This window comes from Cherax quadricarinatus, chromosome 49 (genome assembly GCF_038502225.1).
Source record: "Cherax quadricarinatus isolate ZL_2023a chromosome 49, ASM3850222v1, whole genome shotgun sequence".
In the NCBI taxonomy this organism is placed as follows: Eukaryota; Metazoa; Arthropoda; class Malacostraca; order Decapoda; family Parastacidae; genus Cherax; species Cherax quadricarinatus.
The window spans coordinates 4,669,967-4,742,055 of record NC_091340.1 but is presented as its reverse complement, the minus strand read 5'-3'; the positions used below and the strand labels follow the sequence as shown (position 1 = coordinate 4,742,055).

Below are 72,089 nucleotides of genomic sequence, written 5' to 3'. Positions count from 1 at the left end.
TAGGTCCACCCCTTTGAGTTTGGCTTGGAAAGGTATAAATAAAATAACCAGGAAAAAGACTGGCAATGTTGCTCATCCCTTTCCTCTTGAAAAAGCAAATGACCTCATAAATGACTGGTCCAAAACATCCAGGCATGAAAGCCTTCCATCTCATATTAGAAAAAATTTAGAGAGTACTTCTGAAGAAATGTTGAAACTGATTAATTTTATGAGCCAAAATATTGATGAGAGTGATTGCCTCTTTACCGAGTATGAATTAGATAATGCATTAACCAAAGGTCGATCAACTGCTCCTGGAGAGGATGGTATAACCTATGATATTCTCAGAACTCTAAGGCACGTGCCTGATAACCCTTTGTTGGCACTGTATAATCTCAGTTACATTGAGGGCGTTCTTCCTACTTCCTGGACCAATAGTCTCATTGTGCCTATCCCTAAGCCCCAACAGCCTGATACATTTAGGCCGATCTCCTTAACTAGTTGTCTTTGCAAAACTTTTGAAAGAATGATGCTTAACAGATTGTACTACAGAATCAGACATCAACTTTCCCCCTACCTCTACTAGTTTTACCACTTTTCTTGATCTAAAATCTGCATTTGATATTGCAAACAGAACCGTTATACTACATGAACTAGCCAAAATGAATATTGGTGGTAGCTTACTCTGCTGGATAATAGGATACCTGTCAAATAGAGTATCCTCTGTCCTTTACCAAGGCTTCAGAAGTGATTCTAAAGAAATGTCTTTAAGTACACCGCAGGGAGGAGTTCTTAGTCCCATGCTATTTAATATTCTGATTAATGCTCTCCTAAATGCTCTACCTGCCTCACCTAAACATATAGCTATAAGCTATGCTGATGATATCATGATCCATACAACAGGGCATAAGAAGATGAATACCATTCTTAATGAAGTTCAAGCAATTTGTAATCGACTAGGCCTCATAATATCTTCCTCTAAAACGAAGATATTAACAAGCAAACGACATCCCCCACCCATCTATTTGCAGGGTGAAATCATTAGCTACGTTAAAACTTACAGATATCTTGGTGTAGATGTACCCTTTAACAAATCCACTATACCACAACTAAACAAGAAATGTAAAGCTAAGTTAAATGCTCTCAAAGCTGTTGCTGGCTACAATCCCAACTATGGTGCTAATGTGAGAATCGTGAGAATGATGTACATAGCCTATGTTAGGTCCTTAATTGATTATGCTGCTCCCATGTTGATATTAGCTAGAGAAAGTTCCCTCCGACCCTTGGAGTTAATGCAAAATGAAGCTCTCAGGACTATTCTTGGCTGTCCCAGATCTGCAAAAGTTCTTAACGTGAGGAAGGAGCTTGATATTTCTAGTATCAGTGATAGGATTGTTGAAATTAACACTGTACTCGGTATTAGAATGTTGAGAAACGAACCAGACACTGTCACAGTGAATCTTACCAAGTGTCTAGAGGTAAATACACACAGATCTAAATGGATTGTGAAAACGTGCAATTGCATTAAGTTTTATAACCTGCATGAACTGTATCACTGTAGGCAACAAGAGCATTTCACCCCTCCATGGAAGATGTGTTCATTTAATATCACATACCTACAAGTCCCTTCCAAGAAGCTCATTGCTAGTAATCCCTTCCTTAAATCTCTTGTTAGAGCAACTGCTCAAGAAGAAATTTTTCGCCTAGCTGGTAGTAATAAGCTATCACAAGTTATATACACTGATGGATCTAAACAGGAGTCTTCTGGCAGGGCTGCATCTGCTCTTGTTGCCACCTCCCTAGTTAAGAACGATAATAAATTTGTTGAGTTAGGCATAAGAATTAACAACTGGGCGTCTACACTGCAAACTGAATTGTTTGCAATCCTAATGGCGCTAAAGCTAACCTATGACACTGAGCTTGACTCTATCATCATTACTGATTCTATGTCATCATTGAAGGCTCTTGGCTCATATAATGACTCCAACAACATGCTCATTGGGGAAACCAGGTATAGATACTCAAAAATTAGGGACAAAGGAATTAATGTACAATTGCTATGGATCCCATCACACATTGGATTACTCCTTCATGATAAAGTTGATATGTTAGCCAAGAAGAGTATCCAGAAGGAGAACGTAGAATATAACTTTGGTATAACTGTGTCTAGCATTAGGAATAATATTAGGAGAGAAGTAAATAATGAAGATGATTGTTATAGGAATGCAGTTAGAAGCCTGAGTAGATCTATAACCCACTATGATAACATGAACGTAGATAAGTATGTTTATGGAGCAACTTGCAATGTGAACAGACTGACTGATGTTGTAGTGGCCAGGCTTAGGCTTGGTTACAAGTACTTCTGGCAGTTTGGGAGACACACAGATGATGATCAAACTAAATGTAAATTATGTGATCAGGCATATGGTCACTCTCTTGAACACTATGTGCTTAATTGTCCACTTATTGAGGAATACAGAGACAGACAGTATAATAACCTATGTGACATGTCAAGATATCTTATTAATGAAAATAAGATACCAGATATACTAAGCAAATTTCCTAAATTTGCTTGTAACAGATAAGTGAACTATAGATATGTAGATATAAATCCATATGTATTCCTGTTAACCCTTTGGGGCCTAGTTCCTAGGCCTTTTGTGTATCCACATGCTCTCGCGCTACCGTCCACAGGATGGATATGGGGTGCACAATAAACTAGCCACTTCGGTGGCAAAATCTAAATCTGAACTCAGGACTACAAATTCGTAAAGCTCTCAAAAACACTGATGAGAAAACAGACAGTTTGACTCTATCTTGATGCGAGGAATAATAGTGGACATAGGAACAGTTATTTGTAGGTTTTCTGTAAATTTTAAATTTGAATTCATTATTACCCTTAATAATAAAACATCTAGAAAAGTCAATGAGTTATTTTCTTCAAACTCAACAGTAAAGTTTATAGAATGGGCTAAGCTATTTAATTTTCCAAGGAAATGGTGTATATATACATTTTTGGGCATAAGACACAAAATATCATCAACATATCTGAACCATTTAGCTCTATTAGGGAGGATTGTGTTAAGCAACCTTGTTTCAAAAAATTCCATGTATAGGTTACTAAGAACAGGTGAAAGAGGATTTCCCATTGCCATACCAAACTTCTGAGTGTAAAACTAATCATTAAATACAAATTTTGCATCAACAATGCAAAGTTTAATAAGTTTAATGATAGTAGGAACTGGCAATGGTAAATCATAGTTAACGAGTTCTTCAGATAAGAAACTTAAGATAAGATAAGATAAGATAAGATTTCGTTCGGATTTTTAACCCCGGAGGGTTAGCCACCCAGGATAACCCAAGAAAGTCAGTGCGTCATCGAGGACTGTCTAACTTATTTCCATTGGGGTCCTTAATCTTGTCCCCCAGGATGCGACCCACACCAGTCGACTAACACCCAGGTACCTATTTGCTGCTAGGTGAACAGGACAACAGGTGTAAGGAAACGTGTCAAATGTTTCCACCCGCCGGGAATCGAACCCGGGCCCTCCGTGTGTGAAGCGGGAGCTTTAGCCACCAGACCACCGGGTCACCTAATAAATCATCAACAGGAACTTTCGTAAACAAAGAAGTAACATCAAAACTAACCATGTTATAATCATTGTTGGCAAAATTTCTAACTTTAATGTTAAAAACAACATAGACTTGGTTGATAAATTAAGCTCCTTGACTGCCTTTTCCATCCTATGGAGAGGGAGCATGGACACGGGGGTCGTCCCACAGTTACTAAAAACAACAGACATAGCCCCACTCCACAAAGGGGGCAGTAAAGCAACAGCAAAGAACTACAGACCAATAGCACTAACATCCCATATCATAAAAATCTTTGAAAGGGTCCTAAGAAGCAAGATCACCACCCATCTAGAAACCCATCAGTTACACAACCCAGGGCAACATGGGTTAAGAACAGGTCGCTCCTGTCTGTCTCAACTACTGGATCACTACGACAAGGTCCTAAATGCACTAGAAGACAAAAAGAATGCAGATGTAATATATACAGACTTTGCAAAAGCCTTCGACAAGTGTGACCATGGCGTAATAGCGCACAATAGCTTTGTCATACCTCTTCTTAAAACTATGTATGGTTCCTGCCTCCACTACTTCACTTGCTAGGCTATTCCACTTCCTGACGACTCTATGACTGAAGAAATACTTCCTAACGTCCCTGTGACTCGTCTGAGTCTTCAGCTTCCAGTTGTGACCCCTTGTTTCTGTGTCCCCTCTCTGGAACATCCTGTCTCTGTCCACCTTGTCTATTCCCCACAGTATCTTGTATGTCGTTATCATGTCTCCCCTGACCCTTCTGTCCTCCAGTGTCGTCAGTCCGATTTCCCTCAACCTTTCCTCGTACGACATTCCCCTGAGCTCTGGGACTAGCCTTGTTGCAAACCTTTGTACTTTCTCTAACTTCTTGACGTGCTTGACCAGGTGTGGGTTCCAGACTGGTGCTGCATACTCCAGTATGGGACTAACATGCACAGTGTACAGTGTCTTGAACGATTCCTTATTAAGGTATCGGAACGCTATTCTCAGGTTTGCCAGGTGCCAGTATGCTGCAGCAGTTATTTGGTGTGTGTGTGTGTACTCACCTAATTGTGGTTGCAGGGGTCGAGACTCAGCTCCTGTGTGTACTCACCTATTTGTACTCACCTATTTGTGGTTGCAGGGGTCGAGTCCTAGCTCCTGGCCCCGCCTCTTCACCGGTTGCTACTAGGCCCTCTCTCTCCCCGCTCCATGAGCTTTATCAAACCTCGTCTTAAAACTGTGTATGGTTCCTGCCTCCACTACGTCATTTTCTAGGCTATTCCACTGCCTTACAACTCTATGACTGAAGAAATACTTCCTACTATCTCTCTGACTCATTTGTGTCTTCAACTTCCAATTGTGGCCTCTTGTTTCTGTGTCCCCTCCCTGGAACATCCTGTCTTTGTCCACCTTGTCTATTCCACGCAGTATTTTATATGTCGTTATCATGTCTCCCCTGACCCTCCTGTCCTCCAGTGTCGTCAGGCCGATTTCCCTTAATCTTTCTTCATAGGACATTCCCCTTAGCTCTGGAACTAACCTTGTCGCAAACCTTTGTAATTTCTCTAGTTTCTTGACGTGCTTTATCAAGTGCGGGTTCCAAACAGGTGCTGCATACTCCAGTATGGGCCTGACATACACAGTGTACAGTGTCCTGAATGATTCCTTACTAAGGTATCGGAATGCTGTTCTCAGGTTTGCCAGGCGCCCATATGCTGCAGCAGTTATCTGATTGATGTGTGCTTCCGGAAACATGCTCGGTGTTATACTCACCCCAAGATCTTTCTCCTTGAGTGAGGTTTGCAGTCTTTGGCCACCTAGCCTATACTCTGTCTGTGGTCTTCTGTGCCCTTCCCCTATCTTCATGACTTTGCATTTGGCAGGATTAAATTCGAGAAGCCATTTGCTGGACCAGGTGTCCAGTCTGTCCAGGTCTCTTTGAAGTCCTGCCTGGTCCTCATCAGATTTAATTCTCCTCATTAACTTCACATCATCTGCAAACAGGGACACTTCTGAGTCTAACCCTTCCGTCATGTCGTTCACATATACCAAAAATAGCACTGGTCCTAGGACCGACCCCTGTGGGACCCCGCTCGTCACAGGTGCCCACTGTGATACATCATTACATACCATGACTCGTTGTTGCCTCCCTGTCAGGTATTCTCTGATCCATTGCAGTGCCCTTCCTGTTATATGTGCCTGATGCTCTAGCTTCTGCACTAATCTCTTGTGAGGAACTGTGTCAAAGGCCTTCTTGCAGTCCAAGAAGATGCAATCAACCCACCCCTCTCTCTCTTGTCTTACTTCTGTTATTTTATCATAAAACTCCAGAAGGTTTGTGACACAGGATTTGCCTTCCGTGAATCCGTGCTGGTTGACATTTATACTCCTGTTCCGTTCCAGGTGCTCCACCACTCTCCTCCTGATAATCTTCTCCATAATTTTGCATACTATACACGTCAATGACACAGGTCTATAGTTTAGTGCCTCTTTTCTGTCTCCTTTTTTAAAAATGGGAACTACATTTGCCGTCTTCCATACCTCAGGTAGTTGCCCAGTTTCCAGGGATGTGTTGAAGATTGTGGTAAGTGGCATGCACAACATATCTGCTCCCTCTCTAAGGACCCACGGGGAGATGTTGTGTGTGTGTGTGTGTGTGTGTGTGTGTGTGTGTGTGTGTGTGTGTGTGTGTGTGTGTGTCAGTCATTAACTACATTGTCATTAAATGTCAAATAATCTGAATATTTATTTTTTTCAGAAGACCCAGTAAGCCACGGAAAAATACAGTTGTCAGGAGCTCAGAAAAGAAAGATTTCCAAAGAATCAAGCGAAAGAAATGCTGCGATCTTGACAAAGACAAAACGCCTTACAGAATTTTTCTCTGCTTCCGTAGTGGACAACATAGAAGCTACTAATGAAGAACCAGTACCACTACCAGATGATGTTTCTTCTGAGGACCAACCTGTGGAAATTTATTCAGTTCTAAAGTTCCACAGGACAGATACGTCGTACAAAGATCCCAACATGTCACAGATGAACGGCTGGGTCGGGTGGCCCTTACACCCACCCAAAACACACACACACACACACACACACACCCGAAGGTGGTTGGGATGTACTTCTTAATTGATAGATTTACCCTTCAAGGAAGAAGTAGGTAGTTTATACTGTTAGTACACTAATATTAGGACTATTGAGGCAACTGTAGATAATAATAATGTAGATCTAAGACCTTAACATAGGTAGTAATAGGCCGATAATGTAGGCAAACACTAGGTTATGTTAGCCAGGGAGAACTGGCAGCCCATGTTTGAATACTGGGGCATGGGTTTGAGACTGCAGTGCCCTTTCTTCTAAGACCAGACACCGTTGGAGCAACAAGTGCTATGATCAGCAGGTGGCGCCCCCACGTGTCTTCACATACTAGACCTGGGAAAATCTGGTGGAGGCACCTCGACGTACCGTAGATCACCTCCTCCATATAGTAAGATGAGACCTCCTTTTTTCTGCGGGATTCTGGCCAGTTTCTGGGGAAAATTGCGAGTGAGTTGAGTTGTGGACCTTTGTGCAGGCGGCAGTTCATGACCAGTATGTACCGGCGTCACTCCATCAGGCTTAGAAGCTAGTGTCCATTTCTCATAGTTATACTAGGGGATACACACCCCCTTGGAAACAAGAATTTCTGAGGTGGAGGCAGGTTGCGTGTGGTTCTGAGGGGAAGTCCAGAGGGGCTAAAGCTTAGGGAGGTTGAAGATTGGGATACATTCTCCAACACCAAGTTAGTCCTTTATACCTGCATGCAGGCGAGATTTCTTGCAACATTAGTCATTTATGGTAATCTGTCCAATAAGCCACTTGTGAGGCTGAGGTTCCGACCTCATGGCTCGGTGTCAACAGAGCTTGCCAGGGTAGACAACTCACATGGAGGCAGTCCAGACAAATTTTCACACCACCCACATTCCCAAGTACATCTGCAGAAAATAAAAAGAACATACCAAATCAAGATAGTAAAAGTGATGAATCACCACAGCCACATTCTACAGATACTTGTGTAGACTTGGACAGTGAAGCCCCACCATGCGAGTCAGACCCAGCCTTGTGGTTTTCCGTCAGAAAAAAAGCATGTGTCTTTTTGGTCAACTGCCACCATAAAAATAGATACCGAAAGCTTGACACCAAAGATATAAATAAATACACATCAGTACCACACCAGTACCAACAATACCACCAGTCCGATAACATTCTTCTTTGCAAATATACAGGGTCTAAAGCCAGCAACAAACAACAAAATACCTTTCATCCGTGGACTGCTTGCAGAGACAAAGGCAATGTTCGCGGCTTTCACTGAGACCCACATAAAGGATCACTTGGACAACGAAATATGGATCCCAGGTTACAACCTATACAGATGTGACAGAGTGAGCAGGCAAAAAGGGGGGGGGGGTTGGCCTGTACATTGCAGAGTCACTTGTTTGCACAGAACTGCTTAATGCCTCAAATGATGTAGTGGAAGTTTTAGTTGTAAAGGTCGAGAACCAAAACCTAGTCATTGTGGTAGTCTACAAGCCTCCAGATGCAACATCCCAGCAATTCCAGGAACAGCTGTTAAAAATTGACCACTGTCTGGAAAATCTTTCAGCTCCTGCACCCAACATCTTGCTCCTGGGGGATTTCAACTTAAGGCACCTAAAATGGAGGAATATAGCAAATAATATTGTTGCAGTGGGCTGCAGAAAACAATATGAAGTTCAACGATGAGAAATTTCAATTACTCAGATATGGTAAACATGAGGAAATTAAATCTTCATCAGAGTACAAAACAAATTCTGGCCACAAAATAGAGCGAAACACCAACGTCAAACACCTGGGAGTGATCATGTCGGAGGATCTCACCTTCAAGGACCATAACATTGTATCAATCGCATCTGCTAGAAAAATGACAGGATGGATAATGAGAACCTTCAAAACTAGGGAGGCCAAGCCCATGATGACACTCTTCAGGTCACTTGTTCTATCTAGGCTGGAATATTGCTGCACACTAACAGCACCTTTCAAGGCAGGTGAAATTGCCGACCTAGAAAATGTACAGAGAACTTTCACGGCGCGCATAACTGAGATAAAACACCTCAATTACTGGGAGCACTTGAGGTTCCTAAACCTGTATTCCCTGGAACGCAGGAGGGAGAGATACATGATTATATACACCTGGAAAATCCTAGAGGGACTAGTACCGAACTTGCACACGAAAATCACTCACTACGAAAGCAAAAGACTTGGCAGACGATGCACCATCCCCCAATGAAAAGCAGGGGTGTCACTAGCACGTTAAGAGACCATACAATAAGTGTCAGGGGCCCGAGACTGTTCAACTGCCTCCCAGCACACATAAGGGGGATTACCAACAGACCCCTGGCAGTCTTCAAGCTGGCACTGGACAAGCACCTAAAGTCAGTTCCTGATCAGCCGGGCTGTGGCTCATAAGTTGGTTTGCGTGCAGCCAGCAGCAACAGCCTGGTTGATCAGGCTCTGATCCACCAGGAGGCCTGGTCACAGACCGGGCCGCGGGGGCGTTGACCCCCGGAACTCTCTCCAGGTAAACTCCAGGTAAACTCCAGGCAGTAATAACACCAGGAGGCAGCTCTGATGAAAACTCACACTCACACGAGCTTTTAAATCTCTGCACAAAATTCAATTTAAACCAGCAAATAATAGAGCCTACTAGACTGGAGAATACACTAGACCTCATCTTCACTAACAATGATGATCTGATAAGAAATGTCACCATATCAAAAACAATATACTCAGATCACAACATAATTGAGGTTCAGACATGTATGCGTGGAGCCCCAGACCGACATAATGAGACTAGTCACGAGGGAGCATTCACCAAATTCAACTTCAATAACAAAAACATAAAGTGGGACCAAGTAAACCAAGTCCTAACCGATATAAGCTGGGAAGATATACTAAGCAACACAGACCCCAACTTATGCCTAGAACAGATTAACTCGGTGGCACTCGATGTATGCACAAGGCTTATTCCTCTAAGAAAAAGGAGGAGTAGATGTAAAATAGAAAGAGACAGGCGCTCCCTTTACAGGCGACTGAAAAGAATAACAGAGCGGCTAAAAGAGGTCAATATATCTGAAATGCGTAGGGAGACACTGGTCAGAGAAATAGCAAGCATCGAACTTAAGCTAAAAGAATCCTTTAGGAGTCAGGAATCGCGGGAAGAACTAAAAGCCATAAATGAAATCGAAAGAAACCCAAAGTATTTCTTCTCCTATGCCAAATCAAAATCGAGAACAACGTCCAGTATTGGGCCCCTACTTAAACAAGATGGGTCCTACACAGATGACAGCAAGGAAATGAGTGAGCTACTCAAGTCCCAATATGACTCAGTTTTTAGCAAGCCGCTAACCAGACTGAGAGTCGAAGATCAAAATGAATTTTTTTATGAGAGAGCCACAAAATTTGATTAACACAAGCCTATCCGATGTTATCCTGACGCCAAATGACTTCGAACAGGCGATAAATGACATGCCCATGCACTCTGCCCCAGGGCCAGACTCATGGAACTCTGTGTTCATCAAGAACTGCAAGAAGCCCCTATCACGAGCCTTTTCCATCCTATGGAGAGGGAGCATGGACACGGGGGTCGTCCCACAGTTACTAAAAACAACATACATAGCCCCACTCCACAAAGGGGGCAGTAAAGCAACAGCAAAGAACTACAGACCAATAGCACTAACATCCAATATCATAAAAATTTTTGAAAGGGTCCTAAGAAGCAAGATCACCACCCATCTAGAAACCCATCAGTTACACAACCCAGGGCAACATGGGTTTAGAACAGGTCGCTCCTGTCTGTCTCAACTATTGGATCACTACGACAAGGTCCTAAATGCACTAGAAGACAAAAAGAATGCAGATGTAATATATACAGACTTTGCAAAAGCCTTCGACAAGTGTGACCATGGCGTAATAGCGCACAAAATGCGTGCTAAAGGAATAACAGGAAAAGTCGGTCGATGGATCTATAATTTCCTCACTAACAGAACACAGAGAGTAGTCGTCAACAGAGTAAAGTCCGAGGCAGCTACGGTGAAAAGCTCTGTTCCATAAAGCACAGTACTCGCTCCCATCTTGTTCCTCATCCTCATATCCAACATAGACAAGGATGTCAGCCACAGCACCGTGTCTTCCTTTGCAGATGACACCCGAATCTGCATGACAGTGTCTTCCATTGCAGACACTGCAAGGCTCCAGGCGGACATCAACCAAATTTTTCAGTGGGCTGCAGAAAACAATATGAAGTTCAACGATGAGAAATTTCAATTACTCAAATATGGTAAACATGAGGAAATTAAATCTTCATCAGAGTACAAAACAAATTCTGGCCACAAAATAGAGCGAAACACCAACGTCAAAGACCTGGGAGTGATCATGTCGGAGGATCTCACCTTCAAGGACCATAACATTGTATCAATCGCATCTGCTAGAAAAATGACAGGATGGATAATGAGAACTTTCAAAACTAGGGAGGCCAAGCCCATGATGACACTCTTCAGGTCACTTGTTCTATCTAGGCTGGAATATTGCTGCACACTAACAGCACCTTTCAAGGCAGGTGAAATTGCTGACCTAGAAAATGTACAGAGAACTTTCACGGCGCGCATAACGGAGATAAAACACCTCAATTACTGGGAGCGCTTGAGGTTCCTAAACCTGTATTCCCTGGAACGCAGGAGGGAGAGATACATGATTATATACACCTGGAAAATCCTAAACCTGGAGTTTACCTGGAGAGAGTTCCGGGGGTCAACGCCCCCGCGGCCCGGTCTGAGACCAGGCCTCCTGGTGGATCAGAGCCTGATCAACCAGGCTGTTGCTGCTGGCTGCACGCAAACCAACATACGAGCCACAGCCCGGCTGATCCGGAACTGACTTTAGGTGCTTGTCCAGTGCCAGCTTGAAGACTGCCAGGGGTCTGTTGGTAATCCCCCTTATGTGTGCTGGGAGGCAGTTGAACAGTCTCGGGCCCCTGACACTTATTGTATGGTCTCTTAACGTGCTAGTGACACCCCTGCTTTTCATTGGGGGGATGGTGCATCGTCTGCCAAGTCTTTTGCTTTCGTAGTGGGTGATTTTCGTGTGCAAGTTCGGTACTAGTCCCTCTAGGATTTTCCAGGTGTATATAATCATGTATCTCTCCCTCCTGCGTTCCAGGGAATACAGGTTTAGGAACCTCAAGCGCTCCCAATAATTGAGGTGTTTTATCTCCGTTATGCGCACCGTGAAAGTTCTCTGTACATTTTCTAGGTCGGCAATTTCACCTGCCTTGAAAGGTGCTGTTAGTGTGCAGCAATATTCCAGCCTAGATAGAACAAGTGACCTGAAGAGTGTCATCATGGGCTTGGCCTCCCTAGTTTTGAAGGTTCTCATTATCCATCCTGTCATTTTTCTAGCAGATGCGATTGATACAATGTTATGGTCCTTGAAGGTGAGATCCTCCGACATGATCACTCCCAGGTCTTTGACGTTGGTGTTTCGCTCTATTTTGTGGCCAGAATTTGTTTTGTACTCTGATGAAGATTTAATTTCCTCATGTTTACCATATCTGAGTAATTGAAATTTCTCATCGTTGAACTTCATATTGTTTTCTGCAGCCCACTGAAAGATTTGGTTGATGTCTGCCTGGAGCTTTGCAGTGTCTGCAATGGAAGACACTGTCATGCAGATTCGGGTGTCATCTGCAAAGGAAGACACGGTGCTGTGGCTGACATCCTTGTCTATGTCGGATATAAGGATGAGGAACAAGATGGGAGCGAGTACTGTGCCTTGTGGAACAGAGCTTTTCACCGTAGCTGCCTCGGACTTTACTCTGTTGACGACTACTCTCTGTGTTCTGTTAGTGAGGAAATTATAGATCCATCGACCGACTTTTCCTGTTATTCCTTTAGCACGCATTTTGTGCGCTATTACGCCATGGCCACACTTGTCGAAGGCTTTTGCAAAGTCTGTATATATTACATCTGCATTCTTTTTGTCTTCTAGTGCATTTAGGACCTTGTCGTAGTGGTCCAATAGTTGAGACAGACAGGAGCGACCTGTTCTAAACCCATGTTGCCCTGGGTTGTGTAACTGATGGGTTTCTAGATGCGTGGTGATCTTGCTTCTTAGGACCCTTTCAAAGATTTTTATGATATGGGATGTTAGTGCTATTGGTCTGTAGTTCTTTGCTGTTGCTTTACTGCCCCCTTTGTGGAGTGGGGCTATGTCTGTTGTTTTTAGTAACTGTGGGACGACCCCCGTGTCCATGCTCCCTCTCCATAGGATGGAAAAGGCTCGTGATAGGGGCTTCTTGCAGTTCTTGATGAACACAGAGTTCCATGAGTCTGGCCCTGGGGCAGAGTGCATGGGCATGTCATTTATCGCCTGTTCGAAGTCATTTGGCGTCAGGATAACATCGGATAGGCTTGTGTTAATCAAATTTTGTGGCTCTCTCATAAAAAATTCATTTTGATCTTCGACTCTCAGTCTGGTTAGCGGCTTGCTAAAAACTGAGTCATATTGGGACTTGAGTAGCTCACTCATTTCCTTGTTGTCATCTGTGTAGGACCCATCTTGTTTAAGTAGGGGCCCAATACTGGACGTTGTTCTCGATTTTGATTTGGCATAGGAGAAGAAATACTTTGGGTTTCTTTCGATTTCATTTATGGCTTTTAGTTCTTCCCACGATTCCTGACTCCTAAAGGATTCTTTTAGCTTAAGTTCGATGCTTGCTATTTCTCTGACCAGTGTCTCCCTACGCATTTCAGATATATTGACCTCTTTTAGCCGCTCTGTTATTCTTTTCCGTCGCCTGTAAAGGGAGCGCCTGTCTCTTTCTGTTTTACATCTACTCCTCCTTTTTCTTAGAGGAATAAGCCTTGTGCATACATCGAGTGCTACCGAGTTAATCTGTTCTAGGCATAAGTTGGGGTCTGTGTTGCTTAGTATATCTTCCCAGCTTATATCGGTTAGGACTTGGTTTACTTGGTCCCACTTTATGTTTTTGTTATTGAAGTTGAATTTGGTGAATGCTCCCTCGTGACTAATCTCATTATGTCGGTCTGGGGCTCCGCGCATACATGACTGAACCTCAATTATGTTGTGATCTGAGTATATTGTTTTTGATATGGTGATATTTCTTATCAGATCATCATTGTTAGTGAAGATGAGGTCTAGTGTATTCTCCAGTCTAGTAGGCTCTATTATTTGCTGGTTTAAATTGAATTTTGTGCAGAGATTTAAAAGCTCGCGTGAGTGTGAGTTTTCATCAGAGCTGCCTCCTGGTGTTATTACTGCAACAACATTATTTGCTATATTCCTCCATTTTAGGTGCCTTAAGTTGAAATCCCCCAGGAGCAAGATGTTGGGTGCAGGAGCTGGAAGGTTTTCCAGACAGTGGTCAATTTTTAACAGCTGTTCCTGGAATTGCTGGGATGTTGCATCCGGAGGCTTGTAGACTATCACAATGACTAGGTTTTGGTTCTCGACCTTTACTGCTAAAACTTCCACTACATCATTTGAGGCATTTAGCAGTTCTGTGCAAACAAGTGACTCTGCAATGTACAGGCCAACCCCCCCCCCCTTTTGCCTGTTCACTCTGTCACATCTGTATAGGTTGTAACCTGGGATCCATATTTCGTTGTCCAAGTGATCCTTTATGTGGGTCTCAGTGAAAGCCGCGAACATTGCCTTTGCCTCTGCAAGCAGTCCACGGATGAAAGGTATTTTGTTGTTTGTTGCTGGCTTTAGACCCTGTATATTTGCAAAGAAGAATGTTATCGGACTGGTGGTATTGTTGGTACTGGGGGGGGATTTTTTTTCCGGCATTAGTATCTGTATCTGTTGGTTTGGAGTGGAGGCCATCGACTGTGGTTCCACTCCAGGAATGACTGGATTTGGTGTACGATTTCTGCCATTTCCTGCCAGTTTTTTTTCCTTCCTGGCACTAAAAAACCTCTCCCTCTTGAGTGGCTGTGGCTACCCAGGTTTTCCCATGGCCTGGATGTTTTGTATCTTTTTGTCCCCTTTAGATGGTATGCCTGGCAATTTAAGTTATAGCACAGTCTTTCCTGTACTGAAGAGGTACACAGTTCAGGGTGAAAAAGCTTACAGGAAGGGAGTTTGCATTTTCCTGTTGTCATATGGGCATGGCATTTCCTAGGGTGGTCATAGTTGCACGTCCCATCTGTTTTTCCAGATTTCCCATGCCAGCAGATACCGAGTGCATAGTATGTGCACAGGCTTGGTTTCCGTTTGCCTTGGGTTTCTGTGACTGTATTCCCTGTTGGTGCATGTTTCCCTGTCTTACTTCTATCCTCCCTAGCACCAACAATGGAGCTCCCACCATTTGTTTTTGGTAATATATCCTCACTATTGCTAGTGGAGTCCTCTTGTTTGCTATTTCCTGCGGTATTTCTAGTTTGCAATATTGGTTTTATCTTATCTTTGACTACACTTGTTTCCCTACTATGGCTCCTGTCCCCTATGCGGTCATTCATATGTATTCCTTCCTAGTACCGAACTTGCACACGAAAATCACTCACTACGAAAGCAAAAGACTTGGCAGACGATGCACCATCCCCCCAATGAAAAGCAGGGGTGTCACTAGCACGTTAAGAGACCATACAATAAGTGTCAGGGGCCCGAGACTGTTCAACTGCCTCCCAGCACACATAAGGGGGATTACCAACAGACCCCTGGCAGTCTTCAAGCTGGCACTGGACAAGCACCTAAAGTCAGTTCCTGATCAGCCGGGCTGTGGCTCGTACGTTGGTTTGCGTGCAGCCAGCAGCAACAGCCTGGTTGATCAGGCTCTGATCCACCAGGAGGCCTGGTCACAGACCGGGCCGCGGGGGCGTTGACCCCCGGAACTCTCTCCAGGTAACTCCAGGTAGACGGAATATATTACAAACTGAAAATTATAGTCAGTTATTCTTAGAGTCAAGAAAATTGAGAAAAATAAAATCAGACGTCTTCGAAACCTATTTTTTTTTCGAAAACTGCTGTTTATCATTAATTTTAGTTAATTTCTTAATTGTAATTCAGTTTAATTTCCATGTTGAGGGCCCCTCAAACCTGAAGTGCCCCGGACTCCACAAACCTGAAGTGTCCCGGGCCCCCCAAACCTTAAGTGCCACGGGCCCTCCAAACCTGAAGTGCCCCAGGCTCCCCAAACCTAAAGTGTCCCGGGCCCCCCAAACCCAAAGTGCCCCGGGCCCCCCAAACCCAAAGTGCCCCGGGCCCTCCAAGGTCTAAATCCGGCCCTGAGTACTAGAGGAAGAGAGCACAACTTTGTAGTATCCACAGTCAGTGGCCAGACTTCAAACACCTTTTATTGTACATCAATAAAGAAATGGAACAGAATGCCTGCACATGTCAAAGCCAGTCATAGTATGAACCAGTTCAAGAAGAGAGAGAAAAGGTGTCTAATGAATGTAGGGACAGAAAGGAAGGAGAATGACTATTTTTATTTTTTAGCTAACACACATGTAAATATAAACAACTAATTTTACCTTATTCCTGGTATATATCCTTTATAGTATAACAGTAAGATATTATCTCCTTTATAGTACAATAATAAGATATGTTCTCCTTTATAGTATAATAAGGTATTAAAAGGACCCCAATGGAAATAAGTCACTGTGACTTTTTTGGGTTATCCCAGGTTCTCTACACATATGCTGTTATGTATGATAATCTATGTAACTGTATCTGTGTATACCTGAATAATCTTACTTAGTTAGTTTAATCTTTATTATGCACCCCATACCCATCCTGTGGGCGGTAGTCACAAGATTAGAGGTACATAATGGGTCCAGGGACTGGGCCCGAGAGTTTTGATAGCTAAACAAGTTACAAAGGTAATGAACTCCAGGTAGATATGGTCACAAGTTACAAAGGTATTTACAGATTACAGAGGTACATAATGGGGCCAGGGACTGGGCCCCAAAGTTTTGATAGCCGATCTTACTTAACAATCGTTTCGTCTCAGAATTGGGCAGTCTCCCCTCGGGGTTCAATAAAGCGTCATCTTTGGTGGCCCTGAAGAACATCAATGATAACAGCTGTCAAGCTATTAGGTTTATTATGGTGTCAGTGGCGCTGATAAACCCAACAAAGAAAGAGAGAAACCTAGCGAGCTTCTTTTCAATTATTATTGCTGATATATTCATAAACAAGCGCAAAATCTGTATGGGTGACACAACGCTGCGCATAGGTATGTGTGAGGGTAGAGTTACTGAAGGAGGGATTTACTGCCTGAATAAGTAAGTTTATTCAGGTATACTGTATAGTCCTTGTGGCTTAGCGCTTCTTTTTGATTATAATAATTATTCAGGTATACACAAATACAGTCACATAGATTATCATACATAGCAGCATATGTGTAGAGAACCTGTGATAACCCGAAAAAGTCAGAGTGACTTATTGGTGACTCTAGTGGCAGAAACTCTTCACACACACCCTTCAAGGGAAGTTCCTTGATGCTGGTGAGGGGTTCTTGATCTAGGGAATTGGATCTGTGCACCAGTTCCCTGAATTAAGCCTGAATACCTTCCACATTCCCCCCACAGGCACTGCATAATCCTATGGGTTTAGTGCTCTCCCCTTGATTATAATAATCTTGCTTCACGCGCTGAGGGTCCGGGTTCCGGCGGGTGGAAACTTTCAACGCGTTTCCTTAAACCTGTTGTCCTGTTCACCTAGCAAGTAGGTATATGGGTTTTAGTTGACTGGTGTGGGTGGCATCCTGGGGAACAAGATTAAGGACCACAATGGAAATAAGACAGACAGTTCCTCAATGATGCACTGTCTTTCTTGGGTTATCCTGGGTGGCTAACCCTCCAGGGTTAAAAATCCGAAAAAAAATCTTCTCTTCTGGCTAATAATATTTTATTACACATAAACTACATAATCTTGATACAGTAGAAAAGAAATAAAATATTTGTATTTGCATTTGAGAATGGAAATAAGTCACTTGACATTGTTTTGGGTCATACTAGGTAATTTACACTATGTATTATGTACTTATGTGTACCTGTGCCTAACTTATTTTCTTACACAGAAATAAAGGAGTAGAAAGGATTGCCAACACATGTGAAAGCCTGTCCTAGCATGAACCAATTCTGGAAGAGAATTAAAAGATACCTAAGAATGAAGCTACAGAAAGGAGAGTGATTTAATAATAATAATAATAATCTATTTCTACAAGTACATTTACAAGGTATACAGACCATAGCTGATATCAGTGATGTACTACTATATAGAAAGCTGCTTGTTATGCGGAGAATTTCGGGCAAATTAGGTCAATTTTGGCAGCGTTTTTCTCTCCAGGAGCTTTGTCGAGCTCCATGAGAGCGAAACGTTGCCACAATAAAATTGGTTAATTTTGTCCCCAGGATGCAACCCACACGAATCGACTAATACCCAGGTACCTATTTTACTGATAGATGAACAGGGATAGTATTGTATATGTATAGTTAACATTCATGTACCTATTATTGTAAGATAATCCTCTTGTTAATGTTCATGTACTAATATCGGTTCACTTTATTCCTGTTGTATCTACTGTAATTGTAGCTAATTTTCGCACAGTCAAGTTACTTAGGTTATAACCATGACTGATTCCTACTGTAACTTACTGCTAGGCTTTAAATATGATTTTACAAGGACCCCAATGGAAATACGTCACTTTGTCTGACTTTTTTGGGTTATCCTAGATAATTTACACTCATAGTGCACTCCACTAATACATTGAAGCTAATGGTTCAATCCCCAGTATGGGTTAAAACATTAGGAAGTTTCTTTAAGACACCTGCTGTCCATGTTCACCTATCAGTAAAATAGGAACCTGGGTGTTAGTCAACTGGTGTGGGTTGCGTCCTGGGGACAAAACTGACCTAATTTGCCTGAAATGTTCTGCATAACAAGGGGCTTTCTATATTTAGTAGTATGTCATTGATGTCAGCTAGGACTCTATACACTGTACATGTACTTGTAGAAATGAAGATTATTATTATTATTAATGCCCCCTCCAGGAAGGTGTCATGATGCTGGTGGTTGACTCTTGATCCAAGGAACTAGACTTCTGTTCCCTTTCTTTGGATGGAATCTGAATGCCTCCCATTCCTCCGGCACTATATGACTCCTACAAGTTTAATGCTTTCCCCCTATTAAAGCAAAATATAAAAATGTATCGACATTCTTCATTACATATAAGGTAAGCACTAAACCTGTAGGGATTGTAGAGTGCTTGGGGGAATGGGAGGCAATCAATTTTGATCCATGAAGAAGCCTTCACTATCAAGGAAACTTCCTTATGGAGGTATATGGCCAATTTATTACCATGCTGTATGGATGTATTTCTCTCAATGCATGTACACAGTTTGCTTTAATCCCTATTTCAGGGATCAAAGTATATTAGTGTCTGTAGGCAAAAAAGTTACGTGCAGCATTAATGACCCTAGTGTAGTTGATAGACTTTAAACCCCATTAACCAACCAATCTGTAGGTATGCACTTAAAATTTTTAGCTTGCTCCCCTAGTGTCTCCCGATGGAAGTAAGTTACAGTAGCTTCTTTAGAGGTTAAATTTTTTTTATCACTTTACATCTGAGCTAAAATACTGAATAACATTTGCAAATTTTATGCTTAATTAACTTTTATTAAGTAAACACTTTGCCTTTATTTGTTATACACCATGTGTTTTTTGTTTCAGATTATAAGGTATTGAATTAAACATCAAAATGGAGTCGACCACTAATGCACTTGTTAGTTATAACTCTCCTGGGGTATGTGACAAGCTCCCACAAGACCCGTCACCTGGGCCATTGCAAAACTGTTGTGAAGAAAGCACATTATCCCCAACAACTGACGCTAGCCTCCTTGATCCTTCAGAAGATATAAGTCAAAATGATTCTCCAGAAGTGAGTTGAATATTGATTATTTAAGTTGATAATTATGAAATTAAGAAATTATGTTTTGAACTGCAGTAAACTGTCTTACAAATCTATTCTGGATAATCTGTGTTTTTTTTTTTTTTCTCAAATTGAATTTGAAAAAGCAGTCTCAAAATTGAATAGCATGACTCAGTTGAAAACACACTCACCTCACACACTGAGTGTGTAGTTTGATCCCAAGCATGGGTGGAAGCATTGGGCATGTTTCCTAACACCTGCTGTCCCTGTTCACCTAGCAGAGAGTAGGTACCTGAGTGTTAGTTGACTGGTGTGGGCTGCATCCTGGGGGGACAAGATTAAAGAACCCCCAGTGGAAATAAGACATATGGTCCCTGATGATGCACTGACTTTTTTGGTTTATCCTAGATGGCTAACCCTCTGGGCTAAAAATCCAAACAAATCTTGTCTTATCCTACAAAGGCCTCTTCATGTTCTATTCAGTTTTGGATTCACTTTTTTTGTTGCATTTACAAAAAATGGACATTGGTGAAGAGCTTTTTAAGAGATCGATCTTATTATACTCTTTTTTGATATGTTAATCCCTATTATTTACTGGTACTTGATGTTGATGAGGAGTTTGTAGGAAATTATGTCTACCTACCTGGAGGGTATTGCAGGGATCAGCACCCCCATGGCTCAGTCCATGACCAGGCCTTCCAGTGGATCATGGCCTGATCAACCAGGCTGTTACTGCTGGCCGCACATAGTCCAATGTACGAACGACAGCCCGGCTTATCCGGCACTGACTTTAAGTATGTCTAGCTCCCTCTTGAAGGCAGCCAGGGACATATTGGTAATTTCCCTTATGATGGTGGGAGGCTGTTGAACAGTCTTAGGCCCTGGGCATTTATTGTGTTTTCTCTTAGTGTACCAATGGCACCCCTACTTTTCATTGGGGATATTTTTCACCGCCTGCCCAGTCTTTTACTTTCATAAGGAGTGATTTCTGTGTGAAGATTCGGTACCATTCCTTGGATTTTCCAAGTATAGAATGTGATATATCTTTCTCACCTGCGTTCCAGCGACTACAAGTCAAGTGCTTCCAAGCGTTCCAGTAGTTGAGGTGTTTCATGGAACTTATATGTGTGGTAAAGGTTCTCTGTACAATCTCTGAATCTGCAATTTCATCTGCTTTGAACAGAAATGTTAATGTACAGCAGTATTCAGGCCTAGAGAGAACAAATGATTTGAAAAGGATCATCATTGGCTTGGCATCTCTTGTTTTGAACGTTTCATTATCCATCCTATCATTTTCTTTGGAGTTGTCATCGTGGCACTGTTGTGATTCTTGAAAGTGAGATCCTCAGACATTACCACTCCCAGGTACCTCACATTATTTTTTCGCTCTATTGTATGATCAGAGTTTGTAGTATACTCGGTTCTAATTACATATCTCCTCCAGTTTTCCATAATGGAGTAGTTGGAATTTGTCTCCATTGAGCATCATATTGTTTTCCATTGCCCACTGGAAAACTTGGTTTATATCTTCTTGGAGGTTAGCCGTGTCCTCAATAGATGACAGTCTCATGCAGATCCTAGTATCGTCTGCAAAGGATGACATGGTGCTGTGGATTACATCTCTGTCTATGTCTGATATGAGGATGAGGAACAGGATGGGGGCAAGTACTGTGCCTTGTGGAACAGAGCTTTTCACTATGGCAGCTTCTGATTCAACTCTGTTTACCATTACTTTTTGTGTTAGATTGGTTAAAAAGTTAAAGATCCAACTCCCCACTTTTCCAGTTCTTCCTTTAGTACATATTTTGTGTGCTATTGCACCATGATCGCACTTGTCAAAGGCTTTTGCAAAATCTGTGTATATTCCATCTGCATTCTGTTTTTCTTCCAGTGCATCCAAGACCATATCAAAGCGATCCAGTAGTTGTGAGAGGCAGGAGCGACCTGCTCTGAACCCACGTTGCCCTGGATTGTGCAGTTTTTGGGAATCCAAGTGGTTTGCAGTCGTACTTCTTAGCGCTCTTTCAAAGATTTTTATGATGTGGGACGTTAGAGCCATTGGTCTATAGTTCTTAGCTAATGCTTTGCTGCCACCGGTATATCACCTTTATGGAGTGGGGCTATATCCGTTGTTTTTAGTGACTGTGGAATTTCACCCACGTAATATTATTCTAATCTTCTGTGCTTAATGGCTGCAAAAAGTCTTGTACATATATAGTACAGGTCGGCCATCACTAATCCTGCATCATTGGGACCTGTAGTGTGCCAGATAAGTGAGTTTGCTGGATTACAGAGTGGTTAGGTTAGAATACACTTAAATAACCTATCAATAGAGAGGCTTTCTGCTACATCTTTCTCATTTTCATCACTACTTTCTCCTCCACTGGCTTGCTGGCTGCTGTGGATTTACAACTATCTGCACAATTTCTGAGTCAGTGTAATGATGAAATTTGAGTAAGTATAATGATGAAATTTGAAATTATGAAAGCCAAAATTAGTGCCAGTTTACTGATGGAACCAGATGACTGATTTCCGGATTAGTGATGGCCGACCTGTACATGACTGGTTCCATAGTTCCATTGTGCCCTTCAAATTTGCTCTTGTAACAAACACACAAACTCTGGGAGCAAAGTTGTTGCACTTATAAATACAGGAGGGTAGGCAGAACCTAACCTACTGTATAAGCGGAGCCCTTCTGTATACAAAGGGATCCAGTAATATATGAACATCAATAAGTTTGTTTGAATTAAGGGAAGCTGCAACTTAAACAATACTTTCTCAGATATAAAGGCATTTGGCAGTACTGGGATACATTATGACAATTACAGGTGAAGCAATGCCCAACCCCTCCAGGTGAATCCTATATTAATAAATAACTAAACTGTCGTATCAGCGTGCTTCGAGCAAGACAGTGATTGTGTAAGTGATGGTGAATGTGTTTCGTTTTTTTTTAGGTCACCTTGCCTAGGTGGGAGAAGGGCAGCATGTTAAATACCTAACGAAGTAATAGAAATCCATTTGGTATGGCATACTAATTTAACCTTCATTCACAATAACTATAAATGTAATAAAAATAATCCCATGCAGTTTATGGTATTTACCTCTATAATTGAAAGTGGGGCATAGCCATCGTCTGCATTCCTACATCTGCTTGAAGGTTCTTCAAATTATATTTTAATCTAATTGATATTAGTGCAGTTATACTTACTGGGTAGGTAATGTTACTTTTCAGCTACATATATTATTTCCCACTAAGGTAGCTTTTACCAAAGAAAGGAACACTTTCACAAACATTCATTCACTAGTTATCTTGCCAGAACTGCTCTGACAAAGCAATTGAAATGACTAAATTGCATCATCCCCATCCTAATTAATGAGAAAATATGACACAAGAAAGACAGAATAAAAACAATAAGCCAAAATTTATTAGCAGTGGATTAATATCCTTCATCACCATTAAAATAATGGATGGAAATATTTTTTATATTGTAATTATAAAGATACATGTACGGCAAAGAATGGATGGGGATGTAGTATTTAGGTTTATTAGTTAAGAATTCACGGTTTTTGTCTTTTATGGTGACTATTATGCATATGTTAATACAGTGGAACCTCAAATATCGAACTTTCTTCGGTCCAGAAGGCTGTTCGAGTGCCTTTACCGAATGAATTTATTCCCATCAGGAATAAAGTAAATTAGATTAGTCCATTTCAGACCCTAAAAAATGCACTTATAAAAGCACTTACAAAAATACACTTACATAATTGGTCGTGTTGGGAGCAGTTCGATTTTTGAGGTTCCACTGTACTAAATAGTGTGTATACACGTATATGTAGGATTTATATATATATTTTTTTTTTCAACAAACCAGCTGTATCCCAAGGCAGGGTGGCCCAAAAAGAAAAACGAAAATTTCTCCTTTTAAATTTAGTAACATATGCAGGAGAAGGGGTTAGTAGCCCCTTGCTCCCAGCATTTTAGTCACCTCTTACGACACACATGGCTTACCAAAGGAGAATTCTGTTCCACTTCCCCATGTAGAAAAAATATATTGTACTGTACTTGTTAAAAAAATTTTTTTGCTTTTTTTTTTTTTTATTTTTTTTTTTTTTATTATCACACCGGCCGATTCCCACCAAGGCAGGGTGGCCCGAAAAAGAAAAACTTTCACCATCATTCACTCCATCACTGTCTTGCCAGAAGGGTGCTTTACACTACAGTTTTTAAACTGCAACATTAACACCCCTCCTTCAGAGTGCAGGCACTGTACTTCCCATCTCCAGGACTCAAGTCCGGCCTGCCGGTTTCCCTGAATCCCTTCATAAATGTTACTTTGCTCACACTCCAACAGCACGTCAAGTATTAAAAACCATTTGTCTCCATTCACTCCTATCAAACACGCTCAAGCATGCCTGCTGGAAGTCCAAGCCCCTCGCACACAAAACCTCCTTTACCCCCTCCCTCCAACCCTTCCTAGGCCGACCCCTACCCCGCCTTCCTTCCACTACAGACTGATACACTCTTGAAGTCATTCTGTTTCGCTCCATTCTCTCTACATGTCCGAACCACCTCAACAACCCTTCCTCAGCCCTCTGGACAACAGTTTTGGTAATCCCGCACCTCCTCCTAACTTCCAAACTACGAATTCTCTGCATTATATTCACACCACACATTGCCCTCAGACATGACATCTCCACTGCCTCCAGCCTTCTCCTCGCTGCAACATTCATCACCCACGCTTCACACCCATATAAGAGCGTTGGTAAAACTATACTCTCATACATTCCCCTCTTTGCCTCCAAGGACAAAGTTCTTTGTCTCCACAGACTCCTAAGTGCACCACTCACTCTTTTTCCCTCATCAATTCTATGATTCACCTCATCTTTCATAGACCCATCCGCTGACACGTCCACTCCCAAATATCTGAATACGTTCACCTCCTCCATACTCTCTCCCTCCAATCTGATATTCAATCTTTCATCACCTAATCTTTTTGTTATCCTCATAACCTTACTCTTTCCTGTATTCACCTTTAATTTTCTTCTTTTGCACACCCTACCAAATTCATCCACCAATCTCTGCAACTTCTCTTCAGAATCTCCCAAGAGCACAGTGTCATCAGCAAAGAGCAGCTGTGACAACTCCCACTTTGTGTGTGATTCTTTATCTTTTAACTCCACGCCTCTTGCCAAGACCCTCGCATTTACTTCTCTTACAACCCCATCTATAAATATATTAAACAACCACGGTGACATCACACATCCTTGTCTAAGGCCTACTTTTACTGGGAAAAAATTTCCCTCTTTCCTACATACTCTAACTTGAGCCTCACTATCCTCGTAAAAACTCTTCACTGCTTTCAGTAACCTACCTCCTACACCATACACTTGCAACATCTGCCACATTGCCCCCCTATCCACCCTGTCATACGCCTTTTCCAAATCCATAAATGCCACAAAGACCTCTTTAGCCTTATCTAAATACTGTTCACTTATATGTTTCACTGTAAACACCTGGTCCACACACCCCCTACCTTTCCTAAAGCCTCCTTGTTCATCTGCTATCCTATTCTCCGTCTTACTCTTAATTCTTTCAATTATAACTCTACCATACACTTTACCAGGTACACTCAACAGACTTATCCCCCTATAATTTTTGCACTCTCTTTTATCCCCTTTGCCTTTATACAAAGGAACTATGCATGCTCTCTGCCAATCCCTAGGTACCTTACCCTCTTCCATACATTTATTAAACAATTGCACCAACCACTCCAAAACTATATCCCCACCTGCTTTTAACATTTCTATCTTTATCCCATCAATCCCGGCTGCCTTACCCCCTTTCATTTTACCTACTGCCTCACGAACTTCCCCCACACTCACAACTGGCTCTTCCTCACTCCTACAAGATGTTATTCCTCCTTGCCCTATACACGAAATCACAGCTTCCCTATCTTCATCAACATTTAACAATTCCTCAAAATATTCCTTCCATCTTCCCAATACCTCTAACTCTCCATTTAATAACTCTCCTCTCCTATTTTTAACTGACAAATCCATTTGTTCTCTAGGCTTTCTTAACTTGTTAATCTCACTCCAAAACTTTTTCTTATTTTCAACAAAATTTGTTGATAACATCTCACCCACTCTCTCATTTGCTCTCTTTTTACATTGCTTCACCACTCTCTTAACCTCTCTCTTTTTCTCCATATACTCTTCCCTCCTTGCATCACTTCTACTTTGTAAAAACTTCTCATATGCTAACTTTTTCTCCCTTACTACTCTCTTTACATCATCATTCCACCAATCGCTCCTCTTCCCTCCTGCACCCACTTTCCTGTAACCACAAACTTCTGCTGAACACTCTAACACTACATTTTTAAACCTACCCCATACCTCTTCGACCCCATTGCCTATGCTCTCATTAGCCCATCTATCCTCCAATAGCTGTTTATATCTTACCCTAACTGCCTCCTCTTTTAGTTTATAAACCTTCACCTCTCTCTTCCCTGATGCTTCTATTCTCCTTGTATCCCATCTACCTTTTACTCTCAGTGTAGCTACAACTAGAAAGTGATCTGATATATCTGTGGCCCCTCTATAAACATGTACATCCTGAAGTCTACTCAACAGTCTTTTATCTACCAATACATAATCCAACAAACTACTGTCATTTCGCCCTACATCATATCGTGTATACTTATTTATCCTCTTTTTCTTAAAATATGTATTACCTATAACTAAACCCCTTTCTATACAAAGTTCAATCAAAGGGCTCCCATTATCATTTACACCTGGCACCCCAAACTTACCTACCACACCCTCTCTAAAAGTTTCTCCTACTTTAGCATTCAAGTCCCCTACCACAATTACTCTCTCACTTGGTTCAAAGGCTCCTATACATTCACTTAACATCTCCCAAAATCTCTCTCTCTCCTCTGCATTCCTCTCTTCTCCAGGTGCATACACGCTTATTATGACCCACTTCTCGCATCCAACCTTTACTTTAATCCACATAATTCTTGAATTTACACATTCATATTCTCTTTTCTCCTTCCATAACTGATCATTTAACATTACTGCTACCCCTTCCTTTGCTCTAACTCTCTCAGATACTCCAGATTTAATCCCATTTATTTCCCCCCACTGAAACTCTCCTACCCCCTTCAGCTTTGTTTCGCTTAGGGCCAGGACATCCAACTTCTTTTCATTCATAACATCAGCAATCATCTGTTTCTTGTCATCCGCACTACATCCACGCACATTTAAGCAACCCAGTTTTATAAAGTTTTTCTTCTTCTCTTTTTTAGTAATTGTATACAGGAGAAGGGGTTACTAGCCCATTGCTCCCGGCATTTTAGTCGCCTCATACGACACGCATGGCTTACGGAGGAAAGATTCTTTTCCACTTCCCCATGGACAATAGAAGAAATAAAAAAGAACAAGAGCTATTTAGAAAAAGGAGAAAAACCTAGATGTATGTATATATATATATGCATGTGCGTGTCTGTGAAGTGTGACCAAAGTGTTAGTAGGAGTAGCAAGATATCCCTGTTATCTTAGCGTGTTTATGAGACAGAAAAAGAAACCAGCAATCCTACCATCATGCAAAACAATTACAGGTTTTTGTTTCACAGTCATCTGGCAGGACGGTAGTACTTCCCTGGGTGGTTGCTGTCTACCAACCTACTACCTACAACCTACTTTTTTTTTTTATATGTACAATTTAATACTACTGTACTGTACATGTTGAAACAAAATGATTTAGTTTTTATTTTTTTTCAGTGTCTTGTGAACCCTTCTCTTCCATCTGAACTTTGCGAGGCAGAATGTGTTGTGTTGCGTGGGGATGCCATTGGAAATACAGCCTATACTCATCGATGGGTTTTAAATACCCTTCTCAAAATTACACAGGTAAGGTTTAATAATAATAATAATCTTTATTTCTATAAGTATATGTACAAGGTATACAGGCCTAACTGATGTCAGTGACATACTACTATATAGAAAGCCCCTTGTTATGCAGAGCATTTCAGGCAAATTAGGTCAATTTTGTCTCAGGATGCGACCCACACCACTTGACTAACACCCAGGTACCTATTTTACTGATAGGTGAATATGGCCAGTAGGTGTCTTAAGGAAACACTTCCTAATGTTTCCAGCCATACCAGGGATTGACCCCTGGACTTCAGCGTGTGAGCTGACTGTGCTAGCAATTGAGCTACGGGAGTGTTAGATCAGAGTGTAACAAAGTGGTTTTAGAGATTTGATATGATGTTGGGGAGTGAGCAAGTTATCATTTATGAATATATTCTGGAAAACTGGTTAGCTGGACTTTAGTTCTAGAGGTGCCTGCACATTAAGGAATGGATGGGATGTTGCAGTTATAGATTCATTTTAATTGTTATGTCCACGCACTTCTGGCAAGACAGCTGTTGAATGAACAGTGGTCGTGTTTCCATCTTTGTGGAGTTTCTCAACAACAAGAGAATGCTATAAAACTGCATGGTCACCTTGAGCTTTCTTTGGTTTGTAACATCTAAAACTGATAACTTTTTTGGTTATATTAGGTAATTTACACGCGTTACTATGTAAGATAATTATACGTACTTATGTGGATCTGTACCTAAATAAACTTCCTTAAAAAAATAAAAAGGATCTCTTTAAGGATAAAAAAAAAAATTCAAGTATACACTATTAAAACCTTTCAAAGTTTTATGAAAGTAAGGCATTAGATGCAGGTGTATATGTTTAGACATGCCATGACAAAAAATATTCAAAAATTAAGGAAAAAGAAGAGGTAAAAATAACATGGGGGGGGGAAAAAAGGGGGGTAAAAAGGAAGTTTTTTGAAGTAAGGACTTAGAAGCAGGGATGTGTTTAGAGATGTTAGGATGCAAGAAAGCATAATAAAAAGAAAAATATATTGGGTAAAGAAAAACAGGAGCAATTTTCTGTATACAGTTGACCCTTGAACAACATGGGTTTAAACTGTGCAGGTCCACTCATATGAGGATTTTTCAATAAATATACTTGAATTTTTTTTGGAGATTTGCAACCAAAAAATTAATAAAAAGTTAGGTATGTTATGAATACAGGAAATATATATGGATACTAGTCTATTTTATCATTTACTGCCACAAAATATACACAAATTTATTATAAAAAGTTAAAATTTATCAAAATTTGAACACCAAACAATTATAAATCATACATGTTACATTTGCAATCGACAGAAATGTCAACAAACGTAAAGATATGATATTAAATCATAAATAAATATGAATTTCTTCTTCACATTATCTTTTCATTTTTGATATCTAGTGTTAGTAATACATATAACATCTAGTCTTTTTTTATCATACAAGACAATATTGATGTAGGTACTGACATACAGACAGTTCATCTTGTAAACAGATGACATAAACTTACGGTATTGATTAATACAGTACAGTACTGTAAATGTATTTTCTTTTCCATATGATTTTCTTAATATCATTTTCTTTTCTCTAGCTTACTTTATTGTAAGAATACAGTATATTACCCCTGCATTGTTCAAGGGTCAGCTGTATTGTATTTAGGTGAAAAAACAACTCATTTTTGTGCCCTCATTTAATTTTTTGCATGATTACAATATTGCACAGTGATGGCTTATGTATTGACAGTACAGTGTTTTTAGTATTAAATATAAGTTATGCACTAGAAAAATTGTGTACAGGGAACCAGAAGTTTTTGTCCGGGATTTTTACATTTTCTCCAAAGTTGGTGTTACTAATTCACCAAAGTTGTTATGAAATAATTTTGTCTAATCATCAGTAGATAACAAACAAGGCCACATATTCTCAAAATTTGCAGGTCAATCAGGCACTATACTTCCCACCTCCAGGACTCAAGTCTGGCTAACTAGTTTTCCTAATTCCATTCATACATGTTACCATACTCACATTCCAACAGCACATCAAATAATAAAAACCACTCACGGCTATATAATGTGGTTATACAAGCCTATTAGATATCCTAGCACTCAAAAGCTCCTTTACTCCTTCCCTCCACCCCAAATTTTATATACTCTCCTGTATTCTTCTATCCTCTCTAAATGTCCAACCCCTTCTTAGCCCTCTGGATAATACTTTTGGTGACTCCACACCTAATCTCCAAACTCCTTATTCTCTGCATATTAACACCACACATTGTCCTCACTACTTAACTTCCTGTCTAAGGAAAAGTTGTGTCTTATATTGAATCTTTATGGTCTCTCTTTATTACAAGTCTTGAAAAAGTTAATATAAACATTGGCCTGTATTTTTTTTCATGCCAAAATGACACTTATTGGAAACCAATTATAGGATCGTATGATGCTGTGAAGAGGTGAAATGCACATACCTATTTATTGCTTATTGACTTTAAACCCATTAAGGTCATGTAACACTTGGGGAATGGGAAGCATTCAGGTTCAATCCAAGGAAAGGTAGGATATGTGCAGTTCCTTGGATCAATAGTTCCTTACCTATCTTGAGGGGACCAGTCATAATTTTTTGTTCACTTTGTAATGAACCTCCATGTGAAATGTATATTATTTATAACATTAGTAGTTGAAGGGTTTGAGAAAACAAAATCTGCTTTAGAATAAACATTCTCATATTGATTACCAGCTAATGTGATTTTTAGTACTGTGCAATTTTTAACAAATCACTTTTGTATGCTATATTTTAGGCTCTACCCCACTATCTTACTACTGAAAAGACCATTGAGGACACAGTGAGGAATTGTCCAGAAACTATAATTGATGAAGGAATAAAAAATTCTGAAAATGAGGTAAGACTCTTGTACAGTATGGTACAGTAGAGTACTGTATAATACATATATAAATCTGAAATGGTTGTGATGGGTTTTTATTAGTGCTGGGTTTTTATTAGTGCTGCTTGATTTTTAAGCATTGTTCATTTCTGGAACACACATGTTTATCTGAATCTAAATAGTTTTTACACCTTCCATTCTCTTATATCCCTTTGTGACATTCCTGTGACCAAATTTTTTAATTCTTTTACCCACATAGCCTGTCTTGAGGCTAGACTTCCTTGTTAACTGCCTAATTAACCAGGCTGTTGCTGATAGTAGTCTGCAGGCCCACAGCATCATCATAACCTAGTTGATTTTGCACTTGAAGGAGATAAATTAGATAATAGTCCAATTTCCTTCTAGGAGAAAATTTCTACCTCTGTTTTGGCAACATTTCTTTTATCTGCTGGGACCTTGTTTCCAAGCTATTTTTAAAACCTTGATTCATTAAACACAGGCAGTTTGCCCTTGTGCTTCTCTGGTGGCTATTTTAGTAGCTAATTCTGACATAAGTGGCCTTTGTTTCAGCATGGCATGTAAAAAAGGAATTGGTTTCAAAATAATGTACTCAAATCATAAAGTGGAGTGGGAATGTAGGGTGATAAGTCTGTGAAAGATGTGGTGAACCATAGTGTAGATAAGGGGAGGGTGGACTTTGAACATTGCATTGAGGAGGAGGCTGAAGGCAGTGGGGATGTCATGTATGAGAGCAGTGTGTGGGTAAATATTAAGCAGAAAATTTTAGAACATGAAGATTAGATGATGTGGAGTTATAAAAAGTGTAATTCATAGGGCTGAGGAGAGGTATTGAGATTATTTGAGTATTTAAAGAGGATGGAGCAGAGTAGGTGACTAAGAGGGCAGAAAATATCATCTGGGGTGGGAGAGAGGAGTAGGAGTCATCCCAGGATGGGTTAGAAGGTTTTTGTGTGAAAAGGGCTTAAACATCCAACAGGCTTGTGTGTGCTTGTTAGATCACAGTAAGTGGAAAAAGTGGCTTTTATGGTTTGACACGCTGTTGGAATGTGAGCAAGGGATTCATGAAAACCAGTTAACTGGACATAAGTCCTGGTGGTGGAAGTACAGTGCCTAAACTATAAGAGGGATGAGGACATTGTAGTTCAGAGGGCCATTTGATCTGTAATGTCAGCACAATTATGGTAAATCAGTGATTGAGTGAATGATGGTAAATGCATTTCTTATATTTTTGGCCACCCTACCTTGGAGGGAGACACGGTATGTTAGAAACGTCACTTGTAAACAAGTTAGTAATTACAGCTTCTCCTCACTTAATGATGGAGTTTCGTTCCTTAGACTACGTAGGTAAATGAATTCGTCGCTAAGTGAGGAGCATGCTATAATGGTAGTGGGTTTGTGTCAACCATCTTCCATATTGTTTTAATGTCACTTTTGCATCATTTATAACAATTCTGGTATATTTTTAAATGTTTATACAGCAGTGTACTGTACAGTGGACCCCTGACTTACGATGTCCTCAACCTGCGTTAAAACCGACTTATGATGCTTGTCAGCATAAAAATTTGACCCCGACATATGTTGAAAAACTCGACTTACATCATTCGTACCACGATCAGCTGCTGCTGCACCACAGTCAGCTGTACTACTCGAAGATGTGGAGAGACTATTATTAATGTGGCTTATCGAGAATACTGAGAAACAATTAACCCCAGAGGGTTAGCCACCCAAGATAACCCAAGAAAGTCAGTGTGTCATTGAGGACTGTCTAACTTATTTCCATTGGGGTCCTTAAGTTTGTCCCCCAGGATGCGACCCACACCAGTTAACTAACACCCAGGTGAACAGGAAAAATGCCTGGAACAAATGCTCATATTGGTAAATTTAAGGCCAGCAAAGGTTAATTTGAGAGATTTAAGAATCGTAGTGGCATACACAGCGTGATAAGGCCTGTTCTGAAAGAAAATCCCAAACAGGACCTACATTACTCAGGAGGAAAAGGCACTCCCAGGACATGGTGTCTCATCACTCATCACTACAGCTTCAATACAGGTAAGTGTCATTTATTCTTCATTTAGTACACTAGTACATGCACAATATATATTGTGCATGTATCCTTCTTTTTGTGTGTAGGAAAATGTATATTTCATGCGTTAAAAAAAAAAAATTTTCATACTTTTGCGTGTCTTGAACGGATTAATTTGATTTCCAATATTTCTTATGGGGAAAATTAATTCGACTTACAATAATTTCATCTTATGATGTGCTCTCAGGAACGGATTAATATCGTAAGTCAGGGGTCCACTGTATATTGTAATAAACAGAATAGAGGAAATCAGCCCTAATATACATTATTTAGGTGTGCATACTGGTCAGAGACCCAGTCATAAGTCCGAGTCGTCGGTAAATAAGTACGTTGCTAAGTGAGGAGAGTGAGCTTCACCAGGTCATTAGAAAAAGTGTCACATGCAAGTTTATATCATTGAAGGTAGTCAGAAATTGCATCACTTACTAAACAACTGAACCAAATATTTTTGTTCAAATATTGTTATTTTCATATACGTCGGACTTGAGTCCTGGAAATGGGAAGTACAATGCCTGCACTTTAAAGGAGGGGTTTGGGATATTGGCAGTTTGGAGGGATATGTTGTGTATCTTTATATGTGTATGCTTCTAAACTGTTGTATTCTGAGCACCTCTGCAAAAACAGTGATAATGTGCGAGTGTGGTGAAAGTGTTGAATGATGAAAGTATTTTCTTTTTGGGGATTTTCTTTCTTTTTTTGGGTCACCCTGCCTCGGTGGGAGACGGCCGACTTGTTGAAAAAAAAAAAATTGTAGGTTTTAAATTTAAAGTTTTAATGTAAACTATTTTAAAATCTGTGACTGTAGTAGTTTAAAGAAAAAACTAGCAAACATAATAGAGTTTAGGATATTGGCTGTTTGGAGTGACACCTAAACTGTCATATCTGCGTGCCTCTGCAAAGGTAGTGATATTGTGTGAATGATGGTAAAAGTGTTAAATGATAGTGAAAGTGTTTCTTTCTGTTTTTGGTCACTGCCTCAGTGGGAGACAGCTGATGTGTTAAAGAATAGACGTATAGTTTTAAAATTTTGCAGTTGCTTAAGAGTGTTGATGAGGGGAAAGATGATAGCATACTGGAGCTGGCTGAAGATGTAGAGAATGCTGCTTGCCAGCTGTGGGACATGACAGCAGAGCCAGATGTGGTGCATTATCTTCTCAGTCTGAGTGTCATAGACATCATGCAACTGGCTAAGGATATTATCACACAATCTCGTGCACCTAGACTAACTGTAAGTATTTAATATCATTCCAGATATTTATATCTTAATGTCTTTAGTGATGTTAAAAATTTTGTAATTTGATAATTTCACAGTAATACAAAAAATGAGTGACTGACAACCATTACAGTAATCTTTCATCTTGTGCAAGTTTGCTATATGCCAATTCATTTTCATGCAGTGTCCCTGTTTCTACCAGTATTTCCATATGCAATAAAAATTTACCCTTGTGCCATTAGTGTAATTTACCAAAGAAAAAAAGTGTAATCCTATAACTTGAATAGTGAATGGAATCCCCATTTGGACCTTGATATGTGTCTCAGGGGCCTGGAATACATCTGTTGCATAAAGCAAGAGGCATCTATTATCGTCCCATTCCTTGGATCAAACTTGATTATCACAATATAACCCCTATGAGTTTACTGCTTCACCCATCCCCTGATTATTACAAATAATAAAAATAATTACAAGGTAGCAAACCAGTATCATTATTCTGTGTCACATAAGCTCTTCAATTGGAACAATTCCAGTTGAAGAGGCCATTGCAACTAGTAAAAAAAAAATTATTACAGGAAGTTGTGGTTGGTGTTGTAGCCAACATATGCTGCCAGGCTGTTGGCTGCGAGAAAGTAATCGGTCATGAGTCACTTCTCAGCTCGTGTTTGACTCTTCTGTACACCACCGATGATGTGCCAACCCTTATTGAAGGTTTGAGACTCTTACGACTATTACTTTGGCACATCACATATCGTTTGGCACCACAAGAACGTTCACTCAGTCCAGTCATCCTTGCCCTCAAGAATCATGAATCACTCAAAGAAGCACTAGTGTTTATGCTTAAGAACAGTCTCAGTGGTAAGTAATTAAATGTTCATGGGAAGGGGAAGTTTGTTGCTTAGTCTTTCTTACACCCACTCTTGTCTCCTTTCTTTCATAAATTAAATTTAAGCTGATAGGTTGGATTTGGATATGATTAAGGTTTATTACTATATCTTAATCCTTTCAGTGGCTGTCATATAGATCTGTGTTATTGATGCCAGGTTCCCTAACGTAGATCTGCATTTTAAGCACAGCTTTGTCAGATAAGCTGTGAGTGGTAAATTTTGGCCTAGATATGAGAGAATGGGTCTGTGCTGTGAATGTACACTATAAAAAAAATCTTGCCCCATGTGGTGCATGATGGGAAAGGCAAAATTCTGACCTTGTGTTTGATTTAAATTAGCGGGAAATGTTCAGTTTTTACTGATTTCCCCGAGGACTGGTAAGGCTTCTCTACACAACTTGGTCTGTTTTATGGTACAGTGGAACCTCAGTTTTCATGATTAATTTATTCCAGAAAGTCTGACGAAAACCGAATTGTACAAAAACTGAAGCAATATTTCCCCTAAGAAATAACGTAAATCCAATTAACCCTTTCAGGGTCCGTCCCGTAGATCTACGGCTTTACGTTCAGGGTCCAAACCGTAGATCTACGTCATGAGCTCAGCTCACTCTGATAAACTGTGAGTGGTACATTTGGGCCTAGATATGAGAGAATACATCTATGTGGTATGTGTGTACCACATAAAACAGATCCTGCAGCACACTGTGTATAATAAGAGAAAAAAAACTGAAATCATGATTTTTCGATTAAAACAGCGACTTTGCAGTGTTTTTTCGTATGTTTTTTATAGTTGTATTTGCGATTTCTTGGTTTCATTTGATAGAATGGAAGACATATTACAGAAATAGAGATGATTTTGATTGGTTTTAGCACTGGAAATGGCTTGAAACTGAGCTCAAAGTAGCAGAAATGTTAAATTTTTGCCGATATTCAAGAGTAAACAAACGACCTCACACGTCTAATACACACCAGCTGGTGGGTCTGATATGCATTCACAAATATGGTGATGATATTTATACAATTATTACAGTATTGCATAACAGTAAATCTTCTATTTTTTGGTGTGAATAAAAATTCATTATGTGAATAAAAAATCAAAATGAAATTTATTTGTAAAGCCTCAAAACGTAACTAATGAGCAGAGGAAATGTTAGTTTAGTTCCAGGAATACCTACATTGTTTATTCTGGACCCTATTTTGAAATTGGAATATTTTGAACTTTGTGTTAAATTGGCCAAATTAACAATTTCCGATCACTTTAATTTGTAGTTGAAACAGTTGACTTGGCGAATTCTTATGCTCAATCGATAGAAGTAATACTAGTGAAATAGCTAAGAATTTGGTCGACTGGAATAATATAATTGGCCTAAAATGGGAGTCAAAGTCGGCAAAATCGCCGATTTGTAAATATCACTGACACATCAAAATTCGCGAGAGCATAATTTCATCAATTTTCCATCAAATTTTGTACTTTTTGTTTTATTACCTTCACAAAAAGATTCTCTACCATTTCATAAGAAAAAAATAAAATTTTTTTTTTTTTTAAATTCTTGGACACTGGGGCACCACTTCAGATTCGGGCCTTGGACCCTGAAAGGGTTAATCTGTTCCAGACACCCATAAATATTGATAAAAAATATATTTTATAGAGAATATAGTTTTACATACAGAAAACAATGAGAAATAAATATAAATGACTAAAGAAATGGATAAATGAACATTTAGCATCATTTTTACCTTTATTGAAGACTCTTGTTGGCGTATGAAAGACAGTGAGGAGGGGAGAGGGAGGAGGAGAGGTTATTATTTAGAAGGGGAATCCCCCTCCATAAGGACCCCAGGTATCAAAGCCCTATCTGGGGTTACTTCCCTTCTTTGTCTTTCGCTGGCACTAGGACCAGCTTGAGAGTCACTGGACCCCTGTAGCACAAAAAATCTGTCCAGAGAGGTCTGTTTCTGGTGTCTCTTAAGATTCGCCTAAAATGGGACAAGGCATTGTCATTGAACATGTTGCAGACACAGCTTGCAACAGCTTTGTTAGGGTGATATTTCTCTACAAAACTTTGCAACTCGTTCCATTTTGCACACACGTCTTTAATCACTGAAGAAGGTACATTCTCCCCCCACTCTTCCTCCTCCTCTGAAGCAATTTCCTCACCTGCAGTCTGTTGCTGTTCCAGTTGAAGGTCTTGCAGCTCTTCAGTGGTTGGCTCTTCCCTGTGGTTGTCCACCAACTCTTCCACATCCTGGCCACTCGCATCCAACCCCACGGACTTCCCAAAAGACACAATAGATTCCACAATAGGCATAGGGTCATCAGGGTCAGCCTCAAACCTTTCAAAATCCTTCTTGAGGACACATTCTGGCCCACACATTCTGTGTGGGCACAGGGAGGCAGATGCATTCAGTATGGTGGACCATTGTCAACTCTACAAAAAACAAGCGGATGTACGAAAACTGGTACAAAATTTCGCGAAAACCAAAATCCTATGAAAACCAGGGCTTACGAAAACTGAGGTTTCTCTGTAATTATTGGGACACTGTCAACCATGACCAATCATTCTTGGCTATATTTTATTATCTGAGAAATAGTGTAAATCTTCTGTATTTTTTGTGTGATGAATTCAAAATGGAAGGCAAGTGTAATATAGAAGAGGCCTGGGGACATGATTAATGAATAGAGGAAATGTTATTTTAGTGCCTGGAATGTCTACAGTGTTTATTTTGGACTCAGTTTATTAATTGGATTTTTTTTATTTTTGTTTAAAATTAGCCAAATTTCTGTCTGTGCACTTGATAGTCGACTAGGCATTTTTTGTGCTTAGTTGATAGAACGGAAGGCATACTAGCAAAATAGCTAAGGGGTGAAATTACCTATGCTTAAATTGTGCCCAGACTGCTAACTTTACATAATTCCATAAGTTTTCATCAAATCTCATACTTGTGTGTCAGTGCCTTCAGAAGAAGATTCTCTACCATTGCTGGACAGTGACAGATTAGGTTAGATTTCTAAGTTAGTTTTTAATGGAAATTTAAATAATTTCCATACCATATTAATTCATATGAATATATCTATCAACACATGAGGTAACATTTTCAACAAAATTATTTTTTAAGCAGCTTGGCCCAGGGATGTAATAGTGTACTGTGAGCAACATAATGTATGTGAAGGGATTCAAGGAAAATTGGTTATCTGGACTTGGGTTCTGGATGTGGTAAGTACAGTACCTTCTCTCTGTGGGTTCTGGATGTGGGAAGTACAGTGCCTTCTCTCTGTGGGTTCTGGATATGGGAAGTCCAGTGCCCTCTCTCTGTGGGTTCTGGATGTGGGTAGTCCAGTGCCTTCTCTCTGTGGGTTCTGGATATGGGAAGTACAGTGCCTTCTCTCTGTGGGTTCTGGATATGGGAAGTCCAGTGCCTTCTCTCTCTGAGTTCTGGATATGGGAAGTACAGTGCCTTCTCTCTGTGGGTTCTGGATGTGGGAAGTACAGTGCCTTCTCTCTGTGGGTTCTGGATGTGGGAAGTACAGTGCCTTCTCTCTGTGGGTTCTGGACGTGGGAAGTACAGTGCCTTCTCTCTGTGGGTTCTGGATGTGGGTAGTCCAGTGCCTTCTCTCTGTGGGTTCTGGATATGGGAAGTACAGTGCCTTCTCTCTGTGGGTTCTGGATATGGGAAGTTCAGTGCCTTCTCTCTGTGGGCTCTGGATGTGGGAAGTACAGTGCCTTCTCTCTGTGGGTTCTGGATGTGGGAAGTACAGTGCCTTCTCTCTGTGGGTTCTGGATGTGGGTAGTCCAGTGCCTTCTCTCTGTGGGTTCTGGATATGGGAAGTACAGTGCCTTCTCTCTGTGGGTTCTGGATATGGGAAGTCCAGTGCCTTCTCTCTCTGGGTTCTGGATGTGGGAAGTACAGTGCCTTCTCTGTGGGTTCTGGATATGGGAAGTACAGTGCCTTCTCTCTCTGGGTTCTGGATGTGGGAAGTACAGTGCCTTCTCTCTGTGGGTTCTGGATGTGGGAAGTACAGTGCCTTCTCTCTGTGGGTTCTGGACGTGGGAAGTACAGTGCCTTCTCTCTGTGGGTTCTGGATGTGGGAAGTACAGTGCCTTCTCTCTGTGGGTTCTGGATGTGGGTAGTCCAGTGCCTTCTCTCTGTGGGTTCTGGATATGGGAAGTACAGTGCCTTCTCTCTGTGGGTTCTGGATATGGGAAGTCCAGTGCCTTCTCTCTCTGGGTTCTGGATGTGGGAAGTACAGTGCCTTCTCTGTGGGTTCTGGATATGGGAAGTACAGTGCCTTCTCTCTGTGGGTTCTGGATGTGGGAAGTACAGTGCCTTCTCTCTGTGGGTTCTGGATGTGGGAAGTACAGTGCCTTCTCTCTGTGGGTTCTGGACGTGGGAAGTACAGTGCCTTCTCTCTGTGGGTTCTGGACGTGGGAAGTACAGCGCCTTCTCTCTGTGGGTTCTGGATGTGGGTAGTCCAGTGCCTTCTCTCTGTGGGTTCTGGATATGGGAAGTCCAGTGCCTTCTCTCTGTGGGCTCTGGATGTGGGAAGTACAGTGCCTTCTCTCTGTGGGTTCTGGATGTGGGAAGTACAGTGCCTTCTCTCTATGGGTTCTGGATGTGGGAAGTACAGTGCCTTCTCTCTGTGGGTTCTGGATGTGGGAAGTACAGTGCCTTCTCTCTGTGGGTTCTGGATGTGGGGAGTCCAGTGCCTTCTCTCTGTGGGTTCTGGATGTGGGAAGTACATTGCCTTCTCTCTGTGGGTTCTGGATGTGGGAAGTACAGTGCCTTCTCTCTGTGGGTTCTGGATGTGGGAAGTACAGTGCCTTCTTTCTGTGGGTTCTGGATGTGGGAAGTACAGTGCCTTCTCTCTGTGGGTTCTGGATGTGGGCAGTACAGTGCCTTTGCTCTGAGGGTTCTGGATGTGGGCAGTACAGTGCCTTCTCTCTGAGGAATGGTGGGAAAGTCTCACTTTATGGGTCATTTGGCTCACAATATCTTTACTTCTGGAAATAAAGCTAGGAAATTAGTGATGGTGAATGTGTTTTCCCTATTTTGGGTCATGCTACTTTGCTAGGAATCAACTGCCATGCTAAAAAATGGAATACGGTAGACTGTAGAATAATTTGTATTCTTTTTAATCACACAGGCAATTTTCCATTAAGGTAGAGTTATTGTCATGATGCCCATGTTCACACCCAATCCTCACTAAGAATATTAATTTTTTTTTTTTTGTTCCAGACTTACTGCTTAGTGCTCTCTGTGAATTCCTTGAGGCACTTATGTATATCTGGCTTCCCAGTGATCAGTGCTATATGGCTGCCTACTACTCAGAATCTGGTTAGTTTTTAATTGATTCATCACATTATTTTATATACTGTTTTTCATTAGACTTACACATGGAGGATGTTTTGTGTCATCCTGCAAGGAATGTTGGACCATTCAAACATTCCATGCAGGAATGTTAGGATGATAATCCAGCCTCTTACTTGATTCACCTTATCATCAGAGAGTATGACAAATTCACTTCAAGTACCCCCTTCTCTACCCTGACACAAAGTAAACCCTCGATATAATGTGTGTCTGTTAAATCACGATAATGTTCAAGATAGCAAAAAAAAAAAAAAAAAAAAATGCACTAAAGTACTTTACTGTGCTTACATCTTACATTTTTTTTTTTTTTTTTTTTAACAAGTCAGCCATCTCCCACCGAGGCAGGGTGACCCAAAAAAGAAAGAAAATCCCCAAAAAGAAAATACTTTCATCATCATTCAACATTTTTACCACACTCGCACATTATCACTGTTTTTGCAGAGGTGCTCAGAATACAACAGTTTAGAAGCATATACATATAAAGATACACAACATATCCCTCCAGACTCCCAATATCCCAAACCCCTCCTTTAAAGTGCAGGCATTGTACTTCCCATTTCCAGGACTCAGAGTCCGACCTATATGAAAATAACCGGTTTCCCTGAATCCCTTCACTAAATATTACCCTGCTTACACTCCAACAGATCGTCAGGTCCCAAGTACCATTCTTCTCCATTCACTCCTATCTAACACGCTCACGCACGCTTGCTGGAAGTCCAAGCTCCTTGCCCACAAAACCTCCTTTACCCCCTCTCTCCAACCCTTTCGAGGACGACCCCTACCCCGCCTTCCTTCCCCTATAGATTTATATGCTTTCCATGTCATTCTACTTTGATCCATTCTCTCTAAATGACCAAACCACCTCAACAACCCCTCTTCTGCCCTCTGACTAATACTTTTATTAACTCCACACCTTTTCCTAATTTCCACACTCCGAATTTTCTGCATAATATTTACACCACACATTGCCCTTAAACAGGACATCTCCACTGCCTCCATATATGCTGCAAAAAACATTTAACTTCATTTTCAAAGTACTTTTTTGCTAGTGAAGTTTACCCAGAATTTTCAAAGCTTCATATTGAGTGTTTACTGTGCTTGCTTAGTCTGCCTTTCTCTCTGACAGCCCCACATGCTATGCAGACTCACTATTATGTAAAATACAAATAACCTGAACATAGGAGAATGAAACTTATGACAATGTTCCATTCTCCTATGTGCATGTTACTTGTATTGTTCCAGTCACAGTATTTTTTTTTTTTTTTCAACAAGTTGGCCGTCTCCCACCGAGGCAGGGTGACCCAAAAAAGAAAGAAAATCCCCAAAAAGAAAATACTTTCATCATCATTCAACACTTTCACCACACTCACACATTATCACTGCTTTTGCAGAGGTGCTCAGAATACAAGAGTTTAGAAGCATATACGTATAAAGATACCCAACATATCCCTCCAAATTACCAATATCCCAAACCCCTCCTTTAAAGTGCAGGCATTGTACTTCCCATTTCCAGGACTCAGAGTCCGACCTATATGAAAATAACCGGTTTCCCTGAATCCCTTCACTAAATATTACCCTGCTCACACTCCAACAGATCGTCAGGTCCCAAGTATCATTCGTCTCCATTCACTCCTATCTAACACGCTCATGCACGCTTGCTGGAAGTCCAAGCCCCTCGCCCACAAAACCTCCTTTACCCCCTCTTTCCAACCCTTTCGAGGACGACCCCTACCCTTCTTTCCTTCCCCTATAGATTTATATGCTTTCCATGTCATTCTACTTTGATCCATTCTCTCTAAATGACCAAACCACCTCAACAACCCCTCTTCTGCCCTCTGACTAATGCTTTTATTAACTCCACACCTTCTCCTAATTTCCACACTCCGAATTTTCTGCATAATATTTACACCACACATTGCCCTTAGACGGGACATCTCCACTGCCTCCAACCGTCTCCTCGCTGCTGCATTTACCACCCAAGCTTCACATCCATATAAGAGTGTTGGTACTACTATACAGTATTGTGCCTTTTTATTCTTTTATCATTCTTAAATAACATAAATGTAAACTGTGAAACCCCATCCTCGCACTTTCCTTGTTGCTGATGTCATTTCCTCAACGCCACCTCTTCACCTCTATCATCTTTTTTGTTTCAACCAAGTAGTGGACAGGTCCACTCCCAAATATCTGAACATATTCACTTCATTCGTAGTTCCTCCTTCCAGTCTGATATCCAGTCTTTCATTATCTAAATTTTATGTTACTTTCATCACCTTGTTCTTTCTTATGCTTCCTTTTAATTTCCCTTTTACATGCCCTCCCAAATTCGTCCACCAGCCACTTATTATTATTTTATTATTATTCTGTCAGTGAGTATCTTTGACAATGCCTCTGGATACCCAGACATGAAGTCTGTCTCTGATTCATCCTCTTTAAACATATGTAGTGCACTTATATTTGTTTGGTAGAGACCAGTAAAAAATGTGAATTTAATAATTGTAATTTTGTTAAAACTGAATTATAAATATTGCATTTTTTTCATTTTTTCACCTTATTCATTGACATTTTGTGTATGTTTGATATGCATGTGTGGTGGGCTCATGTATTTACAGTATAGATTTAACAACTACATTGGTCTGTTGGGTGGTGGAAGGAAGTTTCTCTTTTCCGTGATCAGTGGTTGGTGTGTGGCAGCTCAGCTTACATCACAACCCTCTTTTTCCCTTACAATAGCCCAAGCAGGCAATTACCCTTACTACAACCTTCCCACACCATACACCAAGGCACCTAATACCCTTACCATAACAGTGAGAGGGCAGAGAGCATATGCTAAGTCTTGTGTCAGATACAAAGGCACAGAGGGAAGTAGGCCTGTTACTGCCCATGCCTCATGCTTCCTTCACTACTTATTACATTAGGTTCCCTTTACAGTACATGGTTTTGGCATGTGCATTGTGGGCCACGAATGTTTTTGTCGCATAAAGCTAGGGGACCCCTTGTAGAAAAGCTCACTGTGGAGGACTAGTCATGGACCAGGTCACAAGGGCTTTGGCCCTGCAATCACTTTCCAGGTAGACTCAAAATCATAACACAATTGTAAGCAAATCATGGAATAGGTGGGGTTTAAACCCATGACAAGTAATTTTTAGGGCTCACTTGCCATGGGTTCAAACCCCATCCATTCTGTAATTCATTTCTAGGTAGATTTCAGGTTGGTTAGCCTAGGCATACTTGTGAACACACCAGTGTACACTGCACCTACATTAATTTAAGTGTCTCATGAACTGTTTGCATACATTCGTGTATCATAGTAAATTAAGGCTGTGTTGTTCACAATTATCACACTGGTAACTATAATACATTTTGTATTGTAATTCAGTGAGATGGATTATCACCAAACTGACTGTAGAGACTGAGCAGCAATTAACACAAGGAATCAACCTTTTTTTTTTTTTTTTTTTTTTTTTGCCACTATAGTAACAGTTGTAATTGTTTCAGGCTTGGTTGAAGGTGTTGTTGAAGTTATGAGACACTTCTTAAAGGAATGGGAGAAAAGTGGTCGTCAAGAACAGCCTCGTGAAGTTCATCAAGGGATTCTTATTCTCTACAGCTTTATGGCCACACCTGCAGTCCATATAATTAGTAAGTTTTATATTTATTACTGGTGGTTTATATAGACATTTTCTTTTTCTGTATATTGCATATTACTATATTTTCTGTGATGCCAGATGTGATATCAACAGTCTGAAATTCACCCTGCTTACAATACTGTCAGTAATTGTTACTAAGGAATGTTTATTCAAAGTTATTTTGGCTGAAAAATGTGATAATGGCAAGATAAGAGAGCTCATGTTCTCCGTTTCATATACCTTGAACATATATGTAATCAGTATATTCAGTTTAAAAAAATAACAGCATGCTGTTTTCCACAAGCTTTCGTATTACAGTAGTGATGGTGTACTGTATTATCCATGAACTGAGTTTGCAGATCTGAAACCCAAATTTGATTACCTGCTAGCTTTGCTCCTGGATTCATGATCAGCAGTACTATTATGTATTACCTGTCTTTAAGATGATCTAGAGTGCAAAATGTTCAACTTATACTGAGTTAGGTGGCAATGGGGGTTAAGAACATATCTCCATTTTCCCTCTAAAATCTGCTTGATATACATAGATTCACTCTCCGAGACCTGCTTGTGGAATGCCTCTCTTGCAGATATGCATGAAATGATGTGCAGTACTGATAAGGGATAAGTAGTAGGAATATATATTCTTCAAAATTAATTAACCCTTAAACTGTCCAAGCAGATCTACATTCACATGCGTAGTGCTCCAAAAGTAGATCTACTTTTTTTTTTACATATTTTCAAATATAACTTTTTAAAAAAAATGTAGATCAAAGTTTTTTTACACGTTTTCAAAAGTAAAAAAAAAAAAAATCTACTTTTTTTTTTACATACTTTCAAATGTTGAAAAAACGTAGATCTACGTTTGGACAGTTTAAGGGTTTAATAAGAACATTTGGCAAAGTGAGTGATGATGCAAGAGGAACCTGTGGAATGAAGAAATAAATGGGTTTTATAAACATTAGATATTTTATAGAACTAAGTGATTAGTGGAGTAAAAGAGAGGAGAGGCCAAGAACAAGGTGAAGTGATTCTGCATGCATGCATAAATATAAGTGTCTGTGTAAGTGTAAAATTTCCTATTTGTAGTGTACCTGTGTGAATGCCATGCTTGTTTAACTCGTGTATGGTTTATCAAAAGTGAAAATTTACAGTATTAAGACATGTTGCAGAACAGGCTTTTATCTGGATAGTTCTGCTTTTTTTTTGTACACAGGTACACTACAAATAGGAAATCTGCTTTGTATAAACCTTTATTGATAAATTATTATTACTACATTCATAGGGAATACTAAATCCAAAGGTGCTGGGGCAATGAGAGGCATTTAGATTTGACACAAGGAAGGGGAGGGCAGGCACAATTCCTTGGACCATAAGTTCCTCACCAGCATCAAGGAACTCCCCTTGAGATTAAAACGAAATAAAGCTGGTTCTACAATATAGGTACACGACTCATGAAATCGTAATGACACGGTCTGGAGTTTTGAGACTCTCTGATCGCGGGTTCTATCCCCACCCGTGGTATGGTTTCTTTACAATATGGGTCTTTCCTTCAGTTTGTTGGCAGTGTGCCATTTGAATCCAATGACAGTTATAGTTTTACCGGACAGTTCATGCATAAAATGTTTGAGTATGTATTCCTCTAATTTGCACAAGATTGTACAAGAATTTAAGCAGTATTAAGTCATTAAGCTTGAACTGCACGTTTTAATTAGCAGTACCCATAAATGGTGCTGATAAAAAGCACTTAAGAAAATTTTTGATTAAATATTCTCCCTTTGAGGCAAATGATGTATATTAAATTTTAATGTAAGAAGGAAAATTTTGTCATATATACTTGGCTATTTTCAAACATGATGTTCTGCATACGTGTATTTCTATAGAAGACTTTTCATTGCATATACGAGTTCACATTAAACTGTTCTATAAACATGATTTTCATTTAAAAATTTTAAACTATATTTCATAATCTTCAGGCAGTTTTGACCAGTACGAGTCCCTCCTTGAGCCAATCTTGGTAAGGTACGTACAACACTTGGCCAAGGTGGAAAGTGTAGAGGAAATATTGTCGGAAGACAATGCAGAGAGACTGACATATGCACTGGGCCTCTGTGAGCTGCTTGTGCCAACAATGAGACATCCCAACATATTGCTCTCTATAGGCAAGCTGTTGGCCCTCACCCATGGAGCCAGTCATCACTACACTGCCATTCAAAACCAGGTAAAGGGGATAAAAGAGAGTGCAAAAATTATAGGGGGATAAGTCTGTTGAGTGTACCTGGTAAAGTGTATGGTAGAGTTATAATTGAAAGAATTAAGAGTAAGACGGAGAATAGGATAGCAGATGAACAAGGAGGCTTTAGGAAAGGTAGGGGGTGTGTGGACCAGGTGTTTACAGTGAAACATATAAGTGAACAGTATTTAGATAAGGCTAAAGAGGTCTTTGTGGCATTTATGGATTTGGAAAAGGCGTATGACAGGGTGGATAGGGGGGCAATGTGGCAGATGTTGCAAGTGTATGGTGTAGGAGGTAGGTTACTGAAAGCAGTAAAGAGTTTTTACGAGGATAGTGAGGCTCAAGTTAGAGTATGTAGGAAAGAGGGAAATTTTTTCCCAGTAAAAGTAGGCCTTAGACAAGGATGTGTGATGTCACCGTGGTTGTTTAATATATTTATAGATGGGGTTGTAAGAGAAGTAAATGCGAGGGTCTTGGCAAGAGGCGTGGAGTTAAAAGATAAAGAATCACACACAAAGTGGGAGTTGTCACAGCTGCTCTTTGCTGATGACACTGTGCTCTTGGGAGATTCTGAAGAGAAGCTGCAGAGATTGGTGGATGAATTTGGCAGGGTGTGCAAAAGAAGAAAATTAAAGGTGAATACAGGAAAGAGTAAGGTTATGAGGATAACAAAAAGATTATGTGATGAAAGATTGAATATCAGATTGGAGGGAGAGAGTATGGAGGAGGTGAATGTATTCAGATATTTGGGAGTGGACGTGTCAGCGGATGGGTCTATGAAAGATGAGGTGAATCATAGAATTGATGAGGGAAAAAGAGTGAGTGGTGCACTTAGGAGTCTGTGGAGACAAAGAACTTTGTCCTTGGAGGCAAAGAGGGGAATGTATGAGAGTATAGTTTTACCAACGCTCTTATATGGGTGTGAAGTGTGGGTGATGAATGTTGCAGCGAGGAGAAGGCTGGAAGCAGTGGAGATGTCATGTCTGAGGGCAATGTGTGGTGTGAATATAATGCAGAGAATTCGTAGTTTGGAAGTTAGGAGGAGGTGCGGGATTACCAAAACTGTTGTCCAGAGGGCTGAGGAAGGGTTGTTGAGGTGGTTCGGACATGTAGAGAGAATGGAGCGAAACAGAATGACTTCAAGAGTGTATCAGTCTGTAGTGGAAGGAAGGCGGGGTAGGGGTCGGCCTAGGAAGGGTTGGAGGGAGGGGGTAAAGGAGGTTTTGTGTGCGAGGGGCTTGGACTTCCAGCAGGCATGCGTGAGCGTGTTTGATAGGAGTGAATGGAGACAAATGGTTTTTAATACTTGACGTGCTGTTGGAGTGTGAGCAAAGTAACATATATGAAGGGATTCAGGGAAACCGGCAGGCCGGACTTGAGTCCTGGAGATGGGAAGTACAGTGCCTGCACTCTGAAGGAGGGGTGTTAATGTTGCAGTTTAAAAACTGTAGTGTAAAGCACCCTTCTGGCAAGACAGTGATGGAGTGAATGATGGTGAAAGTTTTTCTTTTTCGGGCCACCCTGCCTTGGTGGGAATCGGCCAGTGTGATAATAAAAAAAAATAATAATTTCTATACCTTAACATATTATTCAAATTACAGAAATATTTACTTCTGTTTCTAATTAAGAATGTTTATAAAAAAATCTATGATACTTATCCCATTTTTTTTTTTTTTTTTTTAATGAAAGTTCCCTCCCTCCCCACTGAAGTGTAGTCTTTTGACATTTATACTTTACTGGGATTTGTACTGAATGAGGGCTATTTTAACGTAGTGTGAGAGTATTTGTGTACGATGACATACTGCTGGCAATATTGAATAGACACATGTAGAAGTTTTATGATATTGTGTTCTATTTAGTTTTATTGTGTCATTGACTTGATAAAGCTCTACAAAACTTTTCTCTGCACCTGTATGATAGTATTAAGTATTTCTGTATTATAGTTTTTGGCATGAGAGAGTATATTATTATTATTATACTCAAAAAGAAGCACTAAACCTACAAGGGTCATACAGCACAATGGGAGACTATAGTGCTGTATACTGTACATATAAAAACTCCTAATAATTTATAATAAATGTTATTATAAATAGGAGGATTTTGAGCTGACTGAAATACCATTTCCTCAGGTGCTATGTGACCCCTACTGGTTTAGCACTCCTCCCATGAATGTAAGAGTAATATGGAATAACACTGACTAAAAAAATTAATTTCTGTATAATTGGCCTCAGAATGTCATACCTCATTCACACCAGTACTTACTGTGTCGAAACCCTTAGGCCTATCATGTAGTGAGCTACCTTCACCACTTTCTGCATTTCATGCTTATCATATTTTGCACCATACAGGATTTTGTCTTTTAAATCTGACCCTCAAAATCACCCTGCATCCTACACGGTGAGTTTCAGGCTTGGGATCTATGGTAAGGATCCCCTCCCCACCAAACCTATGAGACAGTCAGAAACAAACATTTGGACACTTGGCTCCTTTCCTTTAATCAAAAATAGGCTATTCTAATCAAGTGTTAGTTTGTTGGAGTACAGCTGATGACTTTGGTCCTATGTAGAGGCTGCAGTTGCAGCACCCCTCCTGCCATTGGGGGCTGCAGCATGCATGGAGACTTATTCTTTGTTTCTTATCCCTTAAAATTGTCTAGCCTAAACTTACCCATCCAGGGAAAAAGTCTTTATGCTGTGAAAGGCTCTTGATCCAAGAAATTGGACATGCCCTTCCTCTGAACCAAACCACCTTATCTTACATTTCCCCTGCCCTATGAATCTTATAGGTTCAGTGCTTCCTCCTGCATGTAATAACAGAAACTTAAATAACTCAGAATTGCAGAACCCATACAAGAAATAAATATTTAGTGAATCTAAATAGGATTAATATTATATTAAAATTTGTGCCTGTAAGGATCATACAGCACCCTGGGACTGAGTTGTGATGGTTCCACTTTAATTGCAGACTTATTTCTCATATAATATCAGTTTGCTATTCAGCTGGGATAATGTCTGTTTGCCAATGACCTTGCAATGGCTTCACCTCTCCCCCCCCCCTTTTATTTTTTTAACCTTGTACTGCTACATGGCCCATATAAGTTTAATCTATGATTAATAATGATAAGATTTATTATCATACAGTGCTAAACCTATATGGGTCATACAGCATAATAAGTCTTAAATGTTAAGCAGGTAAGAATTTCTTTATAGTTTATATGATTCTTGTTTTAACTTTGAATGTTTCTCACCAGACTTTGCTAGCAGGCAACCTAGAAGATGATGACAATAATCAGACCTCAAAAATACGTCACAGGAGACTCAGCAGAAGTAGGAGCAGGAGGAGTAGAAATTCAAATGAAGAAACTATGGAAACTGATATTTCTGTAGTTCTAGAAAAGAAAGAATCAGAAGAAGAGGTAGTAGATAGAATGCATCGCAGGAGACTCAGCAGGAGTAAGAGCAGGAGTAGTAGGAACTCAAAAGAAGAAATTATGGATACCGATATTCCTATAGTGATGGATAAGGAAAGAGAATCAGAGGAAGTAGATAGCAGTATTTCCAGCAAAGAGCTTGAGGGCATAGAAGTAACTCAGGCATCTTTATTGGTGGAAAAGAAGGAAAAGGAACCAGAGCAAGAAGGGGTATATAGAATGCGTCAGAGGAGAATAAGCAGAAGTAAGAGCAGGAGGAGTAGACACTCAAATGAAGAAATGGAAACTGATAATGCTGTAATGATGGAAAAAAAGGAAATGGAGAAAGAAAAAGTAGGAATAGATAGCAGTATTTCCACCAGAAAGATTGAGGGCATAGAAGCAACTCAGAAATTATCTCAAAAGTTTAAAAGTGATGATTTGCTTGTCTACACAACTGCAAAAGAGAACTGTAAAAGTTCATTATTACAAAATCATGAATGCAAGGAAGTTAAGAGTGCTAACAGCAGTTGTGCTTTGAAAGTTTCTGATAATTACATTGGTAGAGATGATACTTCAGCAAAGAAAAATACAAGTGCTAAACTAAAGAGCACAGTTGAAAACTTGATTGATTATTGTGTCCGTGTGGTACGTTGCTGCCCTGACTTAAATGCAGTGTTGACAGCACTAAATGAGTGCCATGCTCATGAAGTACAGTTGTTCTTTAGAGCTGTACGTTCCAGAGAGCCTAAGCTTGTTGGTCAACTTCAAGAGCAGTTGCTGGATACAGGATCTCACAATCGCCTGGTGACCATATTGTCTGATATGTACACTTGACAAAATATTTTTTGGTGCAAAAGTATGACAATATAGGAGCTTTACCAGGCAGAGAATAAAACTCTGGTATTTGTTAGTCTACTCTCATCAGTAGTCCATGAGAATAATGGATGACTTCATGAGCTGTATACTAAGTGATTGCTTTGCTGAAATCCTACAACAATTACAGAAGGCAAAATTGTGTAAAGGAAGTATCAAGAAAATAAATTACTTAAGTAATTTATTTAATACTACCAAGATCATGTACCAAGTGGAGAATGAAGGTGACTGAATTGGCTAATCCTCAGTAATATTGTACATGTATGTAAGATGTGTTTTTATGCAAGAAACTGCCACTAGCTAGAACAAATGTAGAATGTAAGGCATTGTGAAAATAGCATGAATAACCCAAAAATAGTAATGTGAATAGTAATATAATGGACATTAGTAATTCATGTAGGCTATGCTCCTGAAAACTGTGCTACCCATGATTTCTGTGACTCATAGTGGAAAAACACGAAAAAAAGAGAGTTGCATTCCTTGGACCTCCAAAATTAAAAAAAAATTACTATCATAATTCTTTGAAAATTAATACTTTCTACCTCATTTTATCATTGGCAGTGCTCTGTGAAATACCTAAACTATAGTGAGGTTCAGGTAGTGAAAAAGAAGAGTACATGTAGCTAAAAACAAAGTTACATTAATACTGTAAGTATTTATTACTTACCGTCCAGTTGGGGTTGGTGATGCTCAACATCCTGGAGTGGAAAGGGTGGCTATGGCCTACTGGGCCCAAGTTGAATTGGTTCTCTGTCATCATACACTCGTGCCATCTCCATGACACATGCAGCACCCTTCAGCATCACATTTACCTCCACTTTTTCGAAATAGGGGTAGTTTCACACTTAATTTTAGCTCTTGCTTCAACAACATCACCTGCACTTCGTTTAGATGCCATGATTAATATCCAGAGACGAGATGTAGTTATGAAAAGAAGGAAAAGCCAAGTGATACGTACTGAGGGAAAAAATCATTCGGTATGCATCCAGATAAACTGACCTGCATAGGAGGCTTTGTTTATATACACTTTACCCTTGGTCAGTGCTAAAACAATGGAGTTGCCTAGTACATAGTAGGAGGGGGGAAGGATTCTCCTGCCTGCTGTTCTGAAACGATGTATAGGATAGCTGGGTTATCTTGGGCATGTGAGTTTCTAACCACTGTTCATTTACAGTAATACATTGTAAATGTTGTATATAGTAGTCAGTAATAATGTTAAATATGATACAGTAACAGATAATTACATAAATGTTTTCCATTTTTACTTTTATCTGAGTAGACTTCTATTCATTTTATATAAATTGTTGTATAAATGTATTTCTTATACACTTTTCCCTACACAAATATATCACAATAAAGCTTTTAACTAATGTAAGTAATTTCTTTTTACCTTTTCTAGACATTAATATTGAAGATTGACAGTTGAGTGGTTTGCTGGTATAAGCATAAGAGAACCAGCATATTGGCTAGTTATCAGGGACATGAATGTTTTCTACTAGTATCTCTAGAGGGAAAGTGCATAAATGTGTGCAAGATCACCCACCATTTGTGGTTGCAGGGGGGTAGTCTCCTGGCCCTGTCTCTGCTAGTCATGAGTGAGTAGAGAGAGCAGAGAAAAAGGGAGGGGGGAACCTTTCCCTTATCAATAACTATTCACTCAAAACCATTTATTACTTTGTCATTAATATTATATTCATGAAAGTGAAACCCATAAGGGTTATAGAGCACCTGTAGGCTGAAGGCAAGCAGGTTCATCCAAAGTGAAAGGTAGCTCCAATCTTTAGATTAAGAGACCTTCACCATTATTATAATAAAAACTAAGTGTTAAACCACCGTGGATCACGCAGCAACGCACACCTTAATCAGCATCAAGGTTAACTTCCTCTCCACCTCCCACAAGACTGCTTTTGGATAAATCTTCAGTGAAAATTTTTATAGTATTTTTTTTTTTTTCAGCAAGTCGGCTGTCTCCCACCGAGGCAGGGTGACCCAAAAAGAAAGAAAATCCCCAAAAAAGAAAATATTTTCATCATTCAGCATTTTCACCTCACTCACACATAATCACTGTTTTTGCAGAGGTGCCCAGAATACAATAGTTTAGTAACATATACGTATAAAGATACACAACATATCCCTCCAAACTGCCAATATCCCAAACCCCTCCTTAGTGTGTATAGGTTTCACGTACGTGTTTATACAATAAGCAGAATCATAGCACTAAAAAAAGTTATTCAGGTTATTATGTACTTGTACATAAGGAGAATAATCAATTAGGCAGAAGTACTCTTAATTAAAAAATCTTAGCAAACATTTTCATGAATTTATTTTTATGAAATTAAACAAAAAAAATTATTTTGCATGAAAATTAATTAAGAAACCTGACCTAATCTTACTAAAATTTATGAAATCTAACTGAGCTTTATCTTATAAGACTTGTACTGTATATTTATGAACAAACAAGTAAAACAAAAAATTGAGCTGAATATATACTAGTTTGAGAACATTAAACCCACATTATAAAGTACATCATCTGTCATAATTTTGTTTTAGCTACAGCATATCTAGATAAAGTATACTGAAAATATCTACATTCTCTTTTCTTTCTAATATGGGTTATCATACTGAACTTGAACCTCAGGAAGACTGTATAAGCAGCTCCTACTTAATGCTATACCCTGTATAAAGTGCATAACTCACAATTATACTACACTTATGTATAGCTAAATTAACAATTAAAAAATTAATAAAAAAATCTTGTACAATTGTGATACACATCACACATCTGAAAGTTACAAAATGGTCAATCTCAATATCCTATCAATTCTCTTGTCTCCTCCTTGGACAAGGGGTATGGACATTCAGTCCATCTTTTTCCTGATCTGAATCTCTTGCACTTACATATACCATCATTGGCTTCAGAATGGTTGACGGGGTCTATCCTTGACATGTCAAACAAAGGACCAAACAGGTTATCAGGAATAACGAAAAACAATTCTACTTTATGACCATTTAAATTCCATCTGCCATCATACCTACGAGCATCAGTCAGGAACCAATCTTTTCCTCTTCCATCACTGAACCAGGGACCTCCCCACATGCGGGGGTTATAAAGAGGTAGCTGATACCTTTCAGTGGTTATCAGAAGCCTTGATGCACTGCTAGTATTATAATCAACAACTTCCACAAAATATATGTTGAAATTCCGTATTTTCTTGAGGACACTCCTTAAGTTGACTGTAAAACTCACATTTCCATACCAATTATTCTGACCATCATTCGGAACACTGATGCCATACCAGAGCCCACACAGACCAGGTACTTTGTTCAGTAAGTGTGTGTGAGTATGTTCTGTCAAGGGATATGATTTCATGTGTTTGGCATTATCAATTTCTAGGTAGTCATCTATGTGCACAGTTCTTACTATATTATAGGAAAGTTGATAGGATTTGAGCCCTTCATCAGGTGCGAGAGAGTAAACTGAATCTGGTTTCCAGCATTTAAAGAATGGCTGGCCATGACCTTTAAACAGAATCTGGTCTTCCAATGCCATTTTAGTCCCAACTTATTGTGAACTACTGCAACTGCCTGGGTATTTCACACCTGTCTGAAAAAAAATTAAAAAATTTAAATTTCAAATACTAAATTTATTATTTTGAAGTAAAGACTGGTGCACAGCACCCATGCAGAAAAAGCTCAACATGAAACAAAATACTGTCAGAATACAAGCTTTTCACCTGTCTTTTCTTCATCAGTGTTGACAGTATGCCATATCTGCTACTCTTTTGTTTTATTATTTATATCTTTATTTCTACAAGTACATGTACAAGGTATACAGGCCTAGCTGACATCAATGATATACTACTATACAGAAAGTCGCTAGTTATGCAGAGCATTTCGGGCAAATTAGATCAGTTTTTTCCCAAGATGCAACCCACACCAGTCAACACCCAGCTACCCATTTTAGACTGATGGGTGAACAGGGACAGCAGGTGTCTTATGGAAACGCGTCCTGTTTTCCAGCCGTATCAGAGATTCAAACTCCGGACCTCAGTGTGTGAGCTGAGAGTGCTACCGATCAAGCTACGGAACACCCCTCTTGCAAATTAGACTTGCATAACTAGACATGGTTTGCAAACAAGACATACAACACATGATTATCTTTATTTTAGGTCATATATGGGCAGGGCCCAACATTAAAAGTTTAAAGTAGAATGAAGCAGAAATACATTCTAGCATAAGCCAATAGACCTACTGAAGTGCTCCTCCATTCTTGAATTCTTATATTCCTTGTACCATGTTGATTCTGGATCTAATTATAAATACATCAAAGGTATAAACCAGCTAGTTAATGTGATGTGTGGAATGCTTCTGTATCTTCATTTCAGGGACACTTTACCCATCAGTGCCATAAGTCAGTAATTTGACTTTATACAGACCACCGGACCGGTGGTCCGGTGGTCTGGTGGCTAAAACTCCCGCTTCACACACGGAGGGCCCGGGTTCGATTCCCAGCGGGTGGAAATTCCGACACGTTTCCTTACACCTATTGTCCTGTTCACCTAGCAGCAAATAGGTACCTGGGTGTTAGTCGACTGGTGTGGGTCGCATCCTGGGGGACAAGATTAAGGACCCCAATGGAAATAAGTTAGACAGTCCTCGATGACGCACTGACTTTCTTGGGTTATCCTCCGGGGTTAAAAATCCGAACGAAATCTTATCTTATCTTATCTTATCTTAATGCTGCAGACATTCCAGCCACTTAAGCAATCTTTCCTCTATTCATTAATCACATCCCTAGGCCTCCTTTAATGCTTACCCTCCATTTTGACTTGATTTTCACAAACAAATCAAGTTTTACCCTATTTCTTGGTTAATAAAAATAGAACCAAGAATGACTTCCTGGTTTAGGCCCAGTAATTGAAGCTGACCTACTAAAACACAGACCAGGTGGCTAAGAGAGCTCACACCCTTCCTCAGGAAAATAATCATTAATCGAACATTTCTTCCACTTCTGAGACCTATTCAGATCTTTTCATCCCTGAAACCTATCATAACTGCCACCATTTTGCTAGTATATCATGATTTTGCTGAAGTTTTATCAAGGCTTGGCTGACTGTTAATTAAGCAGCATTTTATGTTAATGGTTAGAAATGAAAATGGTAATCCATTACCAGTGATATTCCACAAGGGACAGTGTGTACCTTGTACACAATCTACAAAAGACAGTGTAATAAATAATAAGCTATACTACACAAAACCCACACAGAGAAAAAAAAGCTTATGATGAAGTTTTGGTCCATCTTGGGCCATTAACAAGGTACCATAGGATGATTAGGATAAGTTATTGTGGTTGAAAAAGTGATAGATGCAATTTAAAGTAGACAAATAAATAGTTTTAATCCTAGAAAGTGAAAATAACCTGGGCATCTATGCACTAAATATAGATCTTAAACCAAATGCATGAAAGACCTAGGAATTCTGGTTCCACCCTCCCCCATACAATTCTGGACAATGCTTTGCCCTACCCACCTAGTTATGGTTGTCAAATGATCTCTACCTCATTGAAGCTCCTCACTTTACCTTACCACAGCTCCTTAACTCTCCTGCCTCCCTGCTTATATATACAAGCCTATATTCCTACCCCATTTATAATAAGCTTGAACAACGTTCCAGGAGAAAACCTTTTTCCTCAATAAAATGTCCTAGGTGCGTGCTTGTGTCTTTATCCTCGCCTTGTTAGTATTGTATACACATACCTGGTTTCAGCAAACATGTTCTGATTAGCAGATATGTCAAGCAAAGACAAGAAAGCATAAAACAGCAATAAAACTCAGACTTCCTGGTTTTATAATTATAAACAATGGCATTTATGGATTTGGAAAAGGCGTATGACAGGGTGGATAGGGGGGCAATGTGGCAGATGTTGCAAGTGTATGGTGTAGGAGGTAGGTTACTGAAAGCAGTGAAGAGTTTTTACGAGGATAGTGAGGCTCAAGTTAGAGTATGTAGGAAAGAGGGAAATTTTTTCCCAGTAAAAGTAGGCCTTAGACAAGGATGTGTGATGTCACCGTGGTTGTTTAATATATTTATAGATGGGGTTGTAAGAGAAGTAAATGCGAGGGTCTTGGCAAGAGGCGTGGAGTTAAAAGATAAAGAATCACACACAAAGTGGGAGTTGTCACAGCTGCTCTTTGCTGATGACACTGTGCTCTTGGGAGATTCTGAAGAGAAGTTGCAGAGATTGGTGGATGAATTTGGTAGGGTGTGCAAAAGAAGAAAATTAAAGGTGAATACAGGAAAGAGTAAGGTTATGAGGATAACAAAAAGATTAGGTGATGAAAGATTGAATATCAGATTGGAGGGAGAGAGTATGGAGGAGGTGAACGTATTCAGATATTTGGGAGTGGACGTGTCAGCGGATGGGTCTATGAAAGATGAGGTGAATCATAGAATTGATGAGGGAAAAAGAGTGAGTGGTGCACTTAGGAGTCTGTGGAGACAAAGAACTTTGTCCTTGGAGGCAAAGAGGGGAATGTATGAGAGTATAGTTTTACCAACGCTCTTATATGGGTGTGAAGCGTGGGTGATGAATGTTGCAGCGAGGAGAAGGCTGGAGGCAGTGGAGATGTCATGTCTGAGGGCAATGTGTGGTGTGAATATAATGCAGAGAATTCGTAGTTTGGAAGTTAGGAGGAGGTGCGGGATTACCAAAACTGTTGTCCAGAGGGCTGAGGAAGGGTTGTTGAGGTGGTTCGGACATGTAGAGAGAATGGAGCAAAACAGAATGACTTCAAGAGTGTATCAGTCTGTAGTGGAAGGAAGGCGGGGTAGGGGTCGGCCTAGGAAGGGTTGGAGGGAGGGGGTAAAGGAGGTTTTGTGTGCGAGGGGCTTGGACTTCCAGCAGGCATGCTTGAGCGTGTTTGATAGGAGTGAATGGAGACAAATGGTTTTTAATACTTGACGTGCTGTTGGAGTGTGAGCAAAGTAACATTTATGAAGGGATTCAGGGAAACCGGCAGGCCGGACTTGAGTCCTGGAGATGGGAAGTACAGTGCCTGCACTCTGAAGGAGGGGTGTTAATGTTGCAGTTTAAAAACTGTAGTGTAAAGCACCCTTCTGGCAAGACAGTGATGGAGTGAATGATGGTGAAAGTTTTTCTTTTTCGGGCCACCCTGCCTTTGTGGGAATCGGCCGGTGTGATAATAAAAAATAAAAAACAATAGAAGTCCCAAGGTTATACCTCAGCATAATACTGTAATGTACATCATTGCTAAGGTCACATTTAGATCATACAAAACAGACAAATTAGCTGGAAAACAAGGATGACAAGGTTAATCATATGTATAATTAATCTATTGCACGAAGACAGGATGAAGGTGCTGAACATACACTCTTTGGAAATGTGCAGCGCTGTATAGCCTTTGTGGTTTAGTGCTTCTTTTTTATTATAATAATAATAATCTTTGGAAATGTGAAGTTAAAGAAAATATAACATGTACATGTGGAAAAATGAAATAAAGGATGTACAGTAGGGTCTCAACTTAAGACATTAATGAGTTCCTCAAAATTCATTGAAAGTCAACTGTTTGGCACTTGAAACCTACAGTATTTCCCACTGAAACTCATCTTTTAGTGGAGTATGTGCCAGTCATAATATTCCTTATCAATTTAAACTAATTTTTCCAAAGAACTGTTTATCCAGCACATGTATTTAATATCAATGTACATATACTGTTCCTTTATTTTACAAACAGTATTAAACACTACTTAATGTATAATTAATTAAAAAGAACATGGGTACAATACTCAGTACTCTTCTCCACTTCCTCACTGCTTTAGTCAAGTGATTTGAGATGTGTATTGGATAGCTCCCACTGTCCACACATCTCACCGACTGGCAGCTATCACTAAACCAAATTATTATACCCATATTAACTATTCTGTACCAAACAAACAAGTCATCTATACATGCACATGAACTTAAAATATGAATGCATTTGGCAAAAACCAAGAAAAATTATTTCTAACATTTTTCAAACATTAATATTAAATCTATATTATTGACCAATTCATAAATTATGTTAAGATATTAACAAAGAGATAATATATTTGTTAGTGGGATGTATTCAAGAACCTGCCAAGTATGGGCCAGTAGATCTGTTGCAGTGTTCCTCATTTCTTATGTTCTTCTTTCTTAGAAATTTATACAGTTCATAAAAAAATTGGCATAATAATTACACCATATTAAGAAAGTCACTTTTTCCTAATTAAGTGGTTCCAAAATACCAATGCCATCAGTGAGAAACATTGTAAACCAGAACATTTTAAGTCAGTGCTGCTGAAAATATCTGACCTGGATAAGACTTGCAGTAATAATAATAATAACAATAAATTGCTTATTTCTTCACACTGTACAAATGTAGTTTACATGAATTAATACAATAGTAGGCACAAAAAGCCACTAATTATGCACTGCATTTCAGGCAACTAAGAAATGCAACTAACCATAAGGCTTAAATGTTACTTAAAAACTAGATAGTCTATTTAGTAGGACTTCTTAAGTAGTTAACTACAATAATGAGCACAATAAGAAAGGAAGCTAATGATAAATGGTCAATTATAAAAGAACTGCATATTATTTCAAACCGATTAAAAAATCTTCTGTTTTGTGGTGATAGAACAATGATTAAGATATAGCAAGCCACTTAGTTAGGTAAAAGGATACAAGTGCAACTAATGTGACATTTTATTGAGGCAATGTTTTGCTCTCCAGGAGCTTTATCAAACTCTATTGGTAATCCCCCTTATGTATGCTGGGAGGCAGTTAAACAGTCTTGGGCCCCTTGCACTTATTACCTGGAGTTTACCTGGAGTTCCAGGGGTCAACGCCCCCGCAGCCCAGTCTGTGACCAGGCCTCATGGTGGATCAGAGCCTGATCAACCAGGCTGTTACTGCTGGCTGCACGCAATCCAACATACGAGCCACAGCCCGGCTGGTCAGGTACCGACTTTAGGTGCTTGTCCAGTGCCTGCTTGAAGACAGCTAGGGATCTATTGGTAATCCCCCTTATGTGTGCTGGGAGGCAGTTGAACAGTCTCGGGCCTCTGACACTTATTGCCGAGTCTTTTGTTTTCGTTGTGAGTGATTTTCGTGTGCAAGTTCAGTACTAGTCCCTCTAGGATTTTCCAGGTGTATATAATCATGTATCTCTCCCACCTGCATTCCAGGGAGTACAGGTTCAGGAACTTCAAGTGCTCCCAGTAATTGAGGCGTTTTATCTTCGTTATGCATACCGTGAAGGTTCTCTGTACATTTTCTAGGTCTGGAATTTCACCTGCCTTGAAAGGTGCTGTTAATGTGCAGCAATAATCCAGCCTAGACAGAACAAGCGACCTGAAGAGTGTCATCATGGGCTTGGCATCCCTGGTTTTGAAGCTTCTCATTATCCATCCTGTCATTTTTCTAGCAGATGCAATTGATACAATGTTATGGCCCTTGAAAGTGAGATCCCTCGACATGATCACTCCCAGGTCTTTGACGTTGGTTTTTCGCTCTATTTTGTGGCCGGAATTTGTTTTGTACTCTGATGAAGTTTTAATTTCCTCATGTTTACCATATCGGAGTAATTGAAATTTCTTATCGTTGAACTTCATATTGTTTTCTGCAGCCCATTGAAATGCAGAGCATTTCATGCAAATTAGACTAATTTTGTCCCAGAATGCAACCCACACCAGTCAACTAACACCCAGGTACCCATTTTACTGATGGGTAAACAATGGACAGAAGGTAACTTAAGGAAGCACTTCCTCATCATCGACACCATGCCTAACTCTTCTAGGGTAGGGTAGGTGCCTGAGCCAGAGCTTGCAGCTCACAAGACTGTCATTCCCGTTAGGCCCCTTGGGGCGGGGATGGCAGACTAGAGAGGCCTAGCTTCTCCCTACGAGCCCCGTGAGGACGGGGAATGTGGCTAGGCCTGGGGACAGTTGGTCCCAAAGATGAGGGGGTACTTGTGCCTCCTCCCATGGGAGACTTAGATCTCAGACACTCCAAGGCCAAGGCCAGGCCACCACTTGAAAAAGGCCCGGGCCAGGAGAATACCGGCAAATCAAGAAGAAGAAGAACTTCCTGTCTCCACCCCTACCGGGGATTGAACCATGGACTTCAGTGTGAACTGAGTGCACTAGCACTCAAGCTAAGGGACACTTCAGTGTTTGTGAGAAAGTAAATGTGTACAGTGTAGTGTACATCATTATCATGGGGAAACGCTAGAGCCGTAGGGATTATACAGCACCTGTGGGGAGGGAGGTGGAAGGTATTCAGGCTTAATTCAGTGGTCAGTCGTCAGTGTTCAGTGGTCAGTCGTTAGTGTTCAGTGGTCAGTCGTCACGTGAGGTCACAGACCCTGAGCTGCTTTGGGGATTAGCGTGGACGGTTACAAAGCATGGCTTGCTTCTGCAGTGTTTTAAAATCTGAGGTTGGAGAGTTGAAGGAGGAGGTCTTGCTTCTCCAGGAGGAGATTAGGAGGCTGAAGGTCCACCTCAATGGGCCTGGGAGAGAGTGTGAGGTGGTTGGAGATGTGGGGAATGAGGCTTCTAGCAGTGAGGTGCAGTCTGTCTCTCACTGTGAGGAGGCTGTAGGTGGGGAGGTAGCAACGGCTACCAGCAGTGAGGTGCAGTCCAGCACCTGCTACAAGTGGCGAGTTGTTCACAGTAATGGGAGGCGCATCAGAGTAAGGAAAGTTAAGAGTGAAGATCTGAAGGTAGGAAATCGCTTCTCTGTTCTCCAGGATGAATGTACTTCAGTGGCCAGTGAAGGTAAGGGTACTACTGCCCCTGCTAATGAAGGTAAGCGCATTCTTGTGGTTGGTGACTCTCAGGTAAGATATGTTGATCGTGCTTTTTGTAATAGGAATAAGAAGATGAGAGATAGAGTGTGCTTCCCTGGAGCTGGTGTTGGGGACATTGTCAACAGGCTGGATAATATCATGTCAGGTAATGGGAACAAGCCCATTATCTGTCTTAGTGCTGGTGGAAATGATATTGGGAAGGGTAGGAGAGAAGAGCTGCTAGATAAGTACAGGTCAGCTATAGATTTCATTAAGTCTAAGGGAGGGATCCCAATCATATGTAGCATCTTGCCTAGAAGGGGAGTAGGAAATGAATGGTTGTCTAGGGCAATTGGTGTAAATTGCTGGCTAGACAGATACTGCAAGGAACTTGCAATCCCATTCATTGACAACTGGAACAACTTTTATGGCAAACATGATATGTATGCAAGGGATGGGGTACATCTCTCTGGGGCAGGGGTGGTAGCACTTGCAGACTCGATTGAGAAGGCCATTGGTGAAATGCCTATGATTTTAAACTGATGGAAGATAGAGGTATGGGTGTGTGTGGGAAACAAGCAGGTTGCAACACTAGGGTTGGAAACAGTAAATGTATAAAAGGCATTCAGCATGAAGTTATAAATAAAGACAATAGAACAGGTCAGCAAACAAAGGGGGACAGCAGAGGGCAGCAAGGGACTAGCTCCCTTAAGGTTTACTATACTAATAGCAGGAGTGTTAGAAATAAGATAGATGAGCTAAGATTAATTGCAAGTGCAGGAAACATAGATATTATTGCTATAACAGAGACCTGGCTCAATCTGAAAGATAGAGAGATGCCCTCTGAATGTCACATACAAGGCTATAAATTATTCCACACTGACAGGGTCAACAGGAAAGGTGGTGGAGTAGCGATGTATGTCAGAGACAATTTAAATTGTTGTGTTAGACAAGATATTAAATTAGAAGCGTCAGCCACTGAATCTGTTTGGTTACAGCTTCTCGAGGGCCGAGAAAAACTAATTTTGGGTGTGATTTACAGGGCCCCAAATCTTGATAGGGAGTGCAGTAAACTTCTATGGGACGAAATTCGTAAGGCATCTACACACGAAAATGTTGTGCTAATGGGAGATTTCAACTATAGACAGATTGACTGGAGCAATTTGACAGGAAATTTAGAGTCGGGTGACTTTCTTGATACGATCCAGGATTGTTTTTTAAAACAGTTTGTGACAGAGCCAACTAGGGGAAATAACCTCCTTGACTTGGTTCTTGCCAGTAGGGAAACACTAATTAATAATCTTGAGGTTAATGATGAGCTTGGGGAGAGTGATCACAAATCACTCAGTTTTAACATATCATGGAATTCCCCTAATAATGGCAATCAAGTCTCCGTCCCTGACTTTCGCTTGGCTGATTTCATAGGACTGAAAAATTACTTAGGTGGGCTGAACTGGAATGACCTGACTAAGGGTCAGGTAGGTGGTGATGGTTGCCGATATGATGCTTTCCAGGGCATAGTTCTAGCTGCTCAGTCAAATTATGTTCCAAATAGGGAAATCAGATCAAACAAAAATGATCCTAAATGGATGAACAATAGATTAAAATATCTGATTGGTCAAAAGAGAGGCATATATAGGCAAATCAAAAGAGGAGAGGGGCAATTAAGAAATCGATATATTCAGTTAAAGAGAGAAATAAAAAAGGGAATTAGAAAAGCAAAAAGAGATTATGAGGTTAAAGTTGCAAGAGAATCGAAGACTAACCCAAAAGGATTCTTTCAGGTATACAGAAGTAAGATCAGGGACAAGATAGGCCCACTCAAAAGTTCCTCGGGTCAGCTCACTGACAGTGATAAGGAAATGTGTAGAATTTTTAACACATACTTCCTCTCAGTTTTTACACAGGAGGATACCAGCGATATTCCAGTAATGACAAATTATGTAGAACAGGACGATAATAAACTGTGCACTATTAGGGTCACAAGTGACATGGTCCTTAGGCAAATAGATAAATTAAAACCTAACAAATCCCCAGGCCCTGATGAACTGTATGCAAGGGTTCTAAAGGAATGTAAAGAGGAGCTTAGCACACCTTTGGCTAATCTTTTCAACATATCACTACAAACTGGCATGGTGCCAGATAAGTGGAAAATGGCAAATGTGATACCTATTTTCAAAACAGGTGACAGGTCCTTAGCTTCGAACTATAGACCAATAAGCCTAACCTCCATAGTGGGAAAATTTATGGAATCAATAATTGCCGAGGCAGTTCGTAGCCACCTTGAAAAGCATAAATTAATCAACGAATCTCAGCATGGTTTTACAAAGGGGCGTTCCTGCCTTACGAATTTATTAACTTTTTTCACTAAGGTATTTGAGGAGGTAGATCATGGTAATGAATATGATATTGTGTATATGGACTTCAGTAAGGCTTTTGACAGGGTCCCACATCAGAGACTATTGAGGAAAATTAAAGCACATGGAATAGGAGGAGAAATTTTTTCCTGGATAGAGGCATGGTTGACAAATAGGCAGCAGAGAGTTTGCATAAATGGGGAGAAATCAGAGTGGGGAAGTGTCACGAGCGGTGTTCCACAGGGGTCAGTGTTGGGCCCCCTGCTGTTCACAATCTACATAAACGACATAGATGAGGGCATAAAGAGCGACATCGGCAAGTTTGCCGATGACACCAAAATAGGCCGTCGAATTCATTCTGACGAGGACATTCGAGCACTCCAGGAAGATTTGAATAGACTGATGCAGTGGTCGGAGAAGTGGCAGATGCAGTTTAATATAGACAAATGCAAAGTTCTAAATGTTGGACAGGACAATAACCATGCCACATATAAACTAAATAATGTAGATCTTAATATTACGGATTGCGAAAAAGATTTAGGAGTTCTGGTTAGCAGTAATCTGAAACCAAGACAACAGTGCATAAGTGTTCGCAATAAAGCTAATAGAATCCTTGGCTTCATATCAAGAAGCATAAATAATAGGAGTCCTCAGGTTGTTCTTCAACTCTATACATCCTTGGTTAGGCCTCATTTAGATTATGCTGCACAGTTTTGGTCACCGTATTACAGAATGGATATAAATTCTCTGGAAAATGTACAAAGGAGGATGACAAAGATGATCCCATGTATCAGAAACCTTCCCTATGAGGATAGACTAAGGGCCCTGAAACTGCACTCTCTAGAAAGACGTAGAATTAGGGGGGATATGATTGAGGTGTATAAGTGGAAGACAGGAATAAATAAAGGGGATGTAAATAGTGTGCTGAAAATATCTAGCCTAGACAGGACTCGCAGCAATGGTTTTAAGTTGGAAAAATTCAGATTCAGGAAGGATATAGGAAAGTACTGGTTTGGTAATAGAGTTGTGGATGAGTGGAACAAACTCCCAAGTACCGTTATAGAGGCCAGAACGTTGTGTAGCTTTAAAAATAGGTTGGATAAATACATGAGTAGATGTGGGTGGGTGTGAGTTAGACCTGATAGCTTGTGCTAACAGGTCGGTTGCCGTGTTCCTCCCTTAAGTCAATGTGACCTGACCTGTCTAGGTTGGGTGCATTGGCTTAAGCCGGTAGGAGACTTGGACCTGCCTCGCATGGGCCAGTAGGCCTTCTGCAGTGTTCCTTCGTTCTTATGTTCTTATGTTCTAATTCAGGAAATTGGATCATAGACCCCTGGCAGTCTTCAAGAAGGCTCTGGACAGGCACCTATAGTCAGTGCCTAATCAGCCAGGCTGTGGTTCGTACGTTTGTTTATGTGCGGCCAATAGTAACAGCCTAATCCACCATGAGGCCATGAGCCCTGATCCACCATGAGGCCATGAGCCCTGATCCACCATGAGGCCATGAGCCCTGATCCACCATGAGGCCATGCGCCCTGATCCACCATGATCCCTGATCCACCATGAGTCCTGATCCACCATGAGCCCTGATCCACCATGATCCCTGATCCACCATGATCCCTGATCCACCATGAGCTCTCATCCACCATGAGCCCTCATCCACCATGAGCCCTCATCCACCATGAGCCCTCATCCACCATGAGCCCTCATCCACCATGAGCCCTCATCCACCATGAGCCCTCATCCACCATGAGCCCTCATCCACCATGAGCCCTCATCCACCATGAGCCCTCATCCACCATGAGCCCTCATCCACCATGAGCCCTCATCCACCATGAGCCCTCATCCACCATGATCCCTGATCCACCATGAGCCCTCATCCACCATGAGCCCTCATCCACCATGATCCCTGATCCACCATGAGCCCCTCACCAGCATCAAGGATTCTCACTTGAGGGGTGGTGTTGTGTACAGCAAAATCCCGACACAATATTATTACTGCATTCTTCCTGGGAAATAGGAGGTAATCAGGCTCTATCCGAGAATAGGACGGTCAGGTTGTTTCCTGGATCAAAAGCCCCTCACCAGGATCAGGGAACCACCCTTGAGGGGAGCCCTGGGACAAAAAAAAAATTAACATAAGGTGTTTTTGTCCTATTTTGCACTTTAACTCGGGGAATGGGGGGGATGCTTTTGTCCGGATCCCAAGCATGGTATGTATCATTTAAAAAAAGAAACACACAGGGAGGGGGGGGGAATATTCACCTATATGTTGCAGGGGTCGATTTACAGTTCCTGGTCCCGCCTCTTCGCTTATCGCTACTAATTTCACTCTCTCCCGGCTCCTAGTGTCTTATAAGAACATACCACCTTGATGTGGGTGAAGGGCTCTTGATGCATAAAAATGGAACTGTTTGCTTCCCATTTACCAATTACCTGTCGCATGCACGGCACCAATGGATGTAGTTCTCCATGAATGTACTACAGTGCTACTAATAATCAAGTCAAAATAATACTTATTTTTACAAGTACATGTACAAGGTATACAGGCTTAGCTGACATCAATGACATACTACTACACAGAAAGGCCCTTGTTATGCAGAGCATTTCGGGCAAATTTGGTCAATTTTGTCCCCAGGATGCGACACGCTAGTCGGCTAACACGCAGACACCCAGGTACCTATTTCGCTGATAGATGAACCCGTACCCCAATGGACCCCAATGGAAATAAGTCACTCTGTCTGACTTTTTTGGGTTATCCTAGGTTCTCTACACATATGCTGCTATGTATGATAATTCTATGTAACTGTATTTGTGTATACCTGAATAAACTTACTTACTTACTTACTTACTTACCGGGGATCGATCCCCGGACCTTAGTGTGTGAGCCGAGTGTACTAACGATCAAGCTACGGGTATATAATATCGACAAAGCGGGCTTTTTCAAGTCACAAACAGATCTGTTTGTGACTTGAAAAAAGCCCACTGGGTGGGCGAAACGTTGTCAATAAAGGATCACATTATACTGCATATGTGTTTATATTTCCATTATGTCGATATTTTATACCATTTATTTCCTCTGTATCTGACTGAAGAAGTCTGCTGTGTTTACCTGGAGTTTACCTGGAGAGAGTTTCGGGGGTCAACGCCCCCGCGGCCCGGTCTGTGACCAGGCCTGTGTAGGCGAAACGTTTCAACAAAGATACCCAACTGTTACACATGTGTCCAAATCATCAACTTGTCAATACATTATACCATTATTAACCTACTTACTACAAGGTGTACATGGGCAGCAGATTTAAGGAAAGTTTTAGGCCTACTGGCCTAAGCCTTCTCACAACTAAGTATTCTCACTCCACCATACTCACTCAAAATATTCCGGAACTCTTCCCTGGGTATCTGGTTACGAAACTTGATAGATGAATTCCGTTAGAAGCCCCAATTCACTGAGAGAAGCCCTTGATACCCAGGAGCTGCCCACCGCGTGCCCTCCTCCTCATGCCCAGGCTTCAACTGGTGTTCTGAGGTCTGTCTGCTGGCGGCTGCTGCCAGGTATATATATTTCTTCCAAAAAAAATACTCCTGGTGGCACAATTTCTTCCATTTGACTTATTCCTTCCCAAATTTGTACTTATAAATACAAAAAGAATGCATAGATGGGTGTATTTTACTGTGCAATGTGCTAATTAAAGGACCCCAATGGAAATTAGCCCCTGACTTTTTTTGGGTTGTCCCAGGTTGTCTATATATATGCAGCTATGTATGATAATCTATGTGACTGTATTTGTGTATACCTGAGTAAACTTACTTAAAGCTTAAAGGATACACCGGGTTGTGGTTCGTACGTTTGACTACGTGCGGCTAGCAGTAACAGCCTGGTTGATCAGGCCCTGATCCACTGCGAGGCCTGGTCGTGAACCGGGTCGCGGGGGCGTTTATCCCCGGAATACCCTTCAGGTAGACTCCAGGTAAACCATGATTTGTAGAGGTAGTTTATCATTTATTAAAGATATAGGAGTATGCAATACATAAGGTTTGGGGGATAAATTACAAATATCTTATCCAACTCCTATACCTGGAGGATGTTCCGGGGTCAACGCCCCCTCAGCCCGGTCCATGGCCAGGTCTCCCGGTGGATTAGGGCCTGATCAACCAGGCTGTTACCACTAGTGGACTACACCTCTCCTTCCCATAGTATATAAGTCTTTATACTGTTGTTTTAACTTCACATTGCTTCAGGCTATGGAACAAAACTATCCAGACCGAGGGACTGACCACCTCAAAACTAGATCTTCTAGGGTGATAGACTGATGACATCGTCTTCACATCTCTACCACTTCTGCAAACTCTTCAGTCGAGGCTACCTCTCCATCCTAACAAGAAACTAAGCAGTTTGGACGTGACTTCCCTCTTCACAAAAGTATCTACCACAAAAGCCATCGAGGTTCTACGACGTAAAGCCAATCAGGACCTTAATTAATCTTCCTCTGCCTCCCGGAGATTCTGTTGACTTGATTGAACTCTGTGTTAATTCCAATTTTTTTCTTTCATTAACAGGCTTTACAAACAAACCTACGGCATGTGAATGGGGTTCCCCCATCAGTGCCGTCCTAGCCAACTTGTACATGGAACACCTAGAGTCCAAACACTTCGCCAACATCATCCCTTCAAGCTTCACTTGGGTATGTTACTTGGACGACGTCCTCGTAATAACTCCCAAACGTTTTGATGTACTGAATCTTCAGGCAAGGCTCAACACAGTTGAACCGGCGATCCAGTTTACATTAGAGGAAGAGGCCATTCACAAAGTAGACAACAACCTAAGATTTCAAGTTTATGGGAAGCCTACCAATAAATATGATCTCACACACTTCTATTCCAGTCAAGATACTAAGACCAAAAGAGGCATCATCTTTTTCCTACGAGCATACCGAATTTGTAGTCCTGAGTTTCTTGACGAGGAATGTACATACATTCACCAAACCTGCACTGATTTACATTTTCCTTCCTTTTTCGTCAAAGACTGCAAGAAAAGAGCTCTTCAGATCATTAATTCTCCACGCACCAACACCACTCCCAACAGTTATAATTCTTTCCAACAGCCAGGTTGCACTGAACGTTTCTAAAGTACTTTCACAAGCTAACACCAGAGTCGCCATCGCTTCCAGCACTTCGATAAAGGATCTAACCAGAACAAAATCCAAGCACCACGAACCAGTCAATGCAGGGGTTTACACTATACCCTGTGGAGGCTGCGACAAGATTTATGTAGGTGAAACAGCAAGAAACCTCGACACCCGCCTCAATGAACACATTTACGCATGTAGGAACGATAACTTGAACAACGCCTGTGTACAACACCGAAATTCCACCAATCATCTCATGAAGTTCAGGGACGCCCAATTAGTGATCAAAGAAATTAATTTCCGCAGACGCAAGTGCCTTGAATCTTCACTAATAGCTGTTTCTAAAACAATTAAACAAAACAAAGGCAGCTTCACCATCTCTGAAGTCAGCAAGAATCCTCCTGAAAACAGTAAACCCTGTCATCACATAGTCTCTCCTGTTAATACTACACAGGCATATTACAGAGAATGAACACTGAAACAGGTCTTCACTATCCAGCCTCGAATAGAAATATTTGTCTAACCTATTTTTATGTTACCCAAGTAATAGCTTTTGTATCCTTTTACTCATATGCGAGTAAATTTTTCTACCATATTCTATTACTACTACTACTACTACAACTTATATCACTACTACTACTACTACTAGTAGTAGTAGTAGTATTGCACCTCACTCTGAGCCTATATATACCCTCTGCGTCCATGTACTATGTGTATAATAGCTTGAGAAAGCTCCTGGAGAGCGAAACGTTGCCACAATAAAAATGTCACATTAGTTGCACTTGTGTCCTTTTACTTTACATCATGAGAAAAGAAGCAGTGTTGCGGGGGCTTCCTGAGCCCTGGGGAAGCACACTGTGGTAGAGATTGAGAGATTGAGATGAGTTGAGATTAGTTGCTAGTGCAGGTAACATTGATGTATTTGCAATCACTGAGACGTGGTTTAATTTCAAAAGTCGGGACATGCCTTCAGAATGTCACATTCAGGGTTTTAAATTGTTCCAAGGAGATAGAAATATCGGTAAGGTAGGTGGGGTGGCACTGTATGTCCGAGATCACTTGAACTGTTGCATAAAAATGGGTATTAAGTCTGAGGTAACACATACAGAGTCTGTTTGGATAGAATTTTCAGAGGGGCATAAAAAATTTATTCTAGGAGTGATATACCGTCCCCCAAACTTCGATAGGGACCAAGGGAAATTACTATGGGAGGAAATTGTTAAGGCCACAAGGCACGATAATGTAGTAATTCTAGGGGACTTAAACTTTAGTCACATTGATTGGAATTTCTTGACTGGGAATTTAGAATCAAATGACTTTTTAGAAGTAGTTCAGGAATGTTTTTTGAAGCAGTTTGTGACAGAACCTACAAGGGGAAATAACCTACTTGATTTGGTTCTGGCGAACAAGGAAACCCTTGTTAATAATTTAGAAATTAATGAGGAACTTGGCACAAGCGATGACAAATCAATTACATTTAGCATAGAATGGAAGTATGATAGTAGGGATAACTCAGTAACAGTTCCAGATTTTCGCTTAGCAGATTACAATGGGCTTAGAGAACACTTATCATCTGTTGACTGGGATAGCGAAGAGAGCTATCAATATGACAGTTTTCTGAACACCATACATGCTGCTCAAAGAACGTTTATTCCGTATAAAGAAATTAGATCAAATAGAAATGACCTCAAATGGATTAATAATAGGCTCAAATATCTTTTAGGTCAGAAGAAAGGAATTTATAGGCGTATCAAAAGAGGTGAGGGTCATCTTATGAATCATTATATTGGCATTAAGAGGGACGTTAAAAAGGGGATAAGAAAAGCTAAAGGGGACTATGAAATTAAAGTTGCTAGGGATTCGAAAACTAACCCAAAAAGTTTTTTCCAGGTTTATAGAACGAAAGTTAGAGATAAGATACGTCCCCTTAAAAATAACTATGGGCATCTTACTGACAAAGAGAATGAAATGTGCTCGATTTTAAATAATTATTTTCTCTCAGTTTTTACACAGGAAGACACTAACAATATTCCAGTAATTAATATTTATAGTGGGCCTGAAGCAGATAAATTATGTAACATCACAGTCACTAGTGAAATGGTTACGAAACAAATAGACCGACTGAAGCAAAATAAGTCGCCGGGTCCTGATGAGCTTTTTTCAAGGGTTCTTAAGGAATGCAGAATAGAACTCTGTGAACCATTAACTAATATTTTTAATTTATCTCTTCAAAACTAGGGATGCCAAGCCCATGATGGCATTCTTCAGGTCACTTGATTTATCTAGGCTGGAATATTGCTGCACACTAACAGCACCTTTCAAGGCAGGTGAAATTGCTGACCTAGAAAATGTACAGAGAACCTTCACGGCGCGCATAACGGAGATAAAACACCTAAATTACTGGGAGCGCTTGAGGTTCCTGAATCTGTATTCCCTGGAATGCAGGCAGGAGAGATACATGATTATATACATCTGGAAAATCCTAGAGGGACTAGTACCGAACTGGCACACGAAAATCACTCACTACGAAAGCAAAAGACTTGGCAGACGATGCAACATCCCCCCCCAATGAAAAGCAGGGGTGCCACTAGCACGTTAAGAGACCATACAATAAGTGTCAGGGGCCCGAGACTGTTCAACTGCCTCCCAGCATACATAAGGGGGATTACCAACAGACCCCTGGCAGTCTTCAAGCTGGCACTGGACAAGCACCTAAAGTCGGTCCCTGACCAGCCGGGCTGTGGCTCGTACGTTGGTTTGCGTGCAGCCAGCAGTAACAGCCTGGTTGATCAGGCTCTGATCCACCAGGAGGCCTGGTCACAGACTGGGCCACGGGGGCGTTGACCCCCGGAACCCTCTCCAGGTAAACTCCAGGCAAACAGGTGTAGTGTCGGATATGTGGAAGATGGCTAATGTAATTCCTATTTTTAAAGCAGGAGACAAGTCGTTACCGTCAAATTACCGCCCAATAAGCCTGACCTCGATTGTAGGCAAATTACTAGAGTCAATTATAGCTGAGATTATAAGAAGCCATATCGATAAGCATAGCTTCATTAATGATACTCAGCATGGATTCACGAGAGGCCATTCTTGTCTAACTAATTTATTAACTTTCTTCAGTAAAGCTTTTGAGGCTGTTGATCACGATAAAGAATTTAATATTATTTACTTAGATTTTAGTAAGGCTTTTGATAGAGTTCCGCACCAAAGACTGTTAAAGAAAGTGGCAGCTCATGGCATTGGGGGAAAAATGCTCTCATGGCTCACAGACAGGAAGCAGAGAGTGTCCATAAATGGGGTTAAATCCGAGTGGGGATCTGTAACAAGTGGCGTTCCACAGGGATCAGTCTTAGGCCCGTTGTTGTTTATAATATATATCAATGATCTTGATGAGGGAATTACTAGTGACATGAGCAAATTCGCTGATGACACAAAGATAGGTAGGATAATTGATTCAAACGTAGAACATAAGAACATAAGAAAGGAGGATCAATGCAGCAGGCCTGTTGGCCCATGCTCGGCAGGTCTTTTACAATTCATCCCACTAACGAAACATTTTCCCAACCCAATCCTCAATGCTACCCAAGAAATAAGCTCTGATAACTCTGTCCACTCATTTGCAAGTCCCACTCAAATCCAACCCCTCTCACTCATATATTTATCCAACCTAAATTTGAAACTACCCAAAGTCCTAGCCTCAATAACCCAACTAGGTAGACTGTTCTACTCATC

General features: G+C 40.6%; 2 protein-coding genes across 4 annotated transcripts; one reads left to right on the top strand and one right to left on the bottom strand.

Moving 5' to 3' along the window:
- The first annotated feature begins 16,641 nt into the window (after positions 1–16,641).
- On the top strand, positions 16,642–51,416 carry LOC128696963 (uncharacterized). Of its 3 annotated transcripts, none has more exons than XM_053788397.2 (10): positions 16,642–16,834; positions 19,333–19,540; positions 27,317–27,445; positions 30,245–30,346; positions 33,466–33,660; positions 34,221–34,503; positions 39,767–39,865; positions 43,397–43,540; positions 45,501–45,745; positions 49,011–51,416. In XM_053788397.2, exons 2-10 carry the CDS (start codon positions 19,361–19,363, stop codon positions 50,004–50,006), a joined length of 2,373 nt encoding a protein of 790 aa, XP_053644372.1. In that variant the 5' UTR covers positions 16,642–16,834; positions 19,333–19,360; the 3' UTR covers positions 50,007–51,416. The 3 variants fall into 3 exon arrangements, with proteins under 3 accessions (XP_053644372.1, XP_053644374.1, XP_069951212.1); XM_053788399.2 differs by having other exon boundaries at positions 16,642–16,883; XM_070095111.1 differs by lacking the exon at positions 16,642–16,834 and adding an exon at positions 17,696–18,835.
- On the bottom strand, positions 35,657–50,843 carry LOC138854102 (uncharacterized). The gene is made up of 2 exons (XM_070095112.1): positions 50,713–50,843; positions 35,657–39,472 (listed from the first exon to the last, which is right to left on the bottom strand). The coding sequence occupies exon 2, from the start codon at positions 39,270–39,272 to the stop codon at positions 37,707–37,709; it is 1,566 nt and encodes a 521-aa protein (XP_069951213.1). The 5' UTR covers positions 39,273–39,472; positions 50,713–50,843; the 3' UTR covers positions 35,657–37,706.
- Positions 51,417–72,089: the final 20,673 nt, after the last annotated feature.

Bases quoted from the DNA above. Each gene is read 5' to 3' on its own strand.
- LOC128696963 (XM_053788397.2), top strand. From the start codon at position 19,361: ATGGAGTCGACCACTAATGCACTTGTTAGTTATAACTCTCCTGGGGTA. The intron at 27,446-30,244 runs GTAAGGTTTAAT...GCTATATTTTAG, and splicing joins CCCTTCTCAAAATTACACAG to GCTCTACCCCACTATCTTAC. The intron at 45,746-49,010 runs GTAAAGGGGATA...GTTTCTCACCAG, and splicing joins ACACTGCCATTCAAAACCAG to ACTTTGCTAGCAGGCAACCT.
- LOC138854102 (XM_070095112.1), bottom strand. From the start codon at position 39,272: ATGTACTTCCCACATCCAGAACCCACAGAGAGAAGGCACTGGACTCCC.